Here is a 72,089-nt window from a genome sequence, read left to right as displayed (position 1 = left end):
TAACAATGAAATACATATGTAAAAATAAGACTACTAACTTAATGATTTCGAAACGAGACATATATGTAACGATTATCGTTGTAACGACATTTAACTGTATATATATTATACTAAGATATGTTATATATCATAATATCATGATAATATAACAATTTAACATCTCATTTGTTATAATAAACAATGGGTTAACAACATTCAACAAGATCGTTAACCTAAAGGTTTCAAAACAACATTTACATGTAACGACTAACGATGACTTAACGACTCAGTTAAAATGTATATACATGTAGTGTTTTAATATGTATTCATACACTTTTGAAAGACTTCAAGACAATTATCAAAATACTTCTACTTAACAAAAATGCTTACAATTACATCCTCGTTCAGTTTCATCAACAATTCTACTCGTATGCACCCGTATTCGTACTCGTACAATACACAGCTTTTAGATGTATGTACTATTGGTATATACACTCCAATGATCAGCTCTTAGCAGCCCATGTGAGTCACCTAACACTTTTGGGAACCATCATTTGGCAACTAGCATGAAATATCTCATAAAATTACAAAAATATGAGTAATCATTCATGACTTATTTACATGAAAACAAAATTACATATCCTTTATATCTAATCCATACACCAACGACCAAAAACACCTACAAACACTTTCATTCTTCAATTTTCTTCATCTAACTGATCTCTCTCAAGTTCTATCTTCAAGTTCTAAGTGTTCTTCATAAATTCCAAAAGTTCTAGTTTCATAAAATCAAGAATACTTCCAAGATTGCAAGTTCACTTCCAAGTTTTCTAAATCCATTCCAAGTAATCATCCAAGATCAAGAAACCTTTGTTACTTACAGTAGGTTATATTTATAATACAAGGTAATAATCATATTCAAACTTTAATTCAATTTCTATAACTATAACAATCTTATTTCGGGTGGAAATCTTACTTGAAATTGTTTTCGTGTCATGATTCTGCTTCAAGAACTTTCAAGCCATCCAAGGATCCGTTGAAGCTAGATCTATTTTTCTCATTTCCAGTAGGTTTATCCAAGGAACTTGAGGAAGTAATGATGTTCATAACATCATTCGATTCATACATATAAAGCTATCTTATTCGAAGGTTTAAACTTGTAATCACTAGAACATAGTTTAGTTAATTCTAAACTTGTTCGCAAATAAAAGTTAATCCTTCTAACTTGACTTTTAAAATCAACTAAACACATGTTCTATATCTATATGATATGTTAACTTAATGATTTAAAACCTGGAAACACGAAAAACACCGTAAAACCGGATTTACGCCGTCGTAGTAACACCGCGGGCTGTTTTGGGTTAGTTAATTAAAAACTATGATAAACTTTGATTTAAAAGTTGTTATTCTGGGAAAATGATTTTTATTATGAACATGAAACTATATCCAAAAATTATGGTTAAACTCAAAGTGGAAGTATGTTTTCTAAAATTGTCATCTAGACGTCGTTCTTTCGACTGAAATGACTACCTTTACAAAAATGACTTGTAACTTATTTTTCCGACTATAAACCTATACTTTTTCTGTTTAGATTCATAAAATAGAGTTCAATATGAAACCATAGCAATTTGATTCACTCAAAACGGATTTAAAATGAAGAAGTTATGGGTAAAACAAGATTGGATAATTTTTCTCATTTTAGCTACGTGAAAATTGGTTACAAATCTATTCCAACCATAACTTAATCAACTTGTATTGTATATTATGTAATCTTGAGATACCATAGACACGTATACAATGTTTCGACCTATCATGTCGACACATCTATATATATTTCGGAACAACCATAGACACTCTATATGTGAATGTTGGAGTTAGCTATACAGGGTTGAGGTTGATTCCAAAATATATATAGTTTGAGTTGTGATCAATACTGAGATACGTATACACTGGGTCGTGGATTGATTCAAGATAATATTTATCGATTTATTTCTGTACATCTAACTGTGGACAACTAGTTGTAGGTTACTAACGAGAACAGCTGACTTAATAAACTTAAAACATCAAAATATATTAAAAGTGTTGTAAATATATTTTGAACATACTTTGATATATATGTATATATTGTTATAGGTTCATGAATCAACTAGTGGCCAAGTCTTACTTCCCGACGAAGTAAAAATCTGTGAAAGTGAGTTATAGTCCCACTTTTAAAATCTAATATTTTTGGGATGAGAATACATGCAGGTTTTATAAATGATTTACAAAATAGACACAAGTACGTGAAACTACATTCTATGGTTGAATTATCGAAATCGAATATGCCCCTTTTTATTAAGTCTGGTAATCTAAGAATTAGGGAACAGACACCCTAATTGACGCGAATCCTAAAGATAGATCTATTGGGCCTAACAAACCCCATCCAAAGTACCGGATGCTTTAGTACTTCGAAATTTATATCATATCCGAAGGGTGTCCCGGAATGATGGGGATATTCTTATATATGCATCTTGTTAATGTCGGTTACCAGGTGTTCACCATATGAATGATTTTTATCTCTATGTATGGGATGTGTATTGAAATATGAAATCTTGTGGTCTATTGTTACGATTTGATATATATAGGTTAAACCTATAACTCACCAACATTTTTGTTGACGTTTAAAGCATGTTTATTCTCAGGTGAATACTAAGAGCTTCCGCTGTTGCATACTAAAATAAGGACAAGATTTGGAGTCCATGTTTGTATGATATTGTGTAAAAACTGCATTCAAGAAACTGATTTCGATGTAACATATTTGTATTATAAACCATTATGTAATGGTCGTGTGTAAACAGGATATTTTAGATTATCATTATTTGATAATCTACGTAAAGCTTTTTAAACCTTTATTTATGAAATAAAGGTTATGGTTTGTTTTAAAAATGAATGCAGTCTTTGAAAAACGTCTCATATAGAGGTCAAAACCTCGCAACGAAATCAATTAATATGGAACGTTTTTAATCAATAAGAACGGGACATTTCACTAACAAACCCCATTCTGGAATTTGGAATGCTTTAATACTTCGATTTATATGGTGATTGCGGTTGCCAATTTATGACATACTTGCGAGTATGCGGGGAATATTCTATATGCATTATGTTAATGTCGGTTACCAGGTGTTCATCATAGAATGATTTTTATACACTTGTGAGTGTAAGATTATTGAATAAATGAAATCTTGTGGTCTATTATATTAATTTGATAATATATAGGTTAAACCTATAACTCACCAACATTTTTATTGACGTTTTAAGCATGTTTATTCTCAGGTGATTATTAAGAGCTTCCGCTGTTGCATATTAAAATAAGGACAAGATTTGGAGTCCATGATTGTATGATATTGTGTAAAAACTGTATTCAAGAAACTTATTTCGATGTAATATATTTTTATTGTAAACTATTATGTAATGGTCGTGTGTAAACGGTATATTTTAGATTATCATTATTTGATAATCTACGTAATGTTTTTTTTTAAAACCTTTATCGATAAAATAAAGGTTATGGTTGTTTTAAAAATGAATGCAGTCTTTGAAAAACGTCTCATATAGAGGTCAAAACCTCGCGACGAAATCAATTAATATGGAACGTTTATAATCAATATGAACGGGACATTTCATGTTACCTGGGATGTTACAAAACAGCCCGCACGGTCTAAAAAGCCTTGTCGGGTCGTGCGACCTTCCGAAATTCCTACCGCTGGTGACAGCGGGAGAGAACACGACGGCCAGAGGCGCATCAAGGGGATTATCACCAAAACCTTCAGGGACATGATCCCTATATTCACAATGCACAATCGCCCTCTCGATGTCGCAAACATTGGGGTAGGTTTTAGGAGAAAAGAAAGATTTTTTGACATGATCGAAGGATGACTTCTAGTTTCTGACTTATGGACTATGCGAAGAAAAACAAACATGCTAATTTCGAGAAGCCCCTCCTCCTCCTCCTCCTCCTCCTCCTCCTTCTTCTTAATAAATCAACGGAAGGTTCACCGTCATAGGCCCTACACATGACCTCGAAGGCCATGATCTTCTTAGTAGGCAAAGGATGTAAAACAGAGATATGCACTTTGAAGTAATTTAAAACACTCAAATAAAAAGTTGAGATCGGAAATCTCACATTACACTTTGAAAAAACTTGGGTATACATACCAACATAATAATTGGAGAACTGTAAAATTGTTTTGTCTTTTGGAGGGATAACCAAATCTCCATCCGAAAAATTTGGGGTTTGCATCAAATTTGATATGACGGAAGGAGTGACATTGCTCGTAAAAACCTTGATACCTAACTTAGACATAACGAAAGCAAAAAGAAAAAGGATGACGAAATTACCTTGAATAACTGGCGACGAAAGATAAAAGCTGGAGTAGAGTAAAATAGAAAAAGAAGGAGAGGTATCAAATGGGAGAGAAAGATGACACTTATTACCCTCTGGAGAAACTGTCAAATCAACTTTATAATTCAAGCTGCATCTTTGATAATCGTACCAAGAAAGGACGAATATACCCTTTACCTAAATTAAACAAATGACATCATGCAGACTCTGTCAAATCAAAACCTAACCCATTTATGAAGGTTAACTCTACTAAGCTTTCTTAACACTTCGCTTCTTAAACTTAAACTTGAGGACTTGATAGTGTACCTCATCTTTGGTACGATAATGATCGCTTCTTTGACAATCCACGAAGCAAGGGCCAAACAAAGGTACACAAAAACATTCATACTTGCTAACAGAGCAGTGACATTAAATTTAGCACCCATAACCTCGGTCAAATAAAATTGAAGGTTGGAAGACTATTCCTAGCTTGGCGGCTTGTATTTTTTAACTAAGGAAAGGGGACAACTTCACTTTCCCTTTGTAAGAAGTTATTTTGGGAAAGTTAACTAAACTTGATAAAATGCATGAGAAATTACATGGCCTCAAAAGATGGTATTGCACTTCTACAAATAAGGAGCCTCAAACATTGGAAGAGACATGTTCTCACTACACATCCATTTCTCACCGGCATTACACACACATGTTATCCCTCACCCCTCGGTGGCGTAAAGCAAATCACGCTTTGCTACCTTCGGGGAATCGCTAACGAAGAGTAGACACCTTATATACACCCATATTTCATCCCTTAGTGATTAGAACAACTCAACCTTGAAGGCTCGCTGGAAAGTGTACAAACATATACTTTTGGCAGGAAGAATCATTAACCGGAGTTGTGACTTTTGACGAGAAATTTAATTGGGATGAAACTTTTGAACAAACATGTATAATACTATTCTAAGTAATTAACAAAGTTTACGTGACTCATTGGGATGTAACTCTTTAGGGGTGTTCATTTGGTCGGTTACCATTTGTGTGGTTTATTTGGTTTTCAAGAATATTTTGAGAACCAATAACCAAACCAAATTTGACAAAACCAAACCAATTCAACTGAATAAGAAAACAGTTTACATGGATTCGTTTTGGTTAAACCAAATTAAAACTCATGGATAAAAAAGGTAGTGTTTTTGTTAAATTGACATACACCTCAACTGTGAAGTATAAGAAATTTGTAATAATTGATAAATAAATTAAAGTCAATTGTTGAAATGAAATCAAATCCAAAAAAAACATCGAACTTAAACAAGATCAAATCAAAGAAATAATTCATACTTAAAATTTAAAATAAAAGAAAAATATAGGTAAAGTTGGAGAAGATATTGCCTAGAATGAGTAGATGAGAAGAATATGTGCAAAAATATAGTACGCGGTTGCAACAATTACAGCATACAAATATAGATAAATTAAATTAAATATATTAAGTATTTATATATATACCATAAATAATAGCATATTTCGGTTTAAAACCAAATTTTTATTTATTTTTTTATTTTTTTGAAATGCAAGTTGTTGGCATCGAATACTCTCATTTGCCACGCACGCACGCGCTTTTGGGTAGGAAACCCGAACCGCATTACAAGGATCCGAACCTTATACCATCCCGAGGGGCAGGCGGTCGGACCTGAGTCCTGAATATGGGTCGGTAAAACCTTCCCCGGGGTAATTCGATTATCAGGAAATAAATCTCACGAATATTTTTAAGGGGAGGGACTCGAACTTGAGACCTCCCTACCCTCATCCCAATGCACAAGTGCAAAGGGGTGAACCACTGGATCACAAGGGTGGGTTCTAAAACCAAATTTTTATTTACAAACCAACTTTAAACTGAAAACCATTAATATCTTAGGGTGAAACCAAAAAATCAAACAAAAACCAACCCACTTCAACCAAATCATTGTGATTCGGTCAATTTCGTGAGTCAAACCGTTTAATGTACACTCCTATGTAACACTAGACCCAAGAACGCAATAAATGGGTCGGCCCATTTAAATGAGTGTCTTGGTGGTATCCAAGATCCCGGGTCAACCCATTTGCAAATAAATTTAATTTCTACAACTCTATACCTTTATGTCCCTAAATAATGATTTCTCAATTGCCAACTTGTTAATACACGTAACAAACTAAATTCTCAAACTGTAAGCATGTAAATCTACAATACAAAACTATGAATCCGTATCAGTACGTATGTATTGTAAGCAATTAACAAAGTTTTATCTCGTATACATAAACCGAAAATAAGGAATACCATAAACAAATTCAACAATTATCTACTTACATATTTTTATTATATATTCGTTGTAAAAATAGGTTCAATATAGAGGTAGTTGGGTTGGCCAATTTGCATGAATTTATTGCAAAACACTAACCAAATTTGCACCTCTCTAACGAACAAACTTTACGAATAATGTCAATGCGCGTGACTACAACTATATGCATAATTATTAGGGAAAATTGTTTGAAAATGCATCGAACTTTTACCAAATTCCTATTACAAGTATTTAACTTTCAGATCTCTTATTGTATACATTTAACTTTCTAAGTTGTACTATTGTATGTATTTAACATGTTATAACAGGGAAACTAGTTCACCTACTGGACAAAATTATATCATTAGTCCCTTATTTTTGTCAGATATTGCACGCTAGTCATTTATGTTTATTTTTGACACTATTGGTCCCTCATTTTCTTAAACTCATCAAAATTAACAAAACCATCTCCAGCTTAAAGATATATTTTAGCAGAAAATAGAAAAGAAAGTATGGGTGTATAAAGGGATTTTAGAAGTCACGTGTGTATATGTATCTCAATTCAAGCATTGATAGAACTTTAAAGCTACAGCTCCCTAAATTAGATTAGAACCCTAAATTAGATTAGAACTCTAGATTTTCAAACCAAAATCGAAACCCTAAACTTTGAAAGAACAAGACATGGATGCAATTTCCGGCTAAAACAAGTAATAAAGGTCAAAAATTAAAGAATAAAAGTAAAAAACTCCAATAACTTGTAAATTGTCAAAATTATTACATAGTGTTTAATTGTATATTAAGATTTAAAAAAGTAGTTAAAAATCACAAAGTTAACGTTAAACATCAGATATATATATATATATATATATATATATATATATATATATATATATATATATATATATATATATATATATATATATATATATATATATATATATATATATATATATTTTCCACTGTGTCTACTTGATTAGTAAACATGTGAACGTTTCATAGTGTTAATAACTTAACATGTTTTTTTGTGATTTTTAATTTGTTTTTGTTAATATATGAACATTAACATTTATATTTAATTAAAACATTTACGTATATTAACTATGTAAATCAAAAGTTTTTTCAATTATGTACTTTTCTATAGTTCTTAAACGAGTTTTATAACCCCATACAACAAACTAAATTGTCTCATGTGATGGTTTTTTTTACCATATTTACAACATGTACAATTTTATCATAACTTCTAGCTAGAAGCTTGGTTTGGTTTACAAAATCCAATAAGCTTATTAAAAGTTTATAAAAAAAATAAGCTCTACGTATATAAGCTACTTGAAGCACATTATGAAAAAAACACAGAGCTTTACTAAAAAACGAATTATTATTATTTTACATTTGTACATTTTTGTCCTTTATGGTTTATCTTTTTGTGGTTATATTTGCAGTTAAAATGATTTCAACCATTACACTCCCTAGGGTTTATAGATTCTTAAATATGGTTTATGGATTCTTAAATTGAGATAGAGAGAATATTATTTTTATTGATCAATTGCCTACAAGATCAAATTTATCTGTTCACGATTTAGAACTGAACTTAGAACTGAACCTGGTCGAATGTCCCATCTGTTGTCAAGGGGTGGAATCTTCTAATCACGTGCTATTCTTATGTGAGATGACAGATCAAGTTTGGAGAAGGATTAGGGTTTGGGTAGTTTGCAATCTGCCTATTTTTTATTCTTGGTCTACTTTTCCTCTTGGATTTATGGCGGGAATAAAGATCATTCGATGAAGTGTACGATGTATTCTATAGCAGCTGATGCAGTTTAGATTATTTGCAGGTACATGAATTTTGTGATGTTTAACACTTTGCATATGGAGAAGGATATAATTTTTGTTCAATTTGTAATGTTCCATTTTTTGGTCTCATTATAGAGGTAAATATAATAGTTCGTATAACACTTGACTAAATAAGTCGTTGCAGCTGTTTGTTTAGCCTCTTTCAATTTCTTGGTAAAGGGTGTTTTTTATTTATATATATTTTTGTTGTTAAGAAAAGTGTGCATCACTTTTAAGTTTTAATCAATTAGATTTTTCTATCTATACTATTTGAATTCCTATATTTCGTCAAACAAATTATATCGTATAAGGCAGGTTCAAACGAGTACTACAAAAATATAGAGAACTCCGCGGACTTTTTAGTTAAATGATTTTTACGCATTTAAATGCAACAGATTACATATAAATGTTATTTAATGTTCATATCATCAACATTCATATGTGATTCAAGTTACTTACATTTAAAAATCCTTGACAATTAAAAGTTCTCGCAGTTTTTGACCTTTTTTGTTTTCGTTTGAACACGTATAACCCATTAATCACACTTATATTGAATATGATAGAAAATATCACTATGACGATGTGGCTTTAACTACTGCTCCTAGACGACTTGGTTTTAATGGGCTGTTTATAGTAACAGATGGGCCTGTTAATACTTCGGTTGCTAATACTTCGGTTGGGACTGTAATCGGGTCGGTTCCTAAAGTTGTGAAGTCGTCTGCTTTGGATGGGCCTGCCAGTCCTGGGCCGGTGTTAGATAAGTCCACAATCTATACTGATGATGGGGTATTATACGATAAACGTGCGGGTTTGGATGCAGTCTTGGAGAAATTGGCAAAGACAAAAAATGTAATAAATGAGGATGTTGAAGCTATTTCTATTAGCGTGTCAGAGCCAAAGGATGATAACCTTACGTTTGTAGTAAGATTGAGTAGGTTGAAAAAGGTGAAGAAGGAAAAAAAAAAATTGTTAGCAAAACATAAGGTAGTATCGAACGAGGCTTCCACTTCGGACACTTATAAGCTTAAAGATAACATTGATGACTTGGATTACGGGGATGCAAATTAAAACTTGTTTATGGGGATTGAAGATGGTAGATATAGCGGCTCAACGTAAAATGGGAAAGGGGAATGTACGTGGAGGCTTTCGTGGCATTTGATGAAATGAGAACACGTTTGGATGGGGAGAGCAAACATGGTGATGGATCTGCCAATGTGTTATCTTACAAGATAGAGAATCGGTTCGGGAAGAATATTTTGAAAGAGAGGGTTACGGCAAGTTGAAAAGGGTTTGATCTAGAGGTTGATTTCTCTTAGATCATTTGGTTTAGTTTCCGTCTTTATCGGGTAGTATTCGGTTTAGGTCTAGTAGTTGCTAGTTTGTTTTAACGTTTATCGGGTTGTTAGGAGAGACTCGTTTTTAGATAGTTTTCATTTAGTTAGTTATTTTTTTAGTGCGAGCTACTCCGTTGCCCCCATTTATCTGTATTCCTAGTTGAGGGTATTTTCCTTTAAAAAACGACCTCGTTTTTTTATGCGTTTTCGTTATTTTTTTAAAAAAGGGAAAAAAATTACTGTAAAAAGAAAAAGAAAATCTCATTATGAACTTTAGGAGCGTATATTTGAGATAGAGACAGATTGTGGGGCCACTAAATACACCCCAGTAACAAACTTCTTTACCTTGCGACTTCCAACCTACTTCTCCTACAAATTCCTTCTTCCTCTCCTCTCTTTCTCATTTCCGTTCATTCTCATTCCCTAACAAAATTCCTTGAAGTTTTGTTGATTTCAAACCCCATAACAAAAACTTCCAAATTCGGACAAACAATATGCTAGTTAATCCTGATTTATATGAAGGAAGTGATTGTTATGATCCAGCTTATCTTGAATCCCTCATTGAACACCATCAACATAATCACAATCATCAAGAAAATGACACCAACCACTTACCACAATCTACCCATCTTCATAACTTCAATCAAAATCCAAACTTTGAATCACCAAATGGTTACCATCATCTCATCAACATGGAAATGGAACACCAAAATCAAATAATTCATGACCTTAATTGGACCACAAATACTACTCATTCACATGATCAGATTATTTCAACTGAAAACATACCAAACATGCCTTTAATTACACCAAATCCAACCCCACCTGATCTTCTTAATCTTTTTCAATTACCAAGATGTTCAAACTCATCGATTTTATTTTCTAACCTGAACCATATCGATCAGAGTTCATATGATCCTTTACTTCCGTTAAATCTCCCACCACAACCCCCGTTCTTCAAGGAATTGATTCATTCTCTACCGAACGGGTATAATTTGACAGGTGGCGGGTCTATATTTGGCGAAATGGATATGGAAAGAGATCATCAATTGTATCATGAAGGTGATGGAATTTTGAAGTTTAGTAATGATATTAATGGGATCATTGGAAAAGGTAGAGATGTTAAAGATACTAAACATTTTGCTACTGAAAAGCATAGGAGACAACAATTGAATGATAAATTTGAGGCTTTGAGGAATTTGGTCCCTAATCCCACTAAGGTATTATTATTAACACCAATACCCTTCAAAATGGTATTGATTATATGTTTTTATTTTGTTATATGTTTTTGATAAAAACAAGATTCACTGGTTGTGAGAAATTATTCAAACATGATAAGAATATAGGATATAGGAAAAAAATAATCTGAAAGAGTTTAATAAGTACTTCAACTATTATCTTTCTATATTAATTTATTTTCTAATTATAAGTTGTGATTTATATGTATGTTTCTATGTGTGTATCCAAAAAGTTTGCTTTTGTTCAGTTATATACTATATTGCAAAAAGTTAGAGTTTTGAATGTAGCATGGTGTTAGATAACAAGAGTCACTCATGGTTTATTATTCTGATACCAATAAGCCTATAATAGTGAAAGCAAATGCTACATCTTCACAAAGATTTTATTCAAAATTATGTGGATCAAGATAACAAGGTGGGTGTCCAAGCATGGTGTTCCACCAAATTCTTCTAAAACTAACAATTACTGCCATTTATTCAGCTACAAATAAATAAAAAAAATATCAGCTACAAATAAATAAAAAAAAATATCAAACATATCAGCTTCAAATAGATAATTCATTTTTGAATTACAAAAATTAAGTAATTAGGTTCAATGCGCATATCTTATTACAAGAAACAATTTCAACAATAACCCTTTTCATTTTATTATCAATATCAAATGTGAATCAAAGAAACGCACAAACCAATTTAAATTGAATTCCCATTCTTCCGAAATAAATTTATAGACTATAAATCTCAAAAAACCCCCCACAGAAATATTCAAAATTGATCACAGATTTTTACTTTTTAAAACCAATTTTTCAAAAATATTCATAATTGATCTTTTGCTTGAATCGGGTTTACGAATTTTTATACTACATCGTGGTTTCTTTTTATGATCTCAAAAGACCCATGGTAATTTTCTAAACTGCTCACCGATTTTTCATTTTTTTTACATCGAGTTTTTGAAAAAATTCCAATTTATAATAAAACAATAAATCGGTGAAAAATGAAAAATTGGAATCTTTTCGGAAACTCAATGTAAAAACATGAAAAAATGAATAATTAGTGATCAATTAATATTTCCATGGGGTTTTTTGAGAATATAAAAAGAACCCACAATTTATAGTTTATAAATTCGTAAACCTCATCCAAGAAATCCATCATATTTTGAATATTTTCAAAAAATCGCTGTAAAAAATGAATTTGAATACTTCCCATGGGTTTGTTTTAAAGTTATAGTCTCATAATTCGTTTAAGAAAAAAAAGGAATTCAATTTAAATTGGGTTATGCTTCTCTTCGAAACGTTGATATTGATAATACAATGAGAGGCTTACTCTTGAAGTTGTTCCTTGTAATAAGGTATGTGCATCCATCTTGATTACGCAAATTCTTGTGATTCAAAAGAGAATTGTCTATTTGTTTCTGGCATGTTTGATATTTTTTTTTTTTTTGTTTAATAGTAGCTGAATATATGGTGGTAATTGTTGGTTTCAGAAGGATTTTGTGCGAGTGTTGATTCAAACCACCATGCTTTGAAACCACATTGTTATCTTCATCCAGATCATTTAGTATAAAATCTCCTTGAAGATGTAGCATTCACTATAATAGGCTTATTGGTATCTGAATAATAAACCATCAGTGACCCATGTAACAATATGAAATTGCATACTTTTCTATAAAGAATATTGTTTAGAAGGGCTACTATAGTGAGCTACCCAAGATAATTTCTTGTTAACATTCCATTTTTTTTTTTTCCTTTTGCGATCATGAATAAAAGACGGACCGAGCATCGGTAGTAGGAGACGCAATAGAATACATAAACGAGCTCAAAAGAACCGTCGAGGAACTCACAATTCTCGTGGAAAGGAAAAGATGCAATAGAGGAAGGATGAAAAAGCACAAAACCGAAGACGACTCTACATTGGATGTCGAGAGCATAAATACAAGGCCAAATGGTGGTGGTGATCATGATCAACAAGGCTATAATGGTAACTCTGCTTCAACGTTGAGAAGCTCTTGGCTTCAAAGAAAATCGAAGACCACGGAAGTCGATGTTCGAATCATTGATGATGAAGTTACTATCAAATTAGTCCAACAAAAGAGAATCAATTGTTTACTATATGTTTCCAAAGTTCTTGATGAACTACAGTTGGATCTAAATCATGTTGCTGGTGGCCTAATTGGTGATTTCTATAGTTACCTATTTAACACCAAGGTACAAGTTTTGAAGCATACATTACCTCTCTTTAATATCCAAAATCACAAATTCTATAAAAATGGTACCTTTATTTTTCAATAATCTCGAAAGTTACTAGAGTATAATTTACAACTATTCATTCAGATTTGTGAAAGGTCATCCGTTTATGCAAGTGCAATAGCAAGCAAACTAATTGAGGTGGTGGACAGACACTATGCAAGTATCCCAGCAGCCACTGGCTACTAACAGATCCACAAGGTACAACTAACTATAAAGAACGTACACATTTTGACGCATAATGTACATACCTATCAAAAAATTGCCACATGCTTGTTCTTGCACACTGTTTGTACCTCATTTTATGAATAAGTACACCAGTATGCAAGTATCCCAGTAAAATAAAGGTTAATTGGGCAAGAAAAATCACAAGGTACAACTAACAATAAAAAAGGTACAAATTTAGTTCATAAGTAGCTAACTATGATAGAAAAATTCATTAGATACAACTAGCTATGAATAGGGTACAACCCACTAAAAATCTTTAATTTGATAACAAAAGCATTATGTATCTAGATTTGGGCATGCAAACTATGCAATTTCTTATACCTGCAGATTGTTTACCCGACATAATATGATCTCAATTGATAAAGATTGGTAAACCACTACTTTTTATCATACAACTAACCACTTTCTATTGTGTTATATACAACATCATAAAGCACAGTTCGTGATGTGGGGATAAAAACTAGTAGGGTACAAATCACTCCCATTAGTAGGAATATGTTTTGTTAACTTTTTTCAGAACTTTTCAGCTAATTTTGGATTACTTTTATTGCAGTGATGATGAATGAATAGGACCTTCAAGTTGAGGAACAAGATGACATTTGGAGAGGCATGATCTTAGAGAAGTTAGTTTAGCTTAATCACTTAACAACACAAGAAAGTTACTAGTAATTAGCTGTTAGAAATAAAGGCAGTGGTTGCTCAGACAAATAACAATATGTTTCACTTGATATATCTAGGGATTTGCTTTTTATTTGGTGACATATTCAAAAATCAAAAGCGAGTTATATGTTACTTCGAAATTTGAACTGGGACACCTTAGTTGGTATGATAGAAAATATAATCATATGGTTAAACATTCAGTTCGAATTCAGTATGGTTAGGGATGCAAAACAACAAAGCATAGGCCAATCATAATCCACATCATTTTTTATGTATCTACTAGGGGTTCCTAGTGTTCATCGGAACGGTTTTTGGTTTTTCGGTTTACTTAATTCGGTTTTTTCGGTTTTGAAACTTATAAAATCAAAACCCAAAACCAAACCGAAACCAAATTTAAATATCAAAACCATAACCAAAATCGAACCGAACCGAAAACCGAATTTTATTTAGGTTTGGTTTCGGTTAAAACCGAAAATCACTAAAAATAAAAATCTTAACCAGCATAAACTTACATATAAATTTTATTTGTGGAATTGATTTAAGTATGCAAGGTATATAACATGTTTATTTTTAATAAAAATGTAATAATACATCATATATATATATATATATATATATATATATATATATATATATATATATATATATATATATATATATATATATATATATATATATATATATATATATATGGGCAGGATCAATGGGGAAGTAACCAATCGGGGGGAAGCAAAAAAAAATAAAAAATTCGTTTTTTTAAAAAAAAAATTTCCGGCATCAAGATCACACGAAAATATGAACATTTAGAAGAGACACCTCGTGATGAATGTTATTATTTAGGCGGGAAAACGATCGACAAAAATAACATTCAAGATAATATTGTTCGTGAAGAATATGAACGTTTTTTTTTCATGTTTTGTGAAGTAAAATTTAGCCCGGTTTAGAGTTTAGGGTTTAGGGTTTGGTGTTTTGGGTTTATTCCATAAATCCAAAACACCAAACCCTAAACCCTAAACCCTAAACTCTAAACCGTTCGTGTTAAAAACTCAATCTAAATCCTAAATCTAAACCCTAAACCCTAAATTTCTAAACCCTAATATATAAACCCTATACACCCTAATATCTAAACCCTAATATCTAAACCCCAATAGCTACAACCTCAAAATACGCTCGAAAAACACGATAATTGTTATATATTACTTCTTCGAGCGTTTTTCCGCCAAAATAAAAACATTTATCACAAAGTGTCTCTACTATATTTTCATATTTTCATCTCATCTATAATGTTCGTGAACAAAGTTTTGCTTCCCCCCGAATGGTTACTTCCATCTTGATCCTACCACTATATATATATATATATATATATATATATATATATATATATATATATATATATATATATATATATATATATATATATATATATATATGTTTTAATATGTTATTAATTTAAATTCGGTTTTTAATTTGGTTTTCGGTTAACCAAATTTAAAATTTTCAAAACTAAAAACCATACCAAAAACCGAATTACGAATTCGATTTCGGTTTCGATCAACCCGAAATTCGTTTAAAAAATTCGGTTTGGTTTTTCTTGGTTTGGATTCGATTCGATATACGGTTTATTCGGTTTGAAACCAAATGGTGCACACCCCTAGTATCTACCACAAATGTGCATTTCAAAGTTGTATGGTACAAGCTATTAATGCACACTTTATGATGAAATTATACAGCATATATTGAAAATATAAGTATATAACCACCTTAAAGGCTTAAATCGTATGGTATTTTAAAATATCTAAGAACCAATTTAACAACATATAGTTATCATTTAATTCACATGAAATAAAATATTCCATACTGAATCAAAACAGTTGAAGGATCCACAATATTCAAAGTTCTAAAATCAAGTAAAGTATGACACACAGAAACTGTGACTACCAAAGAACAGCTACCAGTAATCCTGATTATTCAAAGCAATAACAGAACTTGGATAACGATTAACAAGACTTAACCAAGGTGAAAATTTGGCTGAGATACTACATTTAAAGCCGATCATGATCTTGTTGGGAAAATTCAATCGATACATCAAAGAGTAACATATGAGATAATGCAGGGCTACTAAAAACTTGGGACTACAAGATGGTGTTTCTACGTATATGAGTATGTCTGTATGCCAACAAATTTCACATGAGATATTAGACACTGAAAATGATGGGAATAAGTACACATAAACAACCTAGTTGGCAGATTTGTAACAAACTTGAAATGCAAACATAGTGAATTATAATCTCGACACGACAGAATATAATCCCAACAGTGAAATAAGAAATTTAAGCTCTAGAAACAACACTATTAAGCCAATTACACCTTAATTTTCTCAGCTCAAACCAATATGATGCCCCATATCATCTACTAATAGATAGTCAAAAACCAACATGCGACACTAGCTTCCCTAAAAGAAAATATTCGATAGCTATAAACCTTGGGCAACCTCCGATATACTCAAATTTGGGTCAAATGGGTCAAGCTTTCGGGTCAATTGGGTCTTGAAAAAATAGGCCTAGAAATGTAAACCAAAACTTAAAAAAAGGTCCAATGAGTTGTTCTCCATCCTATTGGGTTTTATACAAAATATGAAAGATCGGGTCAAATGGGTATCAAATCCTAAAGTTCAATAAATATTAAGAGGCCAAATGGGTCTTGTAAATAGGTCAAATGGGTCGAGCATAACAACTTTCATCCGTCAATCATTTATGATAACATTAATGGTTATATCAATTATTATGTATATTAATATTTTGTTATATATATATAAAAGTATATGACCCATTTGGACCTATTTGAACAATTACCCGACCTGTTACCTAAACCGACCCGTTTGCCAGGTATAACCTCCAGTAAGACGCATATAATACACTTGCGACAATATTAAGAGGCCAAATGGGTCTTGTAAATAGGTCAAATGGGTCGAGCATAACAACTTTCATCCGTCAATCATTTATGATAACATTAATGGTTATATCAATTATTATGTATATTAATATTTTGTTATATATATATAAAAGTATATGACCCATTTGGACCTATTTGAACAATTACCCGACCTGTTACCTAAACCGACCCGTTTGCCAGGTATAACCTCCAGTAAGACGCATATAATACACTTGCGACAATAACCCATTTCAGTATATCTCTGCTCCTGGAACCACTCCAACAAATTTTGCAACAGACCAAAACAAACCCAAAATGCCTACAAATTATCACCATACAGTGAGAGTGAAAATGTACACTAAAAGCTTCTAAGGTAGACTTAAAACACACCGAAATCCTTTTGATACTAGCCTGTTGCTCAATTTACAAAACCAATTAACTCTACAGTCCTTACCCATGAATAGACATATATTGAGAAGTATTTATTTGATTTTCAAACAATACATCTCCCTGAAGCACTTAAGTTAATTATTGTGTATTGAAAATTAGATAATCATCTGTTTGGCACTTAAATTTTCATATTAATCCTACCTCATGTGAAGAAAAAAGAGGCTGTTGAATTAATACTACGTATCAACATTTACTAACAGAGGCAACTCTATTCTTTGACCCGCGGGGTCACGAGACACCACTAGTTTGAAAATTTTGTGTAGAGAATACTCTTTAAAATCTATAGGACACCACTAAATTTGACTACAGGAACCCATATATTTTTCGAATTTATAGCATTTCCTTTAAACTGTATAAGATACCACTAAATTTAGCATTTCCTTTAAACTGTATAAGATACCACTAAATTTAACTAGTCCGACCCCATATATACTTTGAATTTGTGTTATTTTAAAGGTAAACATTCATTAAAAAACATTCAAATATAATTAGTACTTGAAAAAAAAGCTGGACCCATTGAGTTTCGTTTCTGGAATTGCCACTGGTTACTAAGTATCTAAAAAGTAAAAGTCCGGTTAGGCCGCATACATCTGAGTATAAATACTATCCTTTCTTAACTAGCCTGAATAAGGAAAACTTTATTCGTTTACTATGTATCTGATTAGTAAAACTTTTTAAGCCAAAGTAATTTATTAAGAAATTCTGATTGATTTGAGTTCATCTAGTTCCATTATCTAAACCTCTAAACCCTGCATCTTCCATAAATAGTGGTCATTACCTCAATAGATATACACACAAATGTGTCTGTTAACATCATTAAAAAGGCCATAAAGATTCAATAAACATCTCAACGCTATTACCTTATCAACATAAACACTTCATCCATAATAACAACTTTTACTTTGTGATTCCTATTAATACAGGTGATATTCTATTTTCATGCTAGAATTCAATGCAAGTTTACATGTTTATCATAAAACAGACGTCATTGCTTAACGTTTTTCAACTTTTCATCAGTATAAAGCATATAAGTATCTGATATTTAGTTAGATTTCTTACCTCACATTGAATTTACTTTGCGTGTTTGAGTGATTTTTTGTACAAATCAGAAGATATTGACTCGGTTCATTGCACCGCTAGCAAGAACTTTTACTTATATAAGCTCAAACTCACACCTTCTTTACATTCATCTTCTATACCAAATTTCAAATCCTTAGATAATTTTCTCTTTAAGTTCGCATTTCTTTCTTTCGAAACTGAAAAATGGAAGATTATCTCCCAAAAGAACTGCTCTCTGATATCCTATCAAAACTACCATCAAAAACAATTCTTCGTTGCAGATCTGTGTGCAAATCTTGGTTTTCATTGATATCAACTCGTGAATTCTGTTGGAAATTTAGTGTAATTGAGGGATTTAATCTACACTTGTAAATGGGTTAGGAGGTACGGAGTGTACACCCATTAAGTGATAGATTGTCCGGACCCGAAAGTGGTTTTCCATTATCACAAATTTGAGTGATTACGGAAGTATTATTCCTGCACTAGGTGAAACATCTCCATCGTGGAAATAAAACAAACAACTTTATGTAAAGGATTTGTTTTAGATTTGAAAACGATTTCCTAGATTTGGTTGTTGGAAATAAAACAAACAACTTTATGTAAAGGATTTGTTTTAGATTTGAAAACGAAATTAGTTAGTGAAACATCTCCATCGTGGAATAATACTTGTTTTTGGGTGCCTATAAATAAGGACTATCATTTATGAGAATAAGATATACGAAAAACACCTTAATACTCTTATGCAAAAGAGTTCTTGTTTACTGCCAATAACAAGAACTAATCTCTGTCTTATCCCAAAGTGATATTCGTGTAACCCAGGCAATAAGGGTCGAATAATTACTTTCGGAAAGTGATACCACGATTCAGTGATTTATCCGGCTATCGATTATTTTACCCTACACGAAATTTTCAATAAAACCTCCAACAATCGAAAGTAATTATTTGTTATAATCGATGGCGGCTACGATGAAACACATGACGGCGAATTTCTCCAAACTTGATAAGTTTGAGGGAATTGATTTTAGGAGATGGCAAAAGAAGATGCACTTCTTTCTGAGCAGCATGAGTGTGGTGTACGTACTCAGCACACCAATTCCTGAAGATCATGGTGATGATGCTACTGTTGAACAAATTCGGAAAAGGTGCAAGTGGGAGAACGATGACTACATCGCTAGAGGTTTAATCCTCAATGGTATGGCTGATTCCCTTTTTGATATTTACCTAAATGTTGAATCTGCTAAAGAACTATGGGACTGTTTAGAAACCAAGTATATGTCTGAGGATGCTTCTAGTAAAAAGTTCCTTGTGAGTAATTTTAATAATTACAAGATGGTCGATTCTAGACCGGTCTTGGAACAATACAATGAGCTCATTCGTATACTTGGTCAATTCACACAACATAAGATGAACATGGATGAGTCTATTCAAGTCTCAAGCATAATTGATAAACTACCTCCATCTTGGAAAGAATTTAAACATTCTTTGAAACATAAGAAGGAGGAGTTAACTCTTGTTGAGTTGGGTAGTCATCTGCGTATTGAGGAATCCCTCAGGTTGCAGGATAATGACAAGCCAAAGAGCAACGAAGTTGCTGGTACGTCTGTTGTCAATATGGTGGAACATAAAAAGTTCACTAGTAATAATGACAAAAAGGGCAAACGTAAACATCAAGGTTATAACAAGGCTAATCCGAACAAGAAGTCTAAATTGACTTGTTGGAAGTGTGGTAAAACTGGACACATGAAAAAGGATTGCAAGGTTATTTTTGGTAATAATAATGCCAAAGGATCTAGCACAAGCGGTTCGGGAAATGGTTTAAACAACCACAACTCGAAAGGTCAGAATATATTTAATAATTCAAATGAGAATTATTATGTTTCATATATATCTGAGGCTTATTTTGTGCAGGATGATGATGTCGCGTGGTGGGTTGACTCGGGAGCCACCACCCATGTATGCAAGGATAGATTTTGGTTCAAGACTTACGAGTCCGTGACTGATGGATCAATTCTTCATATGGAAAATGAGTCAACAGCCTCTGTTCATGGACGTGGAAGTGTGGATTTGTGTTTTAGTTCTGGAAAAACTATTTGTTTGTTTAATGTTTTGCATGTACCACAAATAAGAAAAAATTTGGTTTCCAGTAGTGTGTTAAATTGTTGTGGTTATAAACAAGTGATTGAATCTGATAAGTTTGTTTTGTCAAAACATGGTATGTTTGTTGGTTTTGGTTATTTATGCAATAGAATGTTTAGACTTAACATTAATCACTTGAATGTTAATTTTGCTTTTATATCTACTTCTAGCATAAATAATTCTACACTTTGGCATGCTAGACTAGGACATATACACTTTAAAAGAATGCAAGATATGTCTAAAGATGGATTAATACCGGCATTTGATATGAACAATGAAAAATGTAAAACGTGTATGTTGACAAAGATCACTAAGAAACCTTTTCAAAATATACATCGTGATACTGAGATTTTAGAATTAATACATAGTGATTTATGTGATTTGCATGCTACTCCTACTTTAGGGAACAAGAAATATTTTGTGACTTTTATTGATGATGCTTCTAGATTTTGCTATGTTTATTTGTTACATACCAAGGATGAAGCATTAGATAAATTTAAAATATTTAAAACTGAAGTAGAATTACAACAAAAGGCTTTGATTAAAAGACTTAGAACAGATAGGGGAGGTGAATACATTGACCAATCGTATTTCCAATCCGTTGGTATTATCCATGAGACCACAGCTCCTTATACTCCACAACAAAATGGTATATCTGAAAGGAAGAATAGGGTCCTTAAGGAAATGGTTAATTCCATGTTATCCTATTCGGGTTTAAGTGAAGGATTTTGGGGGGAAGCTATGTTAACAGCTTGTTATTTGCTTAATAGAGTTCCTAACAAAAGAAACAGGATTACACCTTATGAACTTTGGAATAAAAGGAAACCTAACTTGAATTATCTTCGGGTATGGGGTTGTAGGGCGGTCGTAAGACTGCCTGATCCCAAGAAGAAAAGTTTAGGTGAAAGAGGTATAGATTGCATATTTGTTGGATATGTTGAACATTCCAAGGCATATAGGTTCTATGTAATAGAGCCTAATGAGTTTGTCTCAATCAATTCTGTGATTGATTCAAGGGATGCAATCTTTGATGAAAATCGATTTTCATCTATACCTAGACCAAAGGATATGATTCCAAGTAACAATGGAATAAATAAGGATTGTAATGATGAAGTCTTTGAAAAGGCTGTTGATCAGTCACTTGAGATTCGAAAAAGCAAAAGAAAAGGGAAACCTAAATCATTTGGACCTGATTTTCAGTTATACTTAATTGAAGGTTCCAGGGATGATGCTTCTACCCAATATTCGTATTGTTTCAATGTTGATGATGATCCTAAAACATATGATGAAGCAATGAGGTCTCAGGATGTTGCATTCTGGAAAGAGGCAATTAATGATGAGATGGATTCCATCATGGGCAATAACACTTGGGTGTTAGCTGATCTACCTCCTGGTTGCAAACCATTGGGTTGCAAATGGATTTTCAAAAAGAAGATGAAGGTGGATGGAACTATTGAAAAGTTCAAGGCAAGGTTAGTCATTCAAGGCTTTAGACAAAAGTCTGGAATTGACTATTTTGATACTTATGCTCCTGTGGCACGTATCACTACCATTAGACTGCTGATTGCTTTGGCTACAATTCACAATCTGGTTATTCACCAGATGGATGTGAAGACAGCATTCTTGAATGGTGATTTGGATGAGGAGGTTTATATGAACCAACCTCAGGGCTTTGTCATGCCAGGAAATGAAGGCAAGGTGTGCAAACTTGTGAAGTCCTTATATGGTTTGAAACAAGCACCTAAGCAATGGCATCAGAAGTTTGATGAAGTGGTTTTATCTAGTGGTTTTAAATTAAACCAAGCAGATAAATGTGTATATAGTAAATTTGATGATTCTTGTAAAGGAGTTATAATTTGTCTATATGTTGATGACATGTTAATCTTTGGGACTGACCAAAGTCAGGTTGATTTAACGAAAGAATTTTTGTCATCAAAATTCTCCATGAAAGATATGGGGGAGGCTGACGTTATCCTTGGCATTAGGATCAAACGTGAAAGCAAAGGAATTTCGATTTGTCAATCTCATTATATTGAGAAGGTATTGAAAAAGTTCAATTGCTTTGAATGTACTCCTGTGAGTACCCCTGTTGATCCAAGTGAGAAGCTTATACCTAATCAAGGTGAAGCTGTATCACAACTTGAGTATTCTCAGGTGATTGGCTGTTTGATGTACGCCATGACTTGTACAAGGCCGGATATTGCTTTTGCTGTGGGAAAACCGAGTAGATATACTAGTAATCCTAGTACTCATCACTGGCAAGCAATTAGGCGGGTACTGAAGTATTTAAAGAAAACTATGGCATATAGTTTATCTTACAGTGGATTTCCTTCGGTAATAGAAGGATATTCTGATGCAAGTTGGATAACCAATATTGAAGATCATTCTTCAACGAGTGGTTGGGTGTTCTTGCTTGGGGGAGGTGCTATTTCATGGGCTTCTAAGAAGCAGACATGTATTACCAACTCAACGATGGAATCTGAGTTTGTTGCTTTAGCTGCTGCTGGTAAAGAAGCAGAATGGCTTAGAAACTTGATCCATGAGATACCATTATGGCCTAAACCTATAGCACCCATGTCTATCCATTGTGATAGTGCTGCGACATTGGCAAAGGCTTATAGCCAGATGTACAATGGAAAATCTAGACACTTAGGTGTCAGACATAGCATGATTCGTGAACTCATCATGAATGGGCTGATTTCTATAGTGTTCGTGAGGTCACAACAGAATTTAGCTGATCACTTGACGAAGGGATTGGCAAGAGACTTGGTTGACAAGTCTGCTGTGGGGATGGGTTTAAAGTCCACATAAATTTCTAATTATAAGATACCCAATTCCCTTCCAATGAAAATTAGAAGTTGAATTCAATGCGGAAGGCTTATATTTAGAAATTTGGAGTACATAAATTTTATATCATCCCAAGGTAAGGTATGTACTCGGACCTGCTGAAGGTGAGGTTGAAGTCTAGCTTCTTAACAGTTCATTTGAAAAAGTGCAAGAGCAGGTGCATGACTGAAGTGAACTACCTATGTGAATGTGAAGTTTTGCCGCTTCAACAAAGCTTGGACTTTTAGCTTTGGATACATTCATGAAAGGATATGGACACATGGCTTGTAAAGTGTCAGGATAGCTTTAGAGTATTTGAAAACTTATGTGTATATTATTTTCAGTTATTCAAATGGGTTGAAGGGTTCAATTCTTAGAACACCCTGATTCTCGAATATTTGGAATGTGTAATGTACTAAGATGAAAATTCAATCTTCAAGATATTTTCATTTATGCATAAGTTTTTGTTTTAATTTGTTTAATTCTCATGAAACGAATTGCACTAAATTGAGGAGGATTGTTGGAAATTTAGTGTAATTGAGGGATTTAATCTACACTTGTAAATGGGTTAGGAGGTACGGAGTGTACACCCATTAAGTGATAGATTGTCCGGACCCGAAAGTGGTTTTCCATTATCACAAATTTGAGTGATTACGGAAGTATTATTCTTGCACTAGGTGAAACATCTCCATCGTGGAAATAAAACAAACAACTTTATGTAAAGGATTTGTTTTAGATTTGAAAACGATTTCCTAGATTTGGTTGTTGGAAATAAAACAAACAACTTTATGTAAAGGATTTGTTTTAGATTTGAAAACAAAATTAGTTAGTGAAACATCTCCATCGTGGAATAATACTTGTTTTTGGGTGCCTATAAATAAGGACTATCATTTATGAGAATAAGATATACGAAAAACACCTTAATACTCTTATGCAAAAGAGTTCTTGTTTACTGCCAATAACAAGAACTAATCTCTGTCTTATCCCAAAGTGATATTCGTGTAACCCAGGCAATAAGGGTCGAATAATTACTTTCGGAAAGTGATACCACGATTCAGTGATTTATCCGGCTATCGATTATTTTACCCTACACGAAATTTTCAATAAAACCTCCAACAAATTCCAAATCTTTTATCTCGAAAAATACAACAAATCAAACCCCCGTTTGCTTATGCGTCGCTATGATTTGATGCACGACAGGGAAATGTACAGTGTGCATCATGACAGTCTAGCTTTGACTGTTGATCCAGATACTGTTATTGAATTTCCTTTCAATTGCACCCCTTGCCCCAGATACTATTTGAGGATAATTGGGAGTATCGATGGTGTTGTATGCCTTGGTCATAAAAAATGCGCATACAAAGAAGAAAAAATCATTCTGTGGAATCCATCAATTCGAATAAAACTACCTATTTTTCCTCCTATGATGCGCATAAGACGTATGCTGAACTACTCTGTAGCTCTAGGATTTGGGTACGATAAGGTCACCGATGATTATAAGGTTGTCCGATTGGCTTACAATTATCACTATTCCCCTAGACCTCAGGCAAGTGTTGCTTTACATGTATATGATTCTTAAATTCTATATAATTTTAATATATTACAACTGAATTTATACTAATCTTTTAGAACCTATTACTAATTGTTTGAATTATGATTTCAGGTTGACATATATGGCGTGAAAACTGCCATTTGGAGGGCAATCCCATTTCCTTCTGATTTTCTTTGCATTTATTTCAAGGGGTCACCCGTGTATTTAAACGGTTGCGTGTACTGGATAATGTATCGTTGGGTGTCTCACGGTTGGCACATAATTACGCAATGTTCAATCATGAAATTTGATGTGAGTGCAGAAATGTTTGAAGAAATTCAATTGCCTGAACCTTTAGATGATGAATCCCCAATAAACTTAGAGCTTGAGTTATTTAATGAGCGGTTGATTGTGATAAAACCTATGCGTCTTCAGTTGCATTCGAGAGGAGCAAGTAAATATAACATGTGGGCTTTGAACAATTATGAGAAACAAAACTCTTGGGAAGAAATATGTAAAATATCTTATGGTAGAATAGATTTGGGCCGAGTTTTGAGAATTAGAGACAATGGGGAACTACTCATGGGGGCTAGATATAGAAAGACGAAGATACGTGATCGCAATGTGGGATATTATGATTCGGAATGCAGAGGGTTTATAATGGAGGACTCGATTTATATTGACAAATACCAAGAAAGTCTAGCTTTGTTGGATGTTGGGGATGATGTCCTTAGTGAGGATAGGAGGGGGGCTGAAGGATTAAACGAATGATTTGGTAGCAAGTGGTTGGCAAGATTAGATGCTACAAACCTTGTTCCGTGCTTGGTTGTGTCCGTGTGTAGTGTGTGTGTTCGTTCTGTTTTAGTTTCATGTGTAATTGTGTGTTTTTTGAGTTATTGTTTGTTTTCGACTTTTCGTGTTCTATTCGTGTTCATGGTCGTGTCTGTCTTCTGCTTGTGTCGTGTGGATGTTTATGAGTTTGTGAACGTACTCGTTCTCTGAATGTATTTTGACTTAGCTTCTAAACTATGACGATTACATAAATCTATATAGTGGTAAGGTAAGTGGCATTCGCTTCTGGAGTTTTAATTACTTAATTGCATTGTGGTTGGTTCTAATATGAAGTCATTTTGAAATTTTTATAGCGTGGATTGGTTAGTAGTTGATCGTCATGTACAACCTTACCCCCTGAAAACAGAAAATATGAGGCATCTCCTTTTGTTATAATATAAACTTTTTTCTTACTAATGCAATACATGAGATTTTATGTATTCGAGTATTACTGGGGATAACTATTCAACCTTTTTGACAATAAAGATGAAATTCTCCCCTAGAAAGAAATCGAAATCAAAATCGACCTATTTATATATTTTCGCCCTACTTTTTAGAATACATCAGTTATACGATATATAAAAGGAAAATACAGAGAGACATAAGCCTAATCATTCTATATAAGACAAAATTGATTAAATAACTCGAAAGACAAGTATTGAATATTCACCTGTTAAGAGCTTGGATATTTTATTGCAGTTCTTCCTCTATATAATTCGATACTATCACACTTCTTCGAAAGATCCATCACTTGATACAATAATGAAAAATCGTGTTGGAAAATCCATGCTCTGAAACGAAACTTATATGGGTCAGTTTTGGCCCATTAATCACTAAATTCGATTATTTGGGTTATGTGCTCTTTAACAGGTGTACTCCAATGTTTATAAAATCCTAAACAATTATACCGAAATAATATTTTATTATAATAATATAGTTCATGCAATACATTATCATCACAAGAGGTCTCAAATTCAACCGTTCAAACCTCACTAGCAGCATATCTCATAGAGGGTCGGAAACTGTCATGGGATAAACCATTAGGCTGCGTACATGTGAGTAAAATAGTCATCCTCCCCGGGTAGTTTGGACATGGAAAACCAGACCCATTTACCCACATGTAATACATTACTTATTTATAATTTCAGAAAAGGTAAAAACTTCCTTTCATGTCAAAGGGTCATGTCCCAACCCATAATAAGAAATACCCATTTTACCAATTACCAAACAAATTTAACTCACCTAATTTTCCTACCTCAATGCAAGATCATTGATTTTGGGCAACAAATGTTAACTGCAGCAATGATTGATGATGCAATTCTACAAGCTTCGAGTCAATGAACCAAACAAATTTCAGGTGGACGGAACCAGGGGCCACTTTTCATTAGTTTATATTTCATTCTTGATCCCAAGACGATGTACATAATCATCCCTACAACCAACAAAAATCCTGCCACCAATCATCACTGGGGAAGAGAAAATAGCTCCTTTAATGTCCAACCTACAAAGTTCCCGCACCACATATTTCTCTTCAACACACTCTAAGTTGATTCTGAGTAGAACTATAACTCCAGAACTGGTACAAACACATATTAGCCTGAACAAAAGTTGACAAAAATCAGTGTGAAAAGTAATGAAGGCGTTCACATAGTTATTCATATGAGCTTTAATTACCTGTCTGAAGTAACTGAATTATCAGATATAAACTGCAAGTTCTCATCTATATAAGCAGACGAACTAATTGGATCACCCAAATCGTGTTTCCAGAGTAAGTATCCATTCTCCTGCAGTTATTATCATTATTCAGATCACAAAATTGTCATCGATGCAGGTATAAAGTGTTAAAGCGATCAACAGAGGTCATTACCAAACCAAATGAATAGACACTGCCATCTCTGGAGCATATAACCACCTGTCAGATGAAACAAAACAAACAACTTTGAGCATTTAACTACAAACCTGAAATATATTAAATTGTATAATTGTTATAGAAAATATAAGAGTAAAACAGGCACACAAATGCTACCATCAATATCTGATATGTGAGTAACCATTTCAACTTCGAATGAATATAAGGGTGAAAATTAAATTCCACAGATAAACAGAATTATGTCCAATAATAAGAAAAGTTAACCTGGTTTTTTAGAACATGGGATACACATGGTCCAGCAAAAATTGGTCCTCCAGTTATTCCCTGGAATAAATTAAAGCATCCAGAGATAAGATCTAGTATAAGAGACATTTATAGGTATAAAAATTTAATTTCATATATAAATATAAATATGCATAATATGAAGATAGAGAATGAATCTTACACGCCAAAGGATGGATCCATTTGCATCAACAGCAACAATATGTCCATTCACCAAACAACAAATGACTGCCAAAAGCGTACAAGTAAATTCTTAAAGCTTTATATGTACATACACTACTCAATGGCATGCATAAACAAAAATGTTAGAAATTATAAGGTAAATCCCCAGTACTTGTGATTCAACATTATTATTTAACTGTAAATAGTATGACAAGATGCACCACTTCAACAAAAATGTATATTAATAAAATAAGGGTTTAGTGTTTCTGTAACTGTATATCAACATTATTACATTTGACGAGTTGAAAACTAATCAGGCAAAGTTTAAGTACTTTTATAACTCTCTTGGATGATGCAGATAAAAATTCAAATGTGAAGGGAAAAGTGCATATACCGTTTCCTCTAACATGATCAATAGAGAGAGAACCAAAAATTGGAGATCCCATGTCTTGCAGCCATAACACACTAAATGGTACCTCCTGTACAAATTTAGACAGATAAGCTTTGTAAATTGACATAAACATTGATAGCAAACTCAAATTTAATATTGCACTGTACCTTTAACGATAATGCGGTCATACTACCATTGGTGGATGCAAAGTAAAGCCTTTCATCATCCTTTATAATTGAACAACATAATAATGGTTTATGAGTGCTCATAAGTAACTGAATATGCGAGAACAATTGTGATTGTGATCTAACAGACAATATGATGAATTACATCAGGTAATTACGTAAACTCACTTCATTTATAACAGGTGACCCATATATACTCCCATCACAATTTAGCTTGTAGACACAACAGTAACGTCGATAATCAAGGGCGTAGAGATTATGATCATAAGATCCACACCTGTATATCAGTATATTGTAAAACATAACTAGTTTATAAAGTTAGTAGGGATATTTATACATTATCAAATCAATGCATTACATATGAAATAGTAAACGTTCGTGAAAAAGGTGAACATTACCATACTAAATGTCTTTGTTTGTCGACCAATGGCTGTGCCTTTACTTCGTCACCTGTCTGGTAAGTCCAGCTGATGATTCCATTCAAGGAATTCAGAAAATATATGTTTCCTTTGTAGCACCCAACTACTACCTAGAACATAACACATGTTGCCAAAATACATACATTACATATTGAATATACATATATAGATATACATAATGATTTGATAGCTATAAGTCAACCTCAGAAAAATCACCCAATATTGCAGCTGAGCACTCAACTCTTCCTTCTAATTGTACCTCCCACTGAACAAAACCACTGTGCAGTTCATGTGATGGAGAATTAACAATTCAGATGATCTGCAACTTTTGAATAATGAAACAAATTTATCCAGTTAAAATAGACACTTGCCTTGATGCTTTTATGCAGATAAATTTGTGTGAATGAGATCCAATGTACACAAAAATGTCATTTTCTCTTGCAACAACTAGTGGCGACGCATCAACACAAGACTCCATATGAACTTTCCATAGTTCTCTTATAGAAGCTTTTTCTTCAAGAAACCATGTTGCTTGAAATGATCTACTCATGATATGTTTCTCTCCAAACATTACTTTGTTACAACGACTAATTGCAAACGAAGTGTTATCAACATTCAAATCACCATCTAATTTATAAACCTTGTGAGGATGATACTCATCATCACCAAGTTTACTGGATAACCTACCACGTGGCTTATTAGATTTTAGATCAGTATCTTTATGTTCAGCAAGAACTTGTGGGCCCGTTGCCAACACCTCCATATCTAATATAGTGTCATCACCTAATTTATGATTCAAAAGAGACATCGCCAGCTTCAATGGAGTAGAAAAAGTATACAACATTTTCATATTGATTCCTAATTTATAACAAGTGTGTGCTGCTGAGACTGAATCACCACCAATTACGAAAAAATCATCGGTGTCAGCAATCTCTTTAGTCCCCAAGGCATCACAAAAGGCCTGCATCATCAACTATGAATGTCAACTGTTCTAACCAAAAGATTAAACACTACAATAGTGCTATGAACATGAGCATTAAGGTGACCTAAAGTTCCATCAGTTATTAGAAAGTTATCTAGCACTAATTGATCCTTCATTACACAAATGTATACAAGCAATATAAACATATAATGTGAAACCTCTTTTATTGTTTGCAAGAGATGGCTGTCAGGAACTTTCTCGTTTTCACTGGAAATTTCTGACATAGTACACCTTAAACTGGCCAATAACTTGTAATCAACCTTCCCAGATGAAGACAATGGTAATGAATCAACGAAGAAGAACCGACTAGAAATCATAGCCAATGGAAGTTTATCAACCAACCAACCTCGAAGAGACCAACTAACACTTTTAACAGAATCGTACCCTATTTTTGTAACTATATATGCTTCGAGATATGAAATTTCTCCTTCGTCATTATTCAATATCACAGCAGCATCACCCACATATTCATGTTCTCTTATAGTATTTTCAATTTCCTCCAATGCAATTCGGTTGCCATTCACTTTTACAGTACGATCATTTCTTCCTACAAAAACCAAGTCATCACTTGGAAGTTTTTTAGCAAAATCACCAGTTTTAAAGTAAATTTTACTTTCTTTCTCATCATCAGAACAGCAAAACGAATATTCTGGAAGCATGTTTACAGATTTGAGATGCGTAATTTCATGATTAAAGTATCCTATCGCAGTACAAGATCCAGAAACGTATAACTCTCCATTGTTAGGTGCATCTTCTCCAACAAGCACCACCTCACAGTTAGGAATAGGTATTCCTATTGGAACAGTGCTGAGTGACTCTGTCTTTAAGATTGATGTTAATCTTTTGCAGTCAAAATATGTACAATCACCTGAAACCTTGGATTAAGTTAAAATTACATTAGAGGGTATAACAAGTGAATATACACAACAAAAAATATCTATTGAGTAATTTTTGTAAGTAAGACAGAATCTTCTGCTCACCTCGGTACTACCATATAAATTTAAAATGGAAGTATCAGGTAGTAACTTTGTAAGAGAATTCCATAAGGATATATGCAAAATTTCTCCACTTAGTACTAACAATTTTAAAGATCTCTGAATCGATGTAATATTTGAACTTTGAAAAGTTGGAAGAAGCATCCTCATTAGTGATGGTACAGCAACAAGCCTATTGATAGAGTAGTCCTGCCAGTTATATCAGATCGATGACATTCAGTAAAATACCAGCTTCTTAAAGGACAACGCGCGGTCTAAAACAATATAAACTACAACAAATGGCCTCCAACAGAATATATCTACTCACATCATGATAACACATAAAGCACAAGACTTCAGGTATAATTAAAATTCTAAATTTAGTCCTTGAGAAGATGAGTCCCTATTAGAATACTTTAAGTAACCAATTAGCCTAATAGTTATTTGATTAACTCTTAGCCATGTCTCACTATTCATGTTTACTAAGTACATGAACATTTCTAAACATATAACTGGAAAACGAAAACATTTTGTGGCATGTAAACTTTATCTTGGAGTCTGACTGTCTGCTACACCATTGCATGAGGACTTCAATTTGATGATTTGAGATTTCCAACATGCCGAATATAAGATTGGCACCGAATTTTAGCATGAAAAGGTGACAAATTTTAAAATGTCAATGTGACGAATTATAAAATACCAAAGTAAACAATGTGAGAATTTTAAAGTTTACCAATGAGCGAATATAAGTACGTCAACATGAAGAATATAAGGATATGCTAACATGGTGAATATATAACAATATCCCAGCAGGGAAAATATAGGAATAAAGAATACTATGTAAATGTCTACAAGGCACAATTATATTATATTTGTATATAACAAACAATAAGCAGATATGACTATGATGTACGTATGATCAGAGTCGTCATTACAATATGATAGAATGTGTTATGTAAGGAAGGTAGCCACTAGTGGCATCCTCTTATCAGGTGATCACGATTTGGTCGTTTCAATTTGGCTACAACTACTGCTTTTGACCAAAGGGTCTTTGGCATAGCGATTTTCTCGTTTCAATTTATTGTGTCGTCGTAAATATATTTAGTATGAGTTAGATGTAGGTTTGCCTTAAAAAACGTGCTGCTACTTTATGTTAACATACCTGTAAATACTCAGATATCGAAAGTATATTTTCTTTCAGCACACGGAAAGAAGGAATAACCAAAGTACAACTGGTAAGTAGAGCTCCAAGAATTTCTTGCAAATGATCAATGAACCCCACAGAGGTTTTAAATAGCAAAGTTTCCTCACCATGTAAAGGATACATGTCTTGCATCCATAAGAAGCGGTTCAGAAGACCTGAATAAAATGCAAATCTCACATAAAATGAGAACTTAAAAAGTAAATGATTAGATAAGAACAAGTACTAAATTTAGTCCCAGTCTTGTAACAAATAACAAAAACAATAAATTTAATGACATAAGCATCCATTTAATAGATTACTGTATTACATTTTTAACACCCAATTGCATCATGAAGATTTATATGTATTCCTCACCTTGTTCTGTACCACAAACACTTTTAGGTTTTCCAGTTGATCCAGAGGTATACATCAAGTAACTGAATGGTCTTACAGCACATGACTGAGGCAAAGAATGGGAAGCAAAGTATTTGTTAAGAATAGTTTTCATGGATACAACTAGAACGGGACAGCAAGCACTGTCAGCGAGCCAATTAAAATCATGGATCTGGTGACTTCCATTAAGCAGATTAGAACCACATAGAATAAGGCTGGCTGTTGAAGAAGAAACAACAGATAACACTCTATCTTTTGGCCATGAAGGGTCTAGTGGCAAAAAAGCCTCCCCGCATCTCATTACAGAAAGAACGGATATAATATACTCTACAGAAGGAACCATGTATATCCCCACGATCCGTGGGGTATTCGCAGACTGATCTATAGGGCGAAGGCCTGAAAAAAAAAATAGAATTTGGTAAGGATCACATGAACAGCTACCAAAATAAATTAATGTGTTTCAACAAAGTTCATACATATGTTCTGGCTATCAGGAACCAGCTTGTCAGATCATAAAATATTGTGTCCACAGTACACGGATATAATTTTATACTTACAGCACAGGGGAAGAACAGACGGGGTTGTCTAAGTCTATCAAACTAAATGGTTCCCTGATATTTTCAAGTCAAGCATTGTAATATAGTTCTTATAGGAGTAACATGTAGTTGAATCTTCCTGGTTACGAGTCTAGATTGTTAGTTTTATTTCATTTCAAACTTGTTTGGATTGTCTTATAACTTATCTTACTGGTCATTTGTAACTTTTTTTTCTACTCGAAATATATTTCCTTCATTTGTTTCACTAGATGACTTAAATAGATTGTTAGTACTAGATGACTTAAACCTATCTCAACATATAACTTCAATGATGTCAAATTTCAAACCTCACTTGTTCAACATCAAAACAAAACAAAATAAATACTAATACTTTAATTTTTATAATAATTCATAAAAAATAGCATCAAACATATGTAAGTCAACTATACGAAAACTACAATAATATTTCCTTAAATGTTTATCAATTTGTAACTCAGCAACTTAACTTAATTACAATGAGTAACTTAAATACTGTTTAACTGCTAGACTTTGATTCATACTTTAATATTTCACATCAAGTTTGACGTTATTATTATTCATATCAATGATAAGTACTCAACCAAATTTATACTGAAATTATTTACTATTTCATATGTCAATCAATCTATAACTCATTAACTTACTTAAACCTAATTTGACAGATAACTTTATTACAGTTGACTGCTAATCTCACTTATTAATAGAATAGCAAAACGCTACATATAATGCTTTTTACTTATAACGTAAAATGACATCAAACATAAGTAACTCAAATAAAATAAATTAAAATAAAAGAACTATAACTATTAACTATGCATATAATATAATATAAAAATGGATAATTATTATATACCTAAAGAAGGTAGAATAACGGCAGGATCAACGCCACCGTCAATAATGAACCGGAGATGAGAGCTAAGGGAATCAACGGCTTCTAGAAGCTCCGAATATGTGAAGCTTACGTCATCTGCGTACACAGGAGGATGTTGAAGAGACGGTGACGTGGCGGATCTGGTAGTATTGCTGTCACGGTGACGCAGAGAAGAATGAATGACTGCGATTTTGTTAGGGTTTTTTGTTGCTGATTTGTGAAATTCGTGTGAAATACAGCAGCTGCTTAGTGAACAGAGGTTTTTCTGCTTCATTTTTCTTTTCTGTGTTCCTAGAGAAGCCCGCGAAGAAAGAAAGAAAGAAAGAAAGAAAGAAAGAATGGAATTTGGGGGTTATATTTTGGGAGATGATAATGAGATTCATACGCACCAATTTACTTTTTCCAAATCTATTCTACATAATCTATTCTACATTATTTTATTTTACGATGTCTTAAATTAATTGTCCCGATTCTTTTTCAACCAATCAAAAGAGGTTATTCTGGAGAGTGAACATATATCACTAGTGGCTTCACGGTCAGGCCCCAGCTCCTGCGCTCCACACTCATACGAATCCCTCGAGGATGAAAACCTTCTACCTTCCACAAGGAAATTCGTAAGCCATATCCATACATGGCATCGTAAGTCTCATAAGGCGGTAAGTAAGCCCTACCTGGAATTGGTCGTTAACCACCCTCCCGAGATCCCCATCTCCGATGGGGTTATTCACGGTATTCGGTCCGGAGAATGAACAATCAATACCTTTCTAGGCCCAACACCCCATTTTTTTGCGCTCAAGACTATAACCGGGAACCAATCCAGACTGGTTAACGGAAATATGCTTGGTCAAATGGCGCCATCCGCTACAGACGAAAGATTTCCGAAGTCAAACGTTCGTATAACTCCACACCCAAAGACGGTAAATATGTTATACAAATGCTGCACGCAATCAAAAAATTCACGTTGAGAAATCCCAGGGAACAATTAAAAACATAATACTTCAGTTATCTTTATTATTCATAAAAATAAAATAACACTCGTACAGTAAATGATTTACTTGTGTAAGAGATATAGCCATTCCTTATATAATTTATCTTGTAGATATAGATCATCCACATATCAGATCCAGGCGAATAAAATATCTAACGACCCGTCCTAATCCATCTGGACGAATACATTACATTTGGTTACATCGCGAGGTACTTGACCTCTATATGATACATTTTACAAACATTGCATTTGTTTTGAAAAGACAAACTTTCCTTACATCGAAAGTTAACGATATGCATACCATTTCATAATATATCCAACTATAGTTGACTTAATAATAATCTTGATGAACTCAACGACTCGAATGCAACCTCTTTTGAAATATGTCATGAATGACTCCAAGTAATATCTCTAAAATGAGCAAATGCACAGCGGAAGATTTCTTTCATACCTGAGAATAAACATGCTTTAAAGTGTCAACCAAAAGGTTGGTGAGTTCATTAGTTTATCGTAATCAATCATTTCCATAATTTTAATAGACCACAAGATTTCCTTTATTCAATAATCATACACTCGCAAGTGTTTAAAAATCATTCATATGGATTGAACACCTGGTAACCGACATTAACATCATGCATATAGAATATCCCCAAAACAGAAATCCATCTGTATAATATGAACTCGAAGTACTAAAGCATACCATTTTCCAGTATGGGAGGAGTTAGTGCCCGTAGTGTGATGACCCGGGAATTTCCGACCAAATTTAAACTTAATCTTTATATGATTCTAACACGATAAGTAAAGTCTGTAATGTTGAGTCTCAACAATTTTTGAACTGTGTTCATGTATTCATTTAAGCGGTGACTATTCCCGACGATTCACGAATAATTGTTGTTAATAAATATGTATGTATATATATATATATATATATATATATATATATATATATATATATATATATATATATGTTTATAAATAATAATGTGAAATATTAAAATACAAATTAATCAGTAGAACTAAATGTGTAAAATAATATATAATATAATAAAGTATTTATTAAAAAGAATCCATATATAAACATATATGATAACTATGCATAATTATTATTATATGTATATGATAATATAAAAGATATAAATATTATGTGTTGAAATTTATAATATCTATCTCTATTATGAACTAATTTAATATAGTAAATAGATATATAATAATTATATATATAAAACATTAGTAAGGTATTCATATTTACATATATATGATGTAACTAATATGTAAATACAATTACATAATATATATATATATAATGTGTAACTATTAAATATTCAGTATATGTTGTTATATAATATATTATATTACATAATAATATTAAGATATTAAATTAAATTATAAATTAAAGTATAGTTACTAAAAGTAATATTATTATCACTTTCAAGATTAATATCAACATTAGTACTATTAACATCATTATATTAAATATAGATATAACATATAGATATACCATTTGGTATATATATATAAATATTAATATTAATATTATTATTATCATTATTAATTAGTATTATTATTATTATTACTATTATTATTATCAATAATAATATTATTAATATCATTTTGTAGTTATTGGCATCACTACTATTAATTATTTGTACACTTATCTTTATATTAAAACTTCCACTAATTTTATTATTAATATTATTATTATTATTATAGCAGTATTTTTATTACTCTTTAGAAATTATTATTATTAGTATTTTTTTAGCAATATATTATTATGGATATAAGTGTTAGTAATCAGTATTATTATAATTACTAAGATATTTATTAATTATCATTATTAATTATATAACATATTAAAAAGGAAAAAGGCGTACGAATTTGTTATGTATCCCCATCGACCTGTAGCTAGCTTTTGGTTCTGTCTGTAAGTTGTTAGCAATCAACTTCAAATTCACAAGATTACAAATTCTGTTAGAGAGCTTATCCAACTTTTATATTTTTTTTATTTTTTATTTTCTGTCCTTGTTATAAATTTCTGTCGACCAGCAAGTTTTATATATAAACAATCCAATTCTGTTAAAAGTGATATTAATCGACTTACCACTATCAACTAAATCACAAGTACATGGTTACAACTTTTAAATTTCATAAACTTTATCCAAAAACCCGAAGAACCCATGAACACACTCTGTAGTGAAACTTTTTTGTCAAAACGCGAATTTGTTTTCTATTTCAAAAACTATTAATGTAGTTTTATTAGGAAACCTTTAATTAATCTTTCTGCAAAGTATTAACTTCCAATTCCTTATAACCATTTTTAATTTTGGAGTCAAACTTGTATTATCAAAAAGTCAACAATTGTTCTTCGGAAAAATTCGAATGATTTGATTCAATTTGAGTTAAATTGATAATTGTTACAGCTTCTAGGAGTGATTTGAAACATAAATCGTGTTATAACCTTTGGCTAAAAACGTACCACGAAGCAAATCATTTTTTTTTCTCTTCACTCGACGAACAGCAGCAGCAAGGGTGCTGTATAATTTTTTATTTTTTTTATCTTCGTTTTGATCTAAACCTAATCTAAATATTTCTGTTATAAAGCCTAAATAATTTTTTGTAACTCAATTTGTTGGGTACTGAGTTGTATTGGATCTATTGTTATGAAGAAGGAGGAAGCTGCCGTCAGTACAGTACGAGTTATATATATTTAAGAGGTAACTTTAATCAGAAAAGCAGAAATGGCGTGATGGCTTAGAAGTGTTTCGGGTTAATGAGAGGTCCTGAGTTCGAACCTAGGCGTCCATGGTTTATTTTATTTTTCTTTCTCATCAATTATCTGCACAAGGTGTTGGATGGTAATAGGTAGTTGGGCCGAGTCCTATTATGGAAGATTGGGCCGAGTCCTATTATGGAAGATTGGGCCGAGTTAAATATGTTTTCAGTTGGGCCGAAGCCACTTCTTTTGTTTTTTAAAAAAAAAACGGATTATTTAGATTTAGTTTGGGAGTTAAAACAGAAATGAAATAGATGGGGCGATGGTTTAAGGATGTTTGTGTTAAGCGAGAGGTCACGGGTTCGAGTCTCTTTCGCAGCAGTTTTTTCTTTTTAGGCTTCTTTTGAGGTAGTTTTTTTTTATATTAAAAATTTGTATTAGTTTTATTATTATTATTATTATGATTATTATTGTTGTTATTAGTTAGTGATTTTATTATTATGAATTTCATTAGTTTTACTATCATAATACAAAGTATTATTATTATATTAATGTCATTATATAAATATTAATATCATTGTTATTGTTATTATTAGCATTAGTACTAGTATTATCATTTTTAAAATTATATATTTTAACAAAGGTATTTTATTTAAAATTTTCGTCTTCATTACTAATATAAGTATTATTATCATTAAAACTATTATTATTATTAGTATTAACAATATTTCTTCTAAAATTATTATCATACTTATCATTGTTATCATTATTAAGTATAGTTACTAATATTATTATTATAAAAGAATATAACTTTTTATTCATTATCATTTATATTATGTTATCAAATGATTCTTAGTTATATAACACTATAGTTAATACATATAACATATCTATATTAACGTTTTAAAATAAATACTAATTAATTAGTTAAGGTACACAAAAATAGAAATATTTAAATTACTTATTGATAAAAGTATATGACTTACTAAAACAACAATTATATCACTATTTATATATAAACTTAGTTATTCGATTACAAGTATAGATGTTAATATATATATTTGATATAGGTTCGTGAATCCGAGGCCAACCCTGCATTGTTCAGTTGTTTAATGTCGTCATATGTATTTTTACTACAAAATACATTTGGTGAGTTTCATCTACCTTTTTACCCTTTATATTTTTGGGCTGAGAATACATGCGCAACTTTTATAACTGTTTTACGAAATAGACACAAGTAATCGAAATTACGTTCTATGGTTGAATGATTGAAACTGAATATGCCCCTTTTTATTAAGTCTGGTAATCTAAGAATTAGGGAACATACACCCTTAATTGATGCGAACTCTAAAGATAGATCTATCGGGCCCAACAAGCCCCATCCAAAGTACCGGATGCTTTAGTACTTCGAAATTTATATCATGTCCGAAGGAGGATCCCGGAATGATGGGGATATTCTTATATGCATATTGTGAATGTCGGTTACCAGGTGTTCAATCCATATGAATGATATTTTTGTCTCTATGCATGGGACGTATGATTATGAGAAATGGAAGTATGAAATCTTGTGGTCTATTAAAATTATGAAATGATTCTTTATGATAAACTAATGAACTCACCAACCTTTTGGTTGACACTTTAAAGCATGTTTATTCTCAGGTACGAAAGAAATCTTCCGCTGTGCATTTGCTCATATTAGAGATATTACTTGGAGTCATTCATGACATATTTCAAAAGATGTTGCATTCGAGTCGTTGAGTTCATCAAGATTATTATTAAGTCAATTATATTTGGATATATTATGAAATGCTTTACATGCCTGTCAACTGTCGATGTAACGAAAGTTTGTCTTTTAAAAACGAATGCAATGTTTGTAAAATTTATCATATAGAGGTCAATTACCTCGCGATGTAATCAACTGTTGTGAATCGTTTGTAATCGATATGGACTTCGTCCGGATGGATTAGGACGGGTCTTCACAGTTGGTATCAGAGCGGTGGTCTTAGCGAACCATGTCTGCATTAGTGTGTCTAACTGATAAGTCGTTAGGATGCATTAGTGAGTCTGGACTTCGACCGTGTCTGCATGTCAAAAGTTTTGCTTATCATTTTGTGTCAAAAATTACCTGCTTATCATTCTTAGAGAATCACTTGCTTATCATTCTTAGTCTAGACACGTTTTACTGCATTGACTGCATGAATAGTGTATAGACAAAATTCATATCTTAGCGTATCTGCTACTTCATATCTTAGCGTATCTGTTACTGTAACTTTGCCTGACAACTTCCGTAGATTCCTCCGTAACTTATGGGATTTTAGTATTATATATGCATATGTAAATTATGTATTGCAGAGTACTAATCTACATCCTATAATCTATTTCTTATCGAAAATCCTTCATCTGATCGTATGAGATGAATCCTGCAACCAGTTCGAGTCCCTCAGATTCCGATAGCTATTCCGACAGCTATTCTGACATAGATGTTCACCTAAGCTCCGAAAACAGCGTCACCGGCATGAATCAACCAATCAGCCATTATCAATTCATCTGATGGGTTCATAGTCGACTTAATTAATGGAAACGCGCAGAAGGCAATCCCTTCCACCAACCGAATTCACCTCTTGACAATGAACCTGAATCGTTTACCGGCGAACCTGTTCGAGACACCATTTTCAGTCTCATTTCCAGGGTAACTCGACAAGATTATATTCTATCCACAATTCTGAACCTTATTCATTCGCTCGTTCCGACCGACAATCATCCTGGAGTAATAAGTCAACGAATTTCGCGCTCGAATAATCAATTCGGAGAATATGGTGCAAAATGTACCAGCTTCAGCAACATCACCGGCACCAACAGTACCATCAATAACAGCACCAGTACCATCAATAATCCATGCTTCAATATCACCATCTGTACTTTGAGTATGATCTTCGTTCTACGTATCGTTCTACCTCATTTATCTTCGTTCGACATGGCGAATATGTAATCTCTAAAGTTTTGGAGATTATTTATTCTAGTTCCAACCGAAAAGCAAATGAGTTTAATATCATTTTAACTCATTAAATCCATGATTACATCTGAAGAAAATATATATGTATATGTAACGACCCGACCAAAACCGTTATTGACGGCGCCGTTAACTTAGGTCCCGTTGCGTGGTCGTAGTCCCTATATGAGACTCGTTTGACCTAAATTATGTCGCATTCATTTGAAAGGTACAAGACTTGCAAGTTTAGTTTACAAAACCGTTCGACATCAAGTCTAAGTTTACAAAAGTCATAAAGTATAAATGAAATAACTTGCGACATAATATAAGTTGAAAAACACAGTTGCTATAAATAGCGTAAGTATGTAAACAAAAGTTTGAATCCAAAAATGCTATCCCTAGCGTATGCATGCATGGTAGACTCCAATCAAGTATGAGTGTACGCGGAAGCATGTATCAAATAGCCAAGTATGAACCTGAGAAACATATAGAAAACTGTCAACGAAAAACGTTGGTGAAATCATAGGTGTTTGTAATAAAAGTTGTTTTTGAACCACAAGATTTAGTATTCCCATAACGTTGATTATCATAATCGTTTGCATTCCAAAAGTATTGTTCGCGAGCACCCAATTATCAAGACTTAACGTTTCCTTCCATAGAACCCCATCACAATAGTGTTAGAACATACACTGTCTCTCGAAAATATATTTCATCCGTAGACGGTAGCGAACCGTCCGTAATGAGGGTTTGTCAAACCCGTATGGCCACACAATATAAGTTCTCGCTTACACCCTGCAAGTGTAACTAATGATAATCGAATTGAGGATTTTTGTTCTAACTCGCTGTGGAATGTTTGTTTTCCTTGTACTTGTGTTCAAAGTATAAAAGTAAGTAGTACAAAATGTAACAAAGTATATGTTTCTCAGCCCATAATTTAAAAGTATAAAAAGTTGTTGAAAAGGTGGGACTATGATCTCACCTTGAGTGCACGAGTATAAAAGTACTTCACAAAGTAAACGTGTGCATGATAGTTGTTTAGCCTTGACCTAAACAAATAAGTTGTATCAATTAACCGGTTACGACACAAGGTCGGGTGAAATGTGTTCAATTAGTCCTATGGCTCGTTACGACTCGAAAAGTATAGCATGTGAATCACGTTGTCAAGTTTCATGCAAGAATCAAGTATAAAAGAAAGACTAGAACGATTGCATAAGTGTTTAGTTAAGTTTGACTAAAAGTCAAACTTGGTCAAAGTCAACGAAAAAGTCAACACGTTCGGGTTCGGTCCCGAACTATTTTTCTGAGGTTTTTATTCATGTATAAGCATGTTAGAACAAGTCTCATGTGAATCGGGGGTGCGTAGCATAGCAAACATTATTCGAAAATTGACAAAATTGGACAGCCCACTTTGGCGCGCCGCGCGGGTGTATGGCGCGCCGCGCCATTACCTGTGCAGAGAAATTCTGGCAGTTTTCACATTCAAGCACGAATCCAACTTCAAATACCCATAAATCCTAAACCGTAAACATCCAAAACAAGTATCTTATATCGTTGGAAAGGTATTTTGACAAGGAATACAACTAACCACTTTTCATCAAGCAAAAACATCATTTACAATAACCGAAAACTCGTCAATTGATCAAGAAAGGTTTATTTTCAAAGTTTCAAGTTCGTAAAACGTATTTTATGATTCGGGAATCCAATTTACACATACGATATGCCGTTTCGAAGGTAATTAAGCATACATTGCATCTAAACACTTACTAACAACATTAACAAGCATTCAACGCATCAAAAGTTCATTTCAAAGTCTATCAAACCCTAGTCAAACATCACAAAATCCTTAATCGGGTTTTTTTTGAAGTTTTCTTAATCAACCTACACATCAAAATGTAGCTAATGATACTAGTAACACAATTAAAACATGAACTTTAACAATTAAACAACTTTTAATCATCCAAAATCAAAGATTAAGCTAACCCACTTCAAAAGTTCAAACTAGTTACTCAAATCAACAAATCGAGCAAACAAAACATATATTCATGCTAGACACGAGCCATAGACACTAACTAACACAATTTCAAGTCAAAAACACGAATTTATAGAAATCTAGAGTTTTTAGAAAGTTACCCAAACTCGGTGTAGTTAGTATCAAATCGTAGAGAATGATGAGAGGATCAAGAATATGTAGTCGGATTTGTTGTGAGCTTCCAAGATTGAATTTAGATGATGAATGAATGGAATGGGTTTATGTGTGTGTTCTTGAGATGGAGAGAAAAGAGATGAGGGAGATGAGGGAGATGATGGAATGAATGAATGGTGGAAAAATGGGTTGACTAGTTGACCTAGTCAACTAGTTTGCCCATTTGGCAACTCCGGTCCCTCGAGTTTCAAAGCGGGTGCGGAATTTAACCGATCGAATATTTTTAAAACGCAAGTTAACGAGAGATGTTGTAATCGAGTAACGGGATTATCAAGAACACTAGTTAACGAAGTGTACAAATATAGGTGACGAGAGATGTCAAAAAAAAGACGGTGTTAAAATAAATTTAACGGAAAAACGCGGGATGTTACATTATCCACACCTCAAAAGAAATTTCGTCCCGAAATTTAGTTGGAAGTAGTAGTTGTTGAATCTTCCTCGAGATCTTGTGTTGCCAATTCTACGAATGAGGGAGAAGTACGTTCTAGGGTATTTCAACGAACTTTGACGGTCGGGGTTTAACGTCGTCTTAGAGTTTGGGTTCACGATTCATGGTTTCAACCGATCCTCCTAGGAATGAAGTTTATTGTCGATAGTTAGCTTATCGAAAAGGAATGACAAGTTCTTGTTTCACAAAACACGTCTTTAAGTTGATACATCGAATGTAGGATAAACGGAGACTCGAAATGAGCCGAAAAATCTAAACGGCTAGCAACGGGTCTAAAACGCCCCAAGATTTCAAAAGGATTAAAATATCACGGATTTAGCTTTCTATGTTTCCCGAAACGGATTACACCTCCTCAAAGTGCGACTTTTAACGTGACGCGGTTTCCCATGGAATTCGAAAGGTTTACGTGTAACATCGGCATAGCTTCTGGTGATTACGAGTCGCGTTGGGTCTTGCTTGAATATGAATAAATCCTCTCGATTGCTCATGAATAAGCTCGGCCCCGGTGAATTGATCATCGTTTACTTTGTTCGACAAAAGAGAATGACGTTTCCGGTCACATGTGGTTTCAAAAGGTGTGACGTTAAGAATCGAATGATAACTATCGTGGTAAGAGATTCTGGTTAAAGGCAAGACTTTTCTCAAGTGGTTTGAAGTTGGTAACACAAATTCGTATTACGGTTTCCAAGGTTTGAATCGTATGTTTGTTCAATCCGTCGGGTTTTGGATGGTACGCGGTACTCATGTCTAAACGTGGTCCCGAGGCTTTTTGTAAGGCACTCCGAAATCTAGAAGTGAAACGAGGATCTCGATCCGAAACAAAGTACATTCCGTAAGGTATATTTGAACAAGTTTGTTAGGACAAGTTTCTCAAGAAAATTCGCGTCGCTGAAGATTTATCGGTTTCCAAATACGTTCGTCGAGACTATTCACCCTCGAGGCGAATACTAGTATAACGTGAAGAGTCTCTCTCCATTGAGAATTTAAAATAAAAGATTTCCTGAACCAGAATTACGAGTGTAAGGCGAGAGAAGTTTCCGCCTCGATGCGAGCATAACGAGTAAATTGTAGTTAGTCAATAAGACTGTGCGAGGACGAGATAGTATACACGTGTAACATACGGTTGAAGTCGAAAGGAATCGGTAATTCATTCGGAAGCATAAGTATAGTTCGACAAAAATCGAAGGTGTGTCCCCGGTATGGTTGTTATCAATATTCTCGGAGTTTTCAGATGTCCAAACATGAATAGATGAAGTCATGTACATGGCTCATGGTGGTGTTTAGGTTGATCGAGTCTAACCACCATCACGTGTCACTAGAACTTTGGTATGTCTTACCGTAATATAACCACGTTGATCGAGTGTCGTTATATTACGCTAACTCATACCTCCATTCCCACATCACTCCATAGATTCAAGTTCGTGTCATCGTGAAGACCTAAAATGAACAAAATGTAACGACGTCTCAAACGTGACTCATATTAAATCGAAAGAATTTCTGCAAATCTAAGGAAGCGTTCCCCGAGGGAAGTGTATAAATGATTGTTCACGTCAATGCGGTTCGAGTCAGACAAAAATGTATTCAGGTATGAAAAGAGTAACGAGTCATGATAACGAGTAGCACGCAACCGTAGTGATAAATGTTGATGACGATACTCACCTAGAGTAGTGATGGTAGAAACACCAAAAAGTAGATAGTAAGAAACACCAGTGGGAAACCGATAGTAAGTTGAAACGGTGGCAAATAACAATCCGGGAGACAGAGTTCCCGAACAAGTGTGACTAATGAAGTCGTCGTCATCCATACGTGTATGAATCATGAATTTACGTGTGTTACCAAAAAGTGGCGGAATACGAGTTCGTATGATGAAGGTTGGGTACCATTAAAAAGTTTGCCTAAGAATGATTCAAGTATAATGCACAAGTAGTCAAGTAAGTGCTATCTATAGCAAATGTATGTCAGAATGCAAATGCTAACTATCCGGTTGTAGTCTAGACTCACTAATGCGTCCTAACGACTCTGTTAGACACACTAATGCACGTCCTAGTTCCCTACAACCAACGCTCTGATACCACTTGTAACGACCCGACCAAAACCGTTATTGACGGCGCCGTTAACTTAGGTCCCGTTGCGTGGTCGTAGTCCCTATATGAGACTCGTTTGACCTAAATTATGTCGCATTCATTTGAAAGGTACAAGACTTGCAAGTTTAGTTTACAAAACCGTTCGACATCAAGTCTAAGTTTACAAAAGTCATAAAGTATAAATGAAATAACTTGCGACATAATATAAGTTGAAAAACACAGTTGCTATAAATAGCGTAAGTATGTAAACAAAAGTTTGAATCCAAAAATGCTATCCCTAGCGTATGCATGCATGGTAGACTCCAATCAAGTATGAGTGTACGCGGAAGCATGTATCAAATAGCCAAGTATGAACCTGAGAAACATATAGAAAACTGTCAACGAAAAACGTTGGTGAAATCATAGGTGTTTGTAATAAACGTTGTTTTTGAACCACAAGATTTAGTATTCCCATAACGTTGATTATCATAATCGTTTGCATTCCAAAAGTATTGTTCGCGAGCACCCAATTATCAAGACTTAACGTTTCCTTCCATAGAACCCCATCACAATAGTGTTAGAACATACACTGTCTCTCGAAAATATATTTCATCCGTAGACGGTAGCGAACCGTCCGTAATGAGGGTTTGTCAAACCCGTATGGCCACACAATATAAGTTCTCGCTTACACCCTGCAAGTGTAACTAATGATAATCGAATTGAGGATTTTTGTTCTAACTCGCTGTGGAATGTTTGTTTTCCTTGTACTTGTGTTCAAAGTATAAAAGTAAGTAGTACAAAATGTAACAAAGTATATGTTTCTCAGCCCACAATTTAAAAGTATAAAAAGTTGTTGAAAAGGTGGGACTATGATCTCACCTTGAGTGCACGAGTATAAAAGTACTTCACAAAGTAAACGTGTGCATGATAGTTGTTTAGCCTTGACCTAAACAAATAAGTTGTATCAATTAACCGGTTACGACACAAGGTCGGGTGAAATGTGTTCAATTAGTCCTATGGCTCGTTACGACTCGAAAAGTATAGCATGTGAATCACGTTGTCAAGTTTCATGCAAGAATCAAGTATAAAAGAAAGACTAGAACGATTGCATAAGTGTTTAGTTAAGTTTGACTAAAAGTCAAACTTGGTCAAAGTCAACGAAAAAGTCAACACGTTCGGGTTCGGTCCCGAACTATTTTTCTGAGGTTTTTATTCATGTATAAGCATGTTAGAACAAGTCTCATGTGAATCGGGGGTGCGTAGCATAGCAAACATTATTCGAAAATTGACAAAATTGGACAGCCCACTTTGGCGCGCCGCGCGGGTGTATGGCGCGCCGCGCCATTACCTGTGCAGAGAAATTCTGGCAGTTTTCACACTCAAGCACGAATCCAACTTCAAATACCCATAAATCCTAAACCGTAAACATCCAAAACAAGTATCTTATATCGTTGGAAAGGTATTTTGACAAGGAATACAACTAACCACTTTTCATCAAGCAAAAACATCATTTACAATAACCGAAAACTCGTCAATTGATCAAGAAAGGTTTATTTTCAAAGTTTCAAGTTCGTAAAACGTATTTTATGATTCGGGAATCCAATTTACACATACGATATGCCGTTTCGAAGGTAATTAAGCATACATTGCATCTAAACACTTACTAACAACATTAACAAGCATTCAACGCATCAAAAGTTCATTTCAAAGTCTATCAAACCCTAGTCAAACATCACAAAATCCTTAATCGGGTTTTTTTTGAAGTTTTCTTAATCAACCTACACATCAAAATGTAGCTAATGATACTAGTAACACAATTAAAACACGAACTTTAACAATTAAACAACTTTTAATCATCCAAAATCAAAGATTAAGCTAACCCACTTCAAAAGTTCAAACTAGTTACTCAAATCAACAAATCGAGCAAACAAAACATATATTCATGCTAGACACGAGCCATAGACACTAACTAACACAATTTCAAGTCAAAAACACGAATTTATAGAAATCTAGAGTTTTTAGAAAGTTACCCAAACTCGGTGTAGTTAGTATCAAATCGTAGAGAATGATGAGAGGATCAAGAATATGTAGTCGGATTTGTTGTGAGCTTCCAAGATTGAATTTAGATGATGAATGAATGAAATGGGTTTATGTGTGTGTTCTTGAGATGGAGAGAAAAGAGATGAGGGAGATGATGGAATGAATGAATGGTGGAAAAATGGGTTGACTAGTTGACCTAGTCAACTAGTTTGCCCATTTGGCAACTCCGGTCCCTCGAGTTTCAAAGCGGGTGCGGAATTTAACCGATCGAATATTTTTAAAACGCAAGTTAACGAGAGATGTTGTAATCGAGTAACGGGATTATCAAGAACACTAGTTAACGAAGTGTACAAATATAGGTGACGAGAGATGTCAAAAAAAAGACGGTGTTAAAATAAATTTAACGGAAAAACGCGGGATGTTACATTATCCACACCTCAAAAGAAATTTCGTCCCGAAATTTAGTTGGAAGTAGTAGTTGTTGAATCTTCCTCGAGATCTTGTGTTGCCAATTCTACGAATGAGGGAGAAGTACGTTCTAGGGTATTTCAACGAACTTTGACGGTCGGGGTTTAACGTCGTCTTAGAGTTTGGGTTCACGATTCATGGTTTCAACCGATCCTCCTAGGAATGAAGTTTATTGTCGATAGTTAGCTTATCGAAAAGGAATGACAAGTTCTTGTTTCGCAAAACACGTCTTTAAGTTGATACATCGAATGTAGGATAAACGGAGACTCGAAATGAGCCGGAAAATCTAAACGGCTAGCAACGGGTCTAAAACGCCCCAAGATTTCAAAAGGATTAAAATATCACGGATTTAGCTTTCTATGTTTCCCGAAACGGATTACACCTCCTCAAAGTGCGACTTTTAACGTGACGCGGTTTCCCATGGAATTCGAAAGGTTTACGTGTAACATCGGCATAGCTTCTGGTGATTACGAGTCGCGTTGGGTCTTGCTTGAATATGAATAAATCCTCTCGATTGCTCATGAATAAGCTCGGCCCCGGTGAATTGATCATCGTTTACTTTGTTCGACAAAAGAGAATGACGTTTCCGGTCACATGTGGTTTCAAAAGGTGTGACGTTAAGAATCGAATGATAACTATCGTGGTAAGAGATTCTGGTTAAAGGCAAGACTTTTCTCAAGTGGTTTGAAGTTGGTAACACAAATTCGTATTACGGTTTCCAAGGTTTGAATCGTATGTTTGTTCGGTCCGTCGGGTTTTGGATGGTACGCGGTACTCATGTCTAAACGTGGTCCCGAGGCTTTTTGTAAGGCACTCCGAAATCTAGAAGTGAAACGAGGATCTCGATCCGAAACAAAGTACATTCCGTAAGGTATATTTGAACAAGTTTGTTAGGACAAGTTTCTCAAGAAAATTCGCGTCGCTGAAGATTTATCGGTTTCCAAATACGTTCGTCGAGACTATTCACCCTCGAGGCGAATACTAGTATAACGTGAAGAGTCTCTCTCCATTGAGAATTTAAAATAAAAGATTTCCTGAACCAGAATTACGAGTGTAAGGCGAGAGAAGTTTCCGCCTCGATGCGAGCATAACGAGTAAATTGTAGTTAGTCAATAAGACTGTGCGAGGACGAGATAGTATACACGTGTAACATACGGTTGAAGTCGAAAGGAATCGGTAATTCATTCGGAAGCATAAGTATAGTTCGACAAAAATCGAAGGTGTGTCCCCGGTATGGTTGTTATCAATATTCTCGGAGTTTTCAGATGTCCAAACATGAATAGATGAAGTCATGTACATGGCTCATGGTGGTGTTTAGGTTGATCGAGTCTAACCACCATCACGTGTCACTAGAACTTTGGTATGTCTTACCGTAATATAACCACGTTGATCGAGTGTCGTTATATTACGCTAACTCATACCTCCATTCCCACATCACTCCATAGATTCAAGTTCGTGTCATCGTGAAGACCTAAAATGAACAAAATGTAACGACGTCTCAAACGTGACTCATATTAAATCGAAAGAATTTCTGCAAATCTAAGGAAGCGTTCCCCGAGGGAAGTGTATAAATGATTGTTCACGTCAATGCGGTTCGAGTCAGACAAAAATGTATTCAGGTATGAAAAGAGTAACGAGTCATGATAACGAGTAGCACGCAACCGTAGTGATAAATGTTGATGACGATACTCACCTAGAGTAGTGATGGTAGTAACACCAAAAAGTAGATAGTAAGAAACACCAGTGGGAAACCGATAGTAAGTTGAAACGGTGGCAAATAACAATCCGGGAGACAGAGTTCCCGAACAAGTGTGACTAATGAAGTCGTCGTCATCCATACGTGTATGAATCATGAATTTACGTGTGTTACCAAAAAGTGGCGGAATACGAGTTCGTATGATGAAGGTTGGGTACCATTAAAAAGTTTGCCTAAGAATGATTCAAGTATAATGCACAAGTAGTCAAGTAAGTGCTATCTATAGCAAATGTATGTCAGAATGCAAATGCTAACTATCCGGTTGTAGTCTAGACTCACTAATGCGTCCTAACGACTCTGTTAGACACACTAATGCACGTCCTAGTTCCCTACAACCAACGCTCTGATACCACTTGTAACGACCCGACCAAAACCGTTATTGACGGCGCCGTTAACTTAGGTCCCGTTGCGTGGTCGTAGTCCCTATATGAGACTCGTTTGACCTAAATTATGTCGCATTCATTTGAAAGGTACAAGACTTGCAAGTTTAGTTTACAAAACCGTTCGACAACAAGTCTAAGTTTACAAAAGTCATAAAGTATAAATGAAATAACTTGCGACATAATATAAGTTGAAAAACACAGTTGCTATAAATAGCGTAAGTATGTAAACAAAAGTTTGAATCCAAAAATGCTATCCCTAGCGTATGCATGCATGGTAGACTCCAATCAAGTATGAGTGTACGCGGAAGCATGTATCAAATAGCCAAGTATGAACCTGAGAAACATATAGAAAACTGTCAACGAAAAACGTTGGTGAAATCATAGGTGTTTGTAATAAACGTTGTTTTTGAACCACAAGATTTAGTATTCCCATAACGTTGATTATCATAATCGTTTGCATTCCAAAAGTATTGTTCGAGAGCACCCAATTATCAAGACTTAACGTTTCCTTCCATAGAACCCCATCACAATAGTGTTAGAACATACACTGTCTCTCGAAAATATATTTCATCCGTAGACGGTAGCGAACCGTCCGTAATGAGGGTTTGTCAAACCCGTATGGCCACACAATATAAGTTCTCGCTTACACCCTGCAAGTGTAACTAATGATAATCGAATTGAGGATTTTTGTTCTAACTCGCTGTGGAATGTTTGTTTTCCTTGTACTTGTGTTCAAAGTATAAAAGTAAGTAGTACAAAATGTAACAAAGTATATGTTTCTCAGCCCACAATTTAAAAGTATAAAAAGTTGTTGAAAAGGTGGGACTATGATCTCACCTTGAGTGCACGAGTATAAAAGTACTTCACAAAGTAAACGTGTGCATGATAGTTGTTTAGCCTTGACCTAAACAAATAAGTTGTATCAATTAACCGGTTACGACACAAGGTCGGGTGAAATGTGTTCAATTAGTCCTATGGCTCGTTACGACTCGAAAAGTATAGCATGTGAATCACGTTGTCAAGTTTCATGCAAGAATCAAGTATAAAAGAAAGACTAGAACGATTGCATAAGTGTTTAGTTAAGTTTGACTAAAAGTCAAACTTGGTCAAAGTCAACGAAAAAGTCAACACGTTCGGGTTCGGTCCCGAACTATTTTTCTGAGGTTTTTATTCATGTATAAGCATGTTAGAACAAGTCTCATGTGAATCGGGGGTGCGTAGCATAGCAAACATTATTCGAAAATTGACAAAATTGGACAGCCCACTTTGGCGCGCCGCGCGGGTGTATGGCGCGCCGCGCCATTACCTGTGCAGAGAAATTCTGGCAGTTTTCACACTCAAGCACGAATCCAACTTCAAATACCCATAAATCCTAAACCGTAAACATCCAAAACAAGTATCTTATATCGTTGGAAAGGTATTTTGACAAGGAATACAACTAACCACTTTTCATCAAGCAAAAACATCATTTACAATAACCGAAAACTCGTCAATTGATCAAGAAAGGTTTATTTTCAAAGTTTCAAGTTCGTAAAACGTATTTTATGATTCGAGAATCCAATTTACACATACGATATGCCGTTTCGAAGGTAATTAAGCATACATTGCATCTAAACACTTACTAACAACATTAACAAGCATTCAACGCATCAAAAGTTCATTTCAAAGTCTATCAAACCCTAGTCAAACATCACAAAATCCTTAATCGGGTTTTTTTTGAAGTTTTCTTAATCAACCTACACATCAAAATGTAGCTAATGATACTAGTAACACAATTAAAACATGAACTTTAACAATTAAACAACTTTTAATCATCCAAAATCAAAGATTAAGCTAACCCACTTCAAAAGTTCAAACTAGTTACTCAAATCAACAAATCGAGCAAACAAAACATATATTCATGCTAGACACGAGCCATAGACACTAACTAACACAATTTCAAGTCAAAAACACGAATTTATAGAAATCTAGAGTTTTTAGAAAGTTACCCAAACTCGGTGTAGTTAGTATCAAATCGTAGAGAATGATGAGAGGATCAAGAATATGTAGTCGGATTTGTTGTGAGCTTCCAAGATTGAATTTAGATGATGAATGAATGGAATGGGTTTATGTGTGTGTTCTTGAGATGGAGAGAAAAGAGATGAGGGAGATGAGGGAGATGATGGAATGAATGAATGGTGGAAAAATGGGTTGACTAGTTGACCTAGTCAACTAGTTTGCCCATTTGGCAACTCCGGTCCCTCGAGTTTCAAAGCGGGTGCGGAATTTAACCGATCGAATATTTTTAAAACGCAAGTTAACGAGAGATGTTGTAATCGAGTAACGGGATTATCAAGAACACTAGTTAACGAAGTGTACAAATATAGGTGACGAGAGATGTCAAAAAAAAGACGGTGTTAAAATAAATTTAACGGAAAAACGCGGGATGTTACAGTATATATGTTTTCATAAAGATTGTAATTAAAAATTCTTTTGTGCAAACCATTAATGGTGAAAATATTTTAACGGGTAGGTAATACCCGAGGAATATTTAGATTTCACATTAATAAGTTACACTGTATATTCTCCGAATCTGATTCAACAGTCATTTACGATCCTACTTACATCCATCAATATACGTATCCGTTCACCACAAAATAACCATTTTCATTCAATTTCATATTTGGATTTTAACCTATCAGAATCCGACAAGTGGCATAATGAAGAAAACATTGGACAAAATAAAATTTGTTAGAAACAAACAAATTAACTATGATAAATTTTGGTAAGAATCCACGCTAACAAAATCCTAGCTAACTGTTCCTAGCTAACTGTTAATTCCGTATTACATTGTAACTATCACAATTTATTTTATCGCAATTTTAATTCTCGCAATTTTATTTATCGTCATTAAATTTCTGTTATTTACTTTACGCACTTTATTTATCGTTATTTAATTTTCTGTTATTTATTTTACGCACTTTAAATATCGGGACACGTATACAAGGTTTTGACATATCATATTGACGCATCTATATATATTATTTGGAATCACCATAGACACTCTATATGCAGTAATGATCGAGTTCTCTATACAGGGTTGAGGTTGATTCTACAATAATATATATAGTTTGAGTTGTGATCGAGTCTGAGACGTATACGGGTCACGATACGTATTAATTAATTCGAATATTATATGCATATAGTTATGTACCTGAAAACTCTCGGAACCTGAGTAAGCGTTTAATACATATCTGTGCTAGCTCCTTTGGCGTAGTTATTACCGAAAAATAACTTTGCAATTTCTTTTCAAATTAGCCAATTTTGTCACAGCTTCAGCAAATCAATTTCGACTTCCATTCGAAGTAGCCTTATTATAACCTTGATATATATGCGTGCTCTTTTATTGTTACCGGGGAACCTTTCATATTCTACCATATTACCAACAGACGTACCAGCAACCTCGTTACTTATTGGTTTAAATCTCTCCGATAATTCATTATATTTAATTATTGAAACCCTATCATATACTCATCCGCATCCTGTAACGAGAACTGTTATACCAATTATCGGGAATCAATAATCAGTACTTTGAAAATGCATAGCATATCTACATCAACAGTTATATGTATAACATTTATCTTTTAGAATTATGGTCTTTCATTCTGAAATTCTGAACAACACTCAGTCTACAAACTAATACTCTGAATGTTGAAAAAGCTGAATAAAGCAGCAGAAACTGTAGACAACCGTAAACGACCTTAATCGTCGAAAGTTTGACGATAAAGAATAGTATGTTGAAAAAGCTCAGAAAAGTTGGAACTAAAAAAAAAAAAAAAAAAAAAAAACTGAGTGAGCAAACTACGAAGGAGTCTCCGAACAAATCACAAGGATTAAACTTGTACATTAAGAATCCTGATGATTCTGTTTCTGATGAAATCTTTAGCGAATACCTTGCTTCTGACTCCAAACTCTTGCGGACAAATTTACTTCACCATCCTTCGATATTAGAAATTACAAGATATCATCGTATCTCTCATTATAAATATTCTCCATATTTCTGAAGATATTTTCATAACTATTCTTATCTGAATCATTAATCTATTAGTGCTATCAGTGTTACATCATATAGAAACTGTTAGTTTCTATATTCTGTAAACTTTGGAACTCAAAATATGAATGTTATTGAAGTAATGTTGGGAACTGATGCACGAGTTTGTATAATATAATGACACTTGATCAACGTGATTATATTTCAGTAAGTCATGTTGAGTTTCTAATGGGACGTGATGATTCACAGAATCATAACATCATCACGTGTCATGTTACATAACTCTTTCATTCAAATTAACTTCTGAACATATCAAGAAAATATGTTCTTGATAATTCTATTCTCAGTGATTCTGATAATTTGACAAATCAAATCGTGCTAATACCTTCTTTCTTATTTAGAACATGATGTTTATCCGAAATCCCATACTTACGAATTTTAGACCATTACTCGCATTACTAGGGGTCGAGAAGAGAATAAAAAGGCAAAGAACTCCAAAATATAAGAGAAAATATAAAGTCCAATAAGAACACGGAGGTTACAAAGCATGGATATTAATACGAATAGCAATATAAAGACACGGTAGAATTAAGAATAGTATCACCCCAAGGTAATAGTAAAAGTAAACAGATTTTTCTGGTGAAAGATTAAAAAGAAGGGTGACAGAAATAATAATTAGGAAAATATCAAGGATTAGAACTGGATTAAGCATTTCATAATCTTTTGAGATATATGAACTAAGAAAGAGAATATAGGAATGGTGAGAATAATGGAACGGAAGAGCTTAATCTATAATGAAAATATCAGACAGAGTAATCGAGGCAGATCACCGTATTAAATAATAGAGATCTTAATTTCCTTACTCACCGAAGAATCAAATCTTTTAGATTTCGAAGATTTTCTTTAAATCCTTTGAATTCCGGAATTCAACCCTGACTTGGTCAAAAGTTAAGAAGAATCTTTACTTTCCTATTTCACTCATTGGTGATAGCTTCATTCGTACTCTTCGAATAATCGAATTATTTTATCCATACTATTCACTGATAATAAAACTCTAAATTTCAACTCGTATGAGTCATGAAAACATACTTATTGTCAGCCATGACCCTCTCACTCAAATTTCGGGACGAAATTTCTTTAACGGGCAGGTACTGTGATGACCCGGGAATTTTCGGCCAAATTTAAACTTAATCTTTATATGATTCTAACACGATAAGTAAAGTCTGTAATGTTGAGTCTCAACAATTTTTGAACTGTGTTCATGTATTCATTTAAGCGGTGACTATTCCCGACGATTCACGAATAATTGTTGTTAATAAATATGTACATATATATATATAAATATATGTTTATAAATAATAATGTGAAATATTAAAATACAAATTAATCAGTAGAACTAAATGTGTAAAATAATATATAATATAATAAAGTATTTATTAAAAAGAATCCATATATAAATATATATGATAACTATGCATAATCATTATTATATGTATATGATAATATAAAAGATATAAATATTATGTGTTGAAATTTATAATATCTATCTCTATTATGAACTAATGTAATATAGTAAATAGATATATAATAATTATATATATAAAACATTAGTAAGGTATTCATATTTACATATATATGATATAACTAATATGTAAATACAATTACATATATATATATATATATATATATATATATATATATATATATATATATATATATATATATATATATATATATATATATATATAATGTGTAACTATTAAATATTCAGTATATGTTGTTATATAATATATTATATTACATAATAATATTAAGATATTAAATTAAATTATAAATTAAAGTATAGTTACTAAAAGTAATATTATTATCACTTTCAAGATTAATATCAACATTAGTACTATTAACATCATTATATTAAATATAGATATAACATATAGATATACCATTTGGTATATATATATATAAATATTAATATTAATATTATTATTATCATTATCATTATTAATTAGTATTATTATTATTATTATTACTATTATTATTATCAATAATAATATTATTAATATCATTTTGTAGTTATTGGCATCACTACTATTAATTATTTGTGTTATAATATATAAATATATATATATATAAATGGATAGTCAATTATTGATACACAAAAGTAATATTATTGTATTACCTAAACTTGTGATATTTTTGCTATAAATAGCCATGAATGCAAGCATTAAACTTGCACCATTTCTCACACTTACAAAGTGTTTCTTTCTTTCTCTCCATTATCATCTTTGTTCTTACACTTCATTATTAGTATTCTAAATCAAGAATCAAATCACTAAAGGTAGTTATAAGCCTACTGAATTATAACATCAAGAATCAAACCACTAAAGGTAGTTATAAGCCTACTGAATTATAACACGTTATCAGCACGATAATCTTAATACTAATTATGGTTGGCTCTGCCACCTAAATGATATATGGTCGGTTATACCACCTGAATAATATATGGTCGACACTGTCGTCTAATTATCATTTATGTTACTAACATTTATATTTCAATTATCTAACATTTATATGGCCGACACTGTCGCCTAATTATCATTTATGTTACTAACATTTATATTTCTATTATCTAACATTTATATGGCCGACACTGTCGCCTAATTATCATTTATGTTTACTAATATTTATATTTATGTTATATAACATTTATTAATGATTGCTTACATATGGTCGACACTGTCACCTACTTATCATTTATGTTATATTAAATTTATGTTTAATGTTTATATACTTATGAATATAAAGTGACTATAATCTATCATGTTGTTTGTTTTAATAGAAAATGTCGAATCTGGAAAAGCTTAAATTTACTCCTTTAGAATCAACTGGAAACAACTACATGCCATGGGTTATAAAAGTAAAAATGCATCTTAAATCAATGGGCATTCTTGAAGCCATAAATGAAAACAACACTTGTTCTGAAAAAGAACAAGCAACGGCATGTTGCTTTATTCATCAACATATTGATGAATGCTTACAAAATAATTATGTGACTGTAGAAGATCCCCATGTTTTATGGGAAGGTCTCAAAAGCAGATTCAATAATCAAAGAGAAATTTTACTTCCAGCTGCTATGGAACAATGGAGAACATTAAGGTTCCAAGACTTTAAGAAAGTAAATGAATATAGCTCAGCTCTGTATAATACATGTTCACAACTTAAATTCTGTGGACATGAAATAAGTGATGCAGACATGATGGAGAAAACTTTCTCCACAATGAATGCTGCAAACATCACAGTGCAAAGAAATTTGAGAATGCTAAAGTTCAAAACATATCCTGAACTTAATTCATATCTCTTAGTTGCAGAGCAAAATGATGAGCTATTAATGAAAAATCAGCAATCCCGTCCTACTGGTACACTTGCAATCCCTGAAGCAAATACTGCAAATAATTATAAACAGGGACAAGGACGCGGGCAAGGTCGTGGTTATAATAACCATCACCATCATCATGCCAAAAGCCATAACTATGGTAGAAACCATCCTTATGGTAATGGTAATGGGCGAGGACGTGGTCGTGGTCGTGGCCGTGGTGGTCAAAGAAATAATAATCCACGAAAATATAAATATCAACCACAAAACAAGCCCACTAAACAAGATGTTGAAGAAAATTCTTCTAAAAATTCTGAAGAATCTTGCTACAGATGTGGTAGAATGGGCCACTGGGCTAATACTTGCCGTACATCTAAACATCTTGTTAAGATGTATCAGGATTCGCTGAAAGATAAAGAAAAGGAAGTAAACTTTGTGGATAACGTCGATCCAACAGTCACTGAGAAACCATCTGATTTATATGAAGATTTCTTGAATGTTTAAGTTGTGTGTATTTCGAAAAATAAACGATTTAATATCGTCTGTCTTTGTCATTATGTTTGCTAAATGTTTCAGTACTATCTATTTGCGTTTAAAATATTGTGTAATATTAATGTACTCACTATTTATTTCTTATATATGAAGTTCAATATGAATTTTGCTGGAATACAACATCAATCAAGTGGTGGAGATCTCTGTATAGCAGACAGTGGAACTACACACACTATACTTAAATCCGAGAAATATTTTATTGATCTAAAACCAACGGAAGGAACTATACATACAATATCAGGACCTGCTAACTTGATAAAAGGGATAGGAAAGGCAAATTTCATACTACCAAATGGTACAAAATTTTTAATAAATGATGCCTTATTTTCTCCCAAGTCAAGCAGAAATTTATTGAGTTTCTCCGACATATACCTTAACGGGTATGATTATCAGTCAGTGACAACAGAAAATGAGAAATATTTAAGTATCACTGACAAGAGTCATGTGGTTGAAAAACTGCCAAGACTTAGTTCTGGATTACATTATACACATATAAATGTACCAGAAATACATATGGTAGTTAACGAAAAATATATTGATCCTGGTGTATTCAGTTTATGGCATAACAGATTAGGCCATCCAGGATCAACAATGATGAAAAGGATTATTGAATGTACTCATGGACATCCACTAAAGGATAGAAAAATCCATCATGATACAATGGTTCCATGTACATCTTGCTCTCTTGGAAAATTGATAACTAGACCCTCACCACTTAAGGTTGAGAAAGAATCACCAATGTTTCTTGAAAGAATTCAAGGTGATATATGTGGACCAATTCATCCACCATGTGGACCATTTAGATATTTCATGGTTCTAATAGACGCATCTAGCAGATGGTCTCATGTTTGTCTGTTATCAAGCCGTAATGTGGCATTTGCAAAATTTCTTGCCCAAATTATTAAATTGAGAGCTCATTTTCCTGATTACACCATTAAAAGGGTGAGACTTGATAATGCTGGTGAATTTACATCTCAAGCATTTAATGACTATTGCATGTCTATAGGAATTGTTGTTGAACATTCTGTTGCTCATGTGCATACACAAAATGGTTTAGCCGAGTCATTGATTAAACGTTTACAGTTAATCGCTAGACCATTGATAATGAGAACAAAACTCCCTGTATCTATATGGGGTCATGCAATTTTACATGCTGCTGCATTGATTCGCATCAGACCAAGTGCAAGTCATAAATATTCCCCCCTACAACTTGCTTTTGGTCAAGAGCCAAATATTTCCCATCTTAGAACATTTGGTTGTGCAGTGTATGTTCCAATTGCGACACCACAACGTACAAAAATGGGTCCTCAAAGGAGGTTGGGAATATATGTTGGATATGAAACATCTTCAATATTAAGGTATATTGAACCTATGACAGGTGACGTTTTTACAGCACGTTTTGCTGATTGTCATTTTAATGAAACATTGTTCCCTAGATTAGGGGGAGAAATGAAAAATAAAGAAAATGATGTTTCATGGTGTGAACCTCAATTAAAGTATCTTGATCCTCGCACAAAAGAATGCGAGACAGAAGTTCAAAAGATAATGCATATACAAGAACTTGCAAATCAATTGCCTGATGCATTTACAGATACAAAAACGGTGACAAAATCATATATACCAGCAGTAAATACTCCAGCTCGAATTGAAATTCCAAAAGCTGGCAATAACGTCACTCATGAATCTTTGCCACGTCAGAAACGTGGAAGACCAATTGGTTCAAAGGATAAAAATCCTCGAAAAAGAAAATCAGCTGATAATGAAGTAAAAGAAAGTGTTCAAGAAGAACCACAAATCAGTACTCCTACTGCAGAGGAGATTGATGATGTCAATACAGAAATTGCAATCAATTATGCATATTCAAAAATATTATGGAACCGAAATGAAATGAAAAATCTTGATGAGAAATTTTCATTTAATGTTGCATATGACATCATGAATAATGATGATGATCCAGAACCAACATCTATGGTTGAATGTCAAAATAGACATGATTGGGCTCAATGGAAAGAAGCAATACGAGCTGAATTAGAATCACTCAATAAAAGAAAAGTTTTCGGATCCATCATTTTCACTCCTAAAGATGTGAAACCTGTAGGATACAGATGGATTTTTGTCCGAAAAAGAAATGAGAAAAATGAAGTTACAAGGTATAAAGCTAGACTTGTAGCTCAAGGTTTTTCTCAAAGACCGGGAATTGATTATGAAGAAACTTATTCCCCTGTTATGGATGCAATTACTTTTAGGTACTTAATCAGTCTGGCAGTTTCTAAAAATTTAGAAATGCATCTCATGGATGTTGTGACTGCTTACCTATATGGATCACTTGATAGTGATATATATATGAAGATACCTGAAGGATTTAAGGTACCAGAAGCATCAAATGCAAAACCCAAAGAAATGTATTCGATTAAATTACAAAGATCTTTATATGGGTTAAAACAATCGGGACGTATGTGGTATAACCGATTAAGTGATTACTTGATAAGCAAAGGGTATACAAATAACCTTACTTGCCCTTGTGTTTTCATTAAGAAAACAACATCCGGATATGTGATCATAGCTGTTTATGTTGATGATCTTAACATCATAGGTACAAATAAAGAGATCTATGAAGCCATTCAACTTCTAAAGAAAGAATTTGAAATGAAAGATCTCGGAAAAACCAAGTATTGCCTTGGTTTACAAATTGAGCATATGCCTAATGGTTTACTTGTACATCAAACAACATATACTGAAAAGATTTTGAAACGTTTCAATATGGACAAGGCAAAACCATTAAGTACTCCTATGGTTGTTAGATCACTCAATGTTGAAACTGATCCATTTCGTCCATGTGAAGATCATGAAGATATTCTTGGACCAGAAGTACCATATCTTAGTGCAATTGGAGCTCTTATGTATCTTACAAATTGTACAAGACCTGACATTTCTTTTGCAGTTAATTTGTTGGCAAGGTTCAGCTCTGCTCCTACCAAAAGACACTGGAATGGGATCAAACACATATTTCGATACCTTCGAGGAACTACTGATTTAGGATTATTTTATTCTAACGAATCAAAACAAGATTTGGTTGGTTATGCTGATGCAGGTTATTTATCTGATCCACATAAAGCTAAATCTCAAACTGGATATGTATTCCTAAATGGAGGTACTGCAATATCATGGCGTTCTCAAAAACAAACACTTGTTGCTACATCATCAAATCATGCCGAAGTGATTGCATTACATGTTGCTACTCGGGAATGTTTTTGGTTGAGATCAATGACACAAATCATTACTGATTCTTGTGGACTAGAAAGCGATAAAAGTCCAACAATTATCTATGAAGATAATGCAGCTTGCATAGCACAGATGAAAGAAGGGTATATCAAAAGTGACCGAACCAAACACATACCTCCTAGATTCTTCTCATACACTCAAAATCTCATTAAGGACAACGAGATTGAAATGAGATATGTTCAATCCAGCAAAAACTCTGCTGATCTTTTCACGAAAGCACTTCCAACTGCTATTTTCAGAACACACGTTCATAACATTGGCATGAGACATGTTCAAAAGATGTAACAACCGAAGCGATGTCTACTTGAGGGGGAGTCAACTCCATGCTGCACTCTTTTTCCCTTAGCTAAAGTTTTTCCCACTGGGTTTTCTTTAGCAAGGTTTTTAACGAGGCAGTAACTTACAGTTGATCTTCAACAAACAAAATTGCTATCCAAGGGGGAGTGTTATAATATATAAATATATATATATAAATGGATAGTCAATTATTGATACACAAAAGTAATATTATTGTATTACCTAAACTTGTGATATTTTTGCTATAAATAGCCATGAATGCAAGCATTAAACTTGCACCATTTCTCACACTTACAAAGTGTTTCTTTCTTTCTCTCCATTATCATCTTTGTTCTTACACTTCATTATTAGTATTCTAAATCAAGAATCAAATCACTAAAGGTAGTTATAAGCCTACTGAATTATAACATCAAGAATCAAACCACTAAAGGTAGTTATAAGCCTACTGAATTATAACAATTTGTACACTTATCTTTATATTAAAACTTCCACTAATCTTATTATTAATATTATTATTATTATTATAGCAGTATTTTTATTACTCTTTAGAAATTATTATTATTAGTATTTTTTTAGCAATATATTATTATGGATATAAGTGTTAGTAATCAGTATTATTATAATTACTAAGATATTTATTAATTATCATTATTAATTATATAACATATTAAAAAGGAAAAAGGCGTACGAATTTGTTATGTATCCCCATCGACCTGTAGCTAGCTTTTGGTTCTGTCTGTAAGTTGTTAGCAATCAACTTCAAATTCACAAGATTACAAATTCTGTTAGAGAGCTTATCCAACTTTTATATATTTTTTATTTTTTATTTTCTGTCCTTGTTATAAATTTCTGTCGACCAGCAAGTTTTATATATAAACAATCCAATTCTGTTAAAAGTGATATTAATCGACTTACCACTATCAGCTAAATCACAAGTACATGGTTACAACTTTTAAATTTCATAAACTTTATCCAAAAACCCGAAGAACCCATGAACACACTCTGTAGTGAAACTTTTTTGTCAAAACGCGAATTTGTTTTCTATTTCAAAAACTATTAATGTAGTTTTATTAGGAAACCTTTAATTAATCTTTCTGCAAAGTATTAACTTCCAATTCCTTATAACCATTTTTAATTTTGGAGTCAAACTTGTATTATCAAAAAGTCAACAATTGTTCTTCGGAAAAATTCGAATGATTTGATTCAATTTGAGTTAAATTGATAATTGTTACAGCTTCTAGGAGTGATTTGAAACATAAATCGTGTTATAACCTTTGGCTAAAAACGTATCACGAAGCAAATCATTTTTTTTTTCTCTTCACTCGACGAACAGCAGCAGCAAGGGTGCTGTATAATTTTTTTTTTTTTTTTATCTTCGTTTTGATCTAAACCTAATCTAAATATTTCTGTTATAAAGCCTAAATAATTTTTTGTAACTCAATTTGTTGGGTACTGAGTTGTATTGGATCTATTATTATGAAGAAGGAGGAAGCTGCCGTCAGTACAGTACGAGTTATATATATTTAAGAGGTAACTTTAATCAGAAAAGCAGAAATGGCGTGATGGCTTAGAAGTGTTTCGGGTTAATGAGAGGTCCTGAGTTCGAACCTAGGCGTCCATGGTTTATTTTATTTTTCTTTCTCATCAATTATCTGCACAAGGTGTTGGATGGTAATAGGTAGTTGGGCCGAGTCCTATTATGGAAGATTGGGCCGAGTTAAATATGTTTTCAGTTGGGCCGAAGCCACTTCTTTTGTTTAAAAAAAAAAAAAAAAAAAATGGATTATTTAGATTTAGTTTGGGAGTTAAAACAGAAATGAAATAGATGGGGCGATGGTTTAAGGATGTTTGTGTTAAGCGAGAGGTCACGGGTTCGAGTCTCGTTCGCAGCAGTTTTTTCTTTTTAGGCTTCTTTTGAGGTAGTTTTTTTTATATTAAAAATTTGTATTAGTTTTATTATTATTATTATTATGATTATTATTGTTGTTATTAGTTAGTGATTTTATTATTATGAATTTCATTAGTTTTACTATCATAATACAAAGTATTATTATTATATTAATGTCATTATATAAATATTAATATCATTGTTATTGTTATTATTAGCATTAGTACTAGTATTATCATTTTTAAAATTATATATTTTAACAAAGGTATTTTATTTAAAATTTTCGTCTTCATTACTAATATAAGTATTATTATCATTAAAACTATTATTATTATTAGTATTAACAATATTTCTTCTAAAATTATTATCATACTTATCATTGTTATCATTATTAAGTATAGTTACTAATATTATTATTATAAAAGAATATAACTTTTATTCATTATCATTTATATTATGTTATCAAATGATTCTTAGTTATATAACACTATAGTTAATACATATATAACATATCTATATTAACGTTTTAAAATAAATACTAATTAATTAGTTAAGGTACACAAAAATAGAAATATTTAAATTACTTATTGATAAAAGTATATGACTTACTAAAACAACAATTATATCACTATTTATATATAAACTTAGTTATTCGATTACAAGTATAGATGTTAATATATATATTTGATATAGGTTCGTGAATCCGAGGCCAACCCTGCATTGTTCAGTTGTTTAATGTCGTCATATGTATTTTTACTACAAAATACATTTGGTGAGTTTCATTTACCTTTTTACCCTTTATATTTTTGGGCTGAGAATACATGCGCAACTTTTATAACTGTTTTACGAAATAGACACAAGTAATCGAAATTACGTTCTATGGTTGAATGATCGAAACTGAATATGTCCCTTTTTATTAAGTCTGGTAATCTAAGAATTAGGGAACATACACCCTTAATTGACGCGAACTCTAAAGATAGATCTATCGGGCCCAACAAGCCCCATCCAAAGTACCGGATGCTTTAGTACTTCGAAATTTATATCATGTCCGAAGGAGGATCCCGGAATGATGGGGATATTCTTATATGCATATTGTGAATGTCGGTTACCAGCTGTTCAATCCATATGAATGATATTTTTGTCTCTATGCATGGGACGTATGATTATGAGAAATGGAAGTATGAAATCTTGTGGTCTATTAAAATTATGAAATGATTCTTTATGATAAACTAATGAACTCACCAACCTTTTGGTTGACACTTTAAAGCATGTTTATTCTCAGGTACGAAAGAAATCTTCCGCTGTGCATTTGCTCATATTAGAGATATTACTTGGAGTCATTCATGACATATTTCAAAAGATGTTGCATTCGAGTCGTTGAGTTCATCAAGATTATTATTAAGTCAATTATATTTGGATATATTATGAAATGCTTTACATGCCTGTCAACTGTCGATGTAACGAAAGTTTGTCTTTTAAAAACGAATGCAATGTTTGTAAAATTTATCATATAGAGGTCAATTACCTCGCGATGTAATCAACTGTTGTGAATCGTTTGTAATCGATATGGACTTCGTCCTGATGGATTAGGACGGGTCTTCACACGTAGATCTACCTTTAGGATTCGCGTCAATTAGGGTGTCTATTCCCTAATTATTAGGCTACCAAGCTAAAAGGGTGATATTCGGTATTCATAATCCAACCATAGAATGTAGTTTCGATTACTTGTGTCTATTTCGTAAAGCATTTATAAAAGCAGCGCATGTATTCTCAGTCCCAAAAAATATATATTGCAAAAGCATTTAAAAAGGGAGCAAATGAAACTCACAATACTGTATTTTGTAGTAAAAATACATATGACGATACTGAACAATGCAGGGTTGGCCTCGGATTCACGAACCTATATCATTTGTATATATATATTAAAACATATACTCGTAAACGACTAAATCTTTATATTATTTTTAATAATATACTTGTTAAATCATTTGTTATATAGATATAGATATATTTAATTTATCTATATTATTTAACTAGCATTTACCTTTCATTATCACATATTATTAGTAATAATTTATATTAGGGTTTATATATAAGAAAATATATATGTATATATTAATTTATATGTTATATATATAGCTTAGTTATTATATTGTTAATAATAAAATTATAATGATATGTAATTTTAATATTCTTGTAATGTATTTTTATATATAAATATTTATTTGTAGTAATATTAATAATAATAACTATGAATACAACAATTTTACTACTAATGATAATACTGATAATAAGTTTAATTATAACCATACTAATAGTCATATTACCAATAATAATGATTTTATTACGATTACTTTTGTTGATAATAACAATACTTATAAAAATACTAATGATATTAATGTTTCTACTACTTGTAAATCTAAATATGATAACAATATTAATAATAATTATAATACTAATAATAGTGATAATAATAATACTAATTATACTAATAACCATATTCTAACATTAGTAATAACAATAATCTTGTTAATCATTTTAATATTAATGATAATAATAATAGTAACACTAATAATAATAATAACAATAATAATAATAATAATAATAATAATGATACTACTAATAATAATGTTAATGATATTGATTGCATTAATGATAATAATAATTTTATTTCTAAAATTAGTAATAATAACATAACAATATATTTTATAATCTCAATAATAATAATAATAATAATAATAATAATAATAATAATAATAATAATAATAATAATAATAATAATAATAATAATAATAATAATAATAATAATAATAATAATAATAATAATAATAATAGAACTAAAAGTAGAAGTGTATACCCTTCACAAAATACGTTTCTAAAAAGAATTATCCCTGACGAGACTCGAACCCGTGACCTTCCGCTAGCCTGACACCCCTCTTAACCATTACTCCGTCCATACGTTTCTGTTTAATTCCCAACCCCGAATTTATTTAACATATTTTTTTTTTCCTGTTTCACCTTTTCCATTGAAAACACATCGACCAGGACCTCATTTCTCTATATTAACGAGTTAACCAACTTATTTAGGATCTCTCAAAATAACAGATACGTTCTAAAATAGATGTTTGAATTTTTAATTAAAATAAAAATAAATAAAAAAACGGGGTATTGCAGTTGAAGAACACGAAGCATAACTCAAAATCGATTTCAAAATTTTAGAATGTTTCAGATCAAACTTTCTACATAAAAATGGTTTTAAATCACACATATAAACTTTCTGTAATCACAATTTAACTTGAAACATAAACACGATTGTGAATTTCTTCAAGAACCAAATGTTTTACTTTTGAAACTGAAGCTTTGACTCTCAAATTCAACCTTGATTTCACGAATTACGATTTGAAAATTTGCAGATAGAATCACGACTTGGTTTAGATTACTTCTGCATTTTTAGATTTCTAACATTTATTCGAGTTCGAGGTTTTGATTAAACACTCAAGAACAGAGGGTATTCGGTTTTTATGTTTAAAAAATTTGTTTAGATTTTACTGAATAAAACAGATGAAGTTGTTAATTGATATTAACGAGGGAATAATTGAGTAATGCTTCCAATTGAGCCGTTGAATTATTGTTATGTAGCAGATGCAATTGGTACCTTTATTCCTCACAGACAAGAACTGGAAACAAATAAATAAATAAAAAAAACTAAAAAGTAGCTCTTGGTTGATAACTGAATTTGTATGTTTCTGTATTGGAATTCGACTGGTAATAGATTCGCAGACAAGAAAATCAATCACGAAGATAATAAGAAAAAAGAAAATGACCTTATACAGATTTCGTACCCTTTTTTTTCTTGTTTTTATATAATTAATTAATATTAGAAATTAATAAGTATATCAATAACAATAATAATATTAATTTAATAATAATTATATTAATAATAATATTATTATTGATAAGGTACTAATAATACTAAATTTAAAAATAATAATAATATGATATTAATAATATTGGAATTGATAATTTTAATAACAAATATAAGTTTAATAATAATTAATGATAATTATAATAATAAGGATGATTTTAAATGACAACAATAATTATAAAAATATAAATATAAATAATATAACAAATTTAATGCATCAAATAATAATAATATTCATATTAATGATATTAATAAAAGATTGTATCATTTTCTAATAATAATAACAACTATAATGATATTAACAATACTAATATTGATAAAGATAATAATAATAATAATAATAATAAATATTCATTAATAATAACTAAAATTTGTAATTTTTCTACTAATTATGATATAACAATGATAACAATAATACCATAACAAATTATATGTATCAACTTTTCTATTTATATATTATCTATTGAAAATAATAATATGACTAACACGGATCTTAATATTCATATTGATATTGTTAACAGTAATGAAAGTAATAATAATATTAGTATAACAATCATATATTTAACTTGTAATTATATTTAACATATTACATTTTATTAATTATGTAATACTATCATATCATATATTATATATTATTTGACAGCATTTATTGAACATATAATATGTATATATTACAATTTAATAATAATTATGAATAGAATTCCTATATAGATTTATATATATACTACTATATATACAATTTATGTTTTAAATATTAATTAGATAACTAATTATATGTATTAAATAATTAAATAATTAAACTCAAAATATAACATTACACCTTTAATACTTTGATAACGTTGACAAATTATGTTTGAACCATTTATATCCAATACGCTCTATCTATTTAAAGTAACAATTTTTATTCATTTAATTTTTTTTTATATAATATCTAATTTAGATAATGGTTCATTTATATATTTAATATAATTATTTACATATGTAATTATTTATTTTTACATTTCTGTTTACAATTAAAGGTTCGTGAATCATTGAGAATAGTCATGGGTTAAATGAATCCATGTAAACAGTTTAAAATTTTTGAGACTCGGTTTAATAGACTTTGCTTATCGTGTCGAATTCATATGAAGATTAAGTTTAAATTTGGTCGAAAATTTCCGGGTCGTCACAGTACCTACCCGTTAAAGAAATTTCGTCCCGAAATTTGATTTGGATGGTCATGGATGACAATAAGTATGTTTTCATGACACATATGAGTTGATAAATAGGATTTTATCATTATCGATTAATATAGATAATACGATTCGATTATGTGAAGCGTACAAGTGAAGATGTCATAAAAGATTGAGATAGAGATTTTTAACTTTTGACGTAGTAATTGTGAATTTCCGGAATTCAAGGGATTTAGAGAAAATTTTCGTAATAAGATTTGATTCTCCGGTAATGTATTTTTATATATAAATATTTATTTGTAGTAATATTAATAATAATAACTATGAATATAACAATTTTACTACTAATGATAATAAGTTTAATTATAACCATACTAATAGTCATATTACCAATAATAATGATTTTATTACTATTACTTTTGTTGATAATAACAATACTTATAAAAATACTAATGATATTAATGTTTCTACTAATTGTAAATCTAAATATGATAACAATATTAATAATAATTATAATACTAATAATAGTGATAATAATAATACTAATTATACTAATAACCATATTCTAACATTAGTAATAACAATAATCTTGTTAATCATTTTAATATTAATGATTAATGATAATAATAATAGTAACACTAATAATAATAATAACAATAATAATAATAATAATAATAATAATAATAATAATAATGTTAATGACACTAATTGCATCAATGATAATAATAATTTTATTTCTAAAATTAGTAACAATAACAATAACAATAACAATAACAATAACAATAACAATAACAAAAATAGAACTAAAAGTAGAAGTGTATACCCTTCACAAAATACGTTTCTAAAAAGAATTGTCCATGACGAGACTCGAACCCGTGACCTTCCGCTAGCCCGACACCCCTCTTAACCATTGCTCCGTCCATACGTTTCTGTTTAATTCCCAACCTCGAATTTATTTAACATATTTTTTTTTTCTGTTTCACCTTCTTCCATTGAAAACACATCGACTAGGACCTCATCTTTCTATATTAACGAGTTAACCAACTAATTTAGGATCTCTCAAAATAACAGATACGTTCTAAAATAGATGTTTGAATTTTTAATTAAAACAAAAATAAATAAATAAAAACGGGGTATCTGCAGTTGAAGAACACGAATCATAACTCAAAATCGATTTCGAAATTTTAGAATGTTTCAGATCAAACTTTCTACATAAAAATGGTTTTAAATCACACATATAAACTTTCTGTAATCTCAATTTAACTTGAAACATAAACACGATTGTGAATTTCTTCAAGAACCAAATGTTTGACTTTTGAAACCGAAGCTTTGACTCTCAAATTCAACCTTGATTTCACGAATTATGATTTGAAAATTTGCAGATAGAATCACGACTTGGTTTAGATTACTTCTGCATTTTTAGATTTCTAACATTTATTCGAGTTCGAGGTTTTGATTAAACACTCAAGAACAGAGAGTATTCGGTTTTTATTTTTAAAAAATTTGTTTAGATTTTACTGAATAAAACAGATGAAGTTGTTAATTGATATTAACGAGGGAATAATTGAGTAATGCTTCCAATTGAGACGTTGAATTATTGTTATATAGCAGATGCAATTGGTAGCTTTATTCCTCACAGACAAGAACAGGAAACAAATAAATAAATAAATAAATAACTAAAAAGTAGCTCTTGATTGATAACTGAGTTTGTATGTTTCTGTATTGGAATTCGACTGGTAATAGATTCGCAGACAAGAAAATCGATCACGAAGATAATAAGAAAAAAGAAAATGACCTTATACAGATTTCGTACCCCTTTTTTTCTTCTTGTTTTTATATAATTAATTAATATTAGAAATTAATAAGTATATTAATAACAATAATAATATTAATTTATTAATAATTATATTAATAATAATATTATTATTGATAAGGTACTAATAATACTAAATTTAAAAATAATAATAATATGATATTAATAATATTGGAATTGATAATTTTAATAACAAATATAAGTTTAATAATAATTAATGATAATTATAATAATAAGGATGATTTTAAATGACAACAATAATTATAAAAATATAAATAATATAACAAATTTAATGCATCAAATAATAATAATAATAATATTAATAATAGATTGTATCATTTTCTAATAATAATAACTATAATGATATTAATAATACTAATATTGATAAAGATAATAATAATAATAAATATTCATTAATAATAACTAAAATTTGTAATTTTTCTACTAATTATGATATAATAATGATAACAATAATACCATAACAAATTATATGTATCAACTTTTCTATTTATATATTATCTATTGAAAATAATAATATGACTAACAAGGATCTTAATATTCATATTGATATTGTTAACAGTAATGAAAGTAATAATAATGTTAGTATTAGTATAACAATCATATATTTAACTTGTAATTATATTTAACATATTACATTTTATTAATTATGTAATACTATCATATCATATATTATTTGACAACATTTATTGAACATATAATATGTATATATTACAATTTAATAATAATTATGAATAGAATTCCTATATAGATTTATATATATACTACTACATATACAATTTATGTTTTAAATATTAATTAGATAACTAATTATATGTATTAAATAATTAAACAATTAAACTCAAAATATAACATTACACCTTTAATACTTTGATAACGTTGACAAATTATGTTTGAACCATTTATATCAAATACGCTCTATCTATTTAAAGTAACAAGTTTTATTTATTAAATTTTTTTTTATATAATATCTAATTTAGATAATGGTTCATTTATATATTTAATATAATTATTTACATATGTAATTATTTATTTTTACATTTCTGTTTACAATTAAAGGTTCGTGAATCGTTGAGAATAGTCATGGGTTAAATGAATCCAAGTAAACAGTTCAAAATTTTTGAGACTCGGTTTAATAGACTTTGCTTATCTTGTCGAATTCATATGAAGTCGAATTCATATGAAGATTAAGTTTAAATTTGATCGAAAATTTCCGGGTCGTCACAAAATACATGCGTACTACATTTGTATAGAAGACATCTAATGTTGTTTAAAGTGCAACGTTTCAAAAGCATTGTTCCTACCAATCATATCAAAAAGCGCAGTGTCACACTCCCAAATAGGGCCTAGGTTAAAACTGAAAATCACTAAAAATAAAAATCTTAACCAGCATAAACTTACATATAAATTAGAAATAACGGTTGTGGAATTGATTTAAGTATGCAAGGTATATAACATGTTTATTTTT

The 72,089-nt window shown here is 32.0% G+C and overlaps 3 protein-coding genes across 6 annotated transcripts; 2 read left to right on the top strand and 1 right to left on the bottom strand.

Moving 5' to 3' along the window:
* The first annotated feature begins 10,300 nt into the window (after positions 1 to 10,300).
* LOC139844212 (transcription factor bHLH91-like) lies at positions 10,301 to 14,203 on the top strand. Its single transcript, XM_071834433.1, has 4 exons — positions 10,301 to 11,026; positions 12,808 to 13,245; positions 13,372 to 13,485; positions 14,066 to 14,203. The coding sequence occupies exons 1-3, from the start codon at positions 10,301 to 10,303 to the stop codon at positions 13,471 to 13,473; spliced, it is 1,266 nt and encodes a 421-aa protein (XP_071690534.1). The 3' UTR covers positions 13,474 to 13,485; positions 14,066 to 14,203.
* Positions 14,204 to 24,778: 10,575 nt separating this feature from the next.
* LOC139841752 (F-box/kelch-repeat protein At3g23880-like) lies at positions 24,779 to 25,876 on the top strand. The gene is made up of 2 exons (XM_071831957.1): positions 24,779 to 25,120; positions 25,238 to 25,876. Exons 1-2 carry the CDS (start codon positions 24,779 to 24,781, stop codon positions 25,874 to 25,876), a joined length of 981 nt encoding a protein of 326 aa, XP_071688058.1.
* Positions 25,877 to 26,365: 489 nt separating this feature from the next.
* Positions 26,366 to 34,503, bottom strand: LOC139843744 (putative acyl-activating enzyme 19). Of its 4 annotated transcripts, XM_071833888.1 has the most exons (18): positions 34,206 to 34,503; positions 32,760 to 33,173; positions 32,364 to 32,560; positions 31,208 to 31,411; positions 30,841 to 31,102; positions 30,386 to 30,774; positions 29,617 to 30,206; positions 29,448 to 29,523; positions 29,225 to 29,355; positions 28,995 to 29,103; positions 28,809 to 28,868; positions 28,645 to 28,729; positions 28,252 to 28,316; positions 28,071 to 28,130; positions 27,804 to 27,848; positions 27,611 to 27,720; positions 27,179 to 27,533; positions 26,366 to 26,727 (listed from the first exon to the last, which is right to left on the bottom strand). In XM_071833888.1, the coding sequence occupies exons 1-17, from the start codon at positions 34,495 to 34,497 to the stop codon at positions 27,326 to 27,328; spliced, it is 3,297 nt and encodes a 1,098-aa protein (XP_071689989.1). In that variant the 5' UTR covers positions 34,498 to 34,503; the 3' UTR covers positions 26,366 to 26,727; positions 27,179 to 27,325. The 4 variants fall into 4 exon arrangements, with proteins under 4 accessions (XP_071689989.1, XP_071689987.1, XP_071689988.1 ...); XM_071833886.1 differs by having other exon boundaries at positions 30,386 to 31,102; XM_071833887.1 differs by having other exon boundaries at positions 27,192 to 27,533; positions 30,386 to 31,102.
* Positions 34,504 to 72,089: the final 37,586 nt, after the last annotated feature.

This window comes from Rutidosis leptorrhynchoides, chromosome 4 (genome assembly GCF_046630445.1).
Source record: "Rutidosis leptorrhynchoides isolate AG116_Rl617_1_P2 chromosome 4, CSIRO_AGI_Rlap_v1, whole genome shotgun sequence".
In the NCBI taxonomy this organism is placed as follows: Eukaryota; Viridiplantae; Streptophyta; class Magnoliopsida; order Asterales; family Asteraceae; genus Rutidosis; species Rutidosis leptorrhynchoides.
Note: the sequence above shows the minus strand (reverse complement) of the source record. Positions and strands in the feature narration are given on the sequence as shown.

Bases quoted from the DNA above. Each gene is read 5' to 3' on its own strand.
- LOC139843744 (XM_071833886.1), bottom strand. From the start codon at position 34,497: ATGAAGCAGAAAAACCTCTGTTCACTAAGCAGCTGCTGTATTTCACAC. The intron at 28,869-28,994 runs GTGAGTTTACGT...TCAATTATAAAG, and splicing joins GGTCACCTGTTATAAATGAA to GATGATGAAAGGCTTTACTT. The intron at 27,721-27,803 runs GTAATGACCTCT...TAATAACTGCAG, and splicing joins GTGTCTATTCATTTGGTTTG to GAGAATGGATACTTACTCTG.
- LOC139841752 (XM_071831957.1), top strand. From the start codon at position 24,779: ATGTACAGTGTGCATCATGACAGTCTAGCTTTGACTGTTGATCCAGAT. The intron at 25,121-25,237 runs GCAAGTGTTGCT...TTATGATTTCAG, and splicing joins ACTATTCCCCTAGACCTCAG to GTTGACATATATGGCGTGAA.
- LOC139844212 (XM_071834433.1), top strand. From the start codon at position 10,301: ATGCTAGTTAATCCTGATTTATATGAAGGAAGTGATTGTTATGATCCA. The intron at 11,027-12,807 runs GTATTATTATTA...CATGAATAAAAG, and splicing joins TGGTCCCTAATCCCACTAAG to ACGGACCGAGCATCGGTAGT. The intron at 13,246-13,371 runs GTACAAGTTTTG...CTATTCATTCAG, and splicing joins GTTACCTATTTAACACCAAG to ATTTGTGAAAGGTCATCCGT.